This window comes from Cyprinus carpio, chromosome A20 (genome assembly GCF_018340385.1).
Source record: "Cyprinus carpio isolate SPL01 chromosome A20, ASM1834038v1, whole genome shotgun sequence".
NCBI lineage: Eukaryota > Metazoa > Chordata > Actinopteri > Cypriniformes > Cyprinidae > Cyprinus > Cyprinus carpio.
Window position 1 is genome coordinate 5,775,410 of NC_056591.1, and position 56,007 is coordinate 5,831,416.

General features: G+C 37.5%; 1 protein-coding gene and 1 long non-coding RNA gene across 4 annotated transcripts; one reads left to right on the plus strand and one right to left on the minus strand.

The window, feature by feature from the left end:
* Window positions 1–11,996: 11,996 nt before the first annotated feature.
* LOC109070100 (mRNA decay activator protein ZFP36L1-like) lies at window positions 11,997–16,791 on the plus strand. The gene is made up of 2 exons (XM_019086693.2): window positions 11,997–12,202; window positions 13,946–16,791. The coding sequence occupies exons 1-2, from the start codon at window positions 12,152–12,154 to the stop codon at window positions 14,939–14,941; spliced, it is 1,047 nt and encodes a 348-aa protein (XP_018942238.1). The 5' UTR covers window positions 11,997–12,151; the 3' UTR covers window positions 14,942–16,791.
* Window positions 16,792–18,863: 2,072 nt separating this feature from the next.
* LOC109070101 lies at window positions 18,864–49,102 on the minus strand. 3 transcript variants are annotated; one of them, XR_006162722.1, is made up of 5 exons: window positions 49,003–49,102; window positions 40,060–40,721; window positions 35,989–36,123; window positions 33,062–33,140; window positions 18,864–20,186 (listed from the first exon to the last, which is right to left on the minus strand). It is a non-coding gene; the product is annotated as an uncharacterized LOC109070101 (long non-coding RNA). The 3 variants fall into 3 exon arrangements; XR_006162720.1 differs by lacking the exon at window positions 49,003–49,102 and adding an exon at window positions 43,127–43,595; XR_006162721.1 differs by lacking the exons at window positions 35,989–36,123; window positions 49,003–49,102 and adding an exon at window positions 43,127–43,593.
* Window positions 49,103–56,007: the final 6,905 nt, after the last annotated feature.

Sequence of the window (56,007 nt, forward strand, 5' to 3'; positions counted from 1 at the left end):
TCTGACTTGCTCAAAGCTCAGTGTTTGTTTTATCTTGAATAGATGTAATAACCATAAAGTTTTGATTGCTTTAAAGCTCTTATCAGCTCATGAACCATGTCTGGCTATGTGTCATGTGTCTCTGCAAGAACAGAGCGTGAGACAACAAGCGCAAAACTGCAAACTGCACAGGAATGACCTACAACAATCAGGAAAAAGTCTATGAAGATAGCACGAAGACATGAATAGCTCTACCGTTTTCTGTGAGGCTTTGACTTGTGTCATCTCTCAGAAACTTCGAATAGACAAAGATGATATCATCGTGCCTCAGCTTATGTGTAAACCACAGGAACAACAATGACCTTGCGCCACTAATGTCCCAACTGCAGGCTTTTTGGATGCAGGCCAGAAAGATAAACAGTTTATTTTGTTATTTGCATCAGACAGTCCAGCGCTGTTAAAGTAAATTGTACCGATAACTAGTTAAGCAGTGCAGAGGTTCTTCATAGCTGACATACAGTGGTAAACAAATAACTTCCAAGCTTAAACGTAGACGCAAAGGGAAGTGTGGTTTATCAGACGGAGGTGTTACGAAAACCACACGCTGTTGAATTTGTCAGCCGTTCAATGGTGCAAGGTTCACTGTCTCACTCTGAAGCGGTGTGGTAGTGGGGATATAGGCAGCTAAAAAGTAAGACAGAGCATGCTGTGAAATTCCCTCATGATCCCCTGGGGAAGAACGTTTTTTTGTCAAAACACTCAGTGTTAATTGATTCGTTTCACACATTAGCTCCGTCCAAAACACAGTGCTGCCTACCCAGAAATAATTTAAAGGAATATTCTGGGCTCAGTACAAGTTAAAGGGATAGTTCACCCAGAAATTAAAATGCTGTCATCATTTAATCACACTCAAGTTAACGGTAGCCATTGACTTCCATAGTATTGAAAAACTACTATGGAAGTCAATGGCTACCTTTTTTTTTTTTTTTTTACCAACATTCTTCAAAACATCTTATTTTGTGCTTAACAGAAAAGAAGAAACTCATACAAGGAAAAATCTTGAGGGCGAATAAATCATGAGAATTAAAATTTTTGAGTGAACTATCAATTTAAGCTCAATCCACAACATTTGAATTTTAGCTAATGTTGATTACCAAAAAAACAGAGAAATTGATGTTTTAATAAAATAAGCTTTACATTTCAGGTTTTGAATCATTTCAGGTCTTTGGTAATCAACATTATGCCACAAACGCTACTGATTGAGCTTAACTTGTATAGGACCCAGAATATATCTTATATTTCTTTATTATTTGGAGCGAGCCTAGCAAACACTTTGCCTCTGCATAGCTGGGAGCCTCCCACAGACCTCCAGGTTATTGCTTTTTGACCATGGTAGGATGTCTTAATAATGAATGAATGGCTGCCCATATACAGCAGGACACATGACCATGCCATTACTTTTGGAGCGAACATATTACAGACTGCCTAAGGCTACAGTGGTAAATGATGTAAATATTATTTACAGTTTTCACTGAACGAATAAATGCTTTCAGGGTTGTTGTTATGTGGAGTTATTGTTTACCGAATGGTTTTCAGAAAGTATTTTATAAGCTGAATAACTGGCATGCTGTTGAACAGCAGTACACTGGACACAGTTGTTGTCTATGTAGATCGTTCCAGTTGAGGAGAATCCAGACAGCTAAGATTGACTATAGGTTTAACGTTAGTTAACACTTACACATTACTAAGTTATCTAACTTAGCTATTAAGTTAATTAACTATTAACATAGCTATTAACAAAGAACAACAGATCAAGTCTACTAATTTAAACATCCTAAAAAGAATCAAACAGGGGTAGATCAAAAACAAGAGAAAGGACAAATCTGCGTCATTCATTGTCTATCTTTATCTCATTGTTCTCGCCCTGTAAGGGAAGGATTTCAGGAATGGGGATAAAAAGGGATAATATCCCAGCCATAAAGAAAGGCTTTTCTTTCATGTGTGGTGAAATACTAGATCTCATGGAGTCCGGCTGCGGCCCGAGGCACTGCGAATCCCCACCTTTTCCTACTACAGAAGAGTATCATAGACGATCCGCCAGGTCACGTGTTGATTTCACCTCTAGTTTCACCCTCTGGACAGTGACGGGAGCTGCAGCTGAACAAAGGTGATTGTTATATCACAAATGCAAATACCACAAAACCATCTCCTGGAAAGAGCCAGTGACCTAAATGCATAGGTACTGTCAGCTGATACTGCAGTGGGAAAGGCCCTGAGGATACCACAAAAAATAACTTTTCAAATCAGGATGAAAGCACACTAGATACATTTAACATGTATTGATCACAGAGTCACTTGCATATTTAAAAATCAAATGTTGATTCAAAAGTATGTTTTAAACTACAGTCTCCTGGTGTGTTGAGTAGTTATTTTAGAGATCTGATATAGGGTGTTCTGGGTTGCTTAACTGGTTTATGTCAAAAGAGTACAAGTCTTAAAGTAAAGGATTAAAGGAAGTAAGGAATATAAAGGAGGAAGTAAAGGAAGTAACATGAAAATGATTAAAAGACTTCCAGAACTTGAGGAAGTGTAGTTTGTAATACCAAAAAAACAAAAAAAGTCACTTTTCAGTATACTCATAAACTAGTTTGCATATACACAACATCTATGGTGTTTCCTGAATCGTATTGAATTCATATTTGTTTCATTATATTTATTCAGTTAAAGGATTAGTCCTCTTTTGTAAGTCGCTTTGGATAAAAGCATCTGCTAAATAATTAAATGTAAATTTAAATGTCTCTTCAGAAGACTGTGATTAAACCACTTAGTTCATATGGATTACTTTTAAAATGGGTTTGGAACAAAATGAGGGTGAGTAATTGATGACCATTTTCATTTTTGGATAAACTAACCCTTTAACTTTCCTATTAGAATCCATAATAAAACATCCCAGAATGCTCAACTTTACCACAAAGTCTTCAAATGGAGCCAAAAAAATATACATGTATCTCCGTATAACAATGCAGTGGATATTTTGTGGTCAGTTTTGTTTGTATGACCTTTTTTGTGCATAAATCTTTCCTTAAATTTGTAGCATTCAGAGTATGAGAGCATGTTTTCAGCTCACTGTATGCTGATCACTTCATGATTCAAAGATAACAATGCTGCAAACTAGGAACATTTAAAAAAGTACTGCTTTCTTACTTCTATGTGTCATTGTTTATCTACCAGAACATAATGTTCAGACACAAGAAGTGTCATTACTAGCATTACTCATGACTGATTACTGCATTTGCATTTGTTCACCTGGCAGATATTTTCTCACTAAAACACTTAATAGCTAAATGCAAATAAGGTTTTAAAAACAGATCACACCTTAAATGCGATACATAACATGAGCTTGTAATTCTGCCTGTGGGTTTCCATGGATGTCTGAGGATTTTATGATGCTGTTCACGCAAGGGCTAAGCTAGAGGGCTTTCATTTGTACATGACTATCTTCATTACATAGAACAACATGGTATGTTAAATTAGACTCTGGATCAGTCTTCCAGTAGGAGTACATTAATGGGGTTAGTTTATCCAAAAATTATTATTATAGTCATTATTTACTCACATCGTTCCAAAACCTGACTTTCTTTCTACACAAAAGGTAGATTTTTGAAGGATATACTGCCCACTCAGTGTGTAAATAAGGTATCACAAAACAGGTCTATGACTCCTGTACTTACATTTTTTCTGAGGTCTTAAATCGTTTGTAATGAATAGACCGAAATTTAAGCCACTTTTCGCTCTTCTTCAAGACTGAATGGTTCATTTGATTCAAATCTTTTCAATAAAGCGGTTGATCCTTTTAACAATAGCTGTCTGAATGATTTGTTTATGAATCTGACTGATCTGGTGTGCATTTTCCAGAAGGCAATATTAGCCAACTATGATCGCAAGTTTTGTCATTACTAACATAGTTCAACAATTCTCTGTTTCCCAAAACCACTGTTCTAATAAACATTTGCAAAGTTAAATGGTTGAACTAAATCTCTGGCCTGTTTATTGTTAATGTGACATGTGGACTTTAATAAGTCAAACTCTGGGGCAAAACAAGCAATCTAACATGCAGTACAATCTATCTTTCATTCCATATTTATACACTGAACAAAATTATAAACGCAGCACTTTTGTTTTTGCCCCCATTTTTCATCTAAGACTTTTTCTATGTACAGAAAAGGCCTATTTCTCTCAAATATTGCTCACAAATCTGTCTAAATCTGTGTGTTAGTGAGCACTTCTCCTTTGCCGAGATAATCTATCCACAGGTGTGGCATATCAAGATGCTGATTAGACAGCATGATTATTGCACAGGTGTGCCTTAGGCTGGCTACAATAAAAGGCCACTCTAAAATGTGCACTTTTATCACACAGCACAATGCCACAGATGTCGCAAGTTTTGAGAAGGCGTGCAATTGGCATGCTGACTGCAGGAATGTCCACCAGAGCTGTTGCCCATGAATTGAATGTTCATTTCTCTACCATAAGAAGTCTCCAAAGGCGTTTCAGAGAATTTGGCAGTACATCCAACCGGCCTCACAACCGCAGACCACGTGTAACCACACCAGCCCAGTACCTCCAACCTCCATCACCTCCAAGATCGTCTGAGATCAACCACCCTGACAGCTGGTGCAACAATCGCTTTTCATAACCAAAGAATTTCTGCACAAACTGTCAGAAACTGTCTCAGGGAAACTCATCTGCATGCTCTTCGTCCTCATCGGGGTCTCGACCTGGCTGCAGTTCATCGTCGTAACCGACTTGAGTGGTCAAATGCTCACATTTGATGGTGTCTGGCACTTTAGAGAGGTGTTCTCTTCACGGATGAATCCCGGTTTTCACTGTACAGGGCAGCTGGCAGACAGCATGTATGGCGTCGTATGGGTAAGTGGTTTGCTGCTGTCAACGTTGTGGATCGAGTGGCCCATGGTGGTGGGGTTATGGTATGGGCAGGCATATGTTATGGACAACGAACACAGGTGCATTTTATTGATGGCATTTTGAATGCACAAAGATACCGTGACGAAATCCTGAGGCCCATTGTTGTGCCATTCATCCACGACCATCACCTCATGTTAAAGCAATGATAATGCACGGCCCCATGTTGCAAGGATCTTTACACAGTTCCTGGAAGGTGAAAACATTCCAGTTCTTGCATGGTCAGCATACTCACCGGACATGTCACCCATTGAGCATGTTTGGGATGCTCTGGATCGGCGTATACGACAGCGTGTTCCAGTTCCTGCCAATATCCAGCATCTTCGCACAGCCATTGAAGAGGAGTGGATCAACATTCCACAGGCCACAATCAACAACTAGATCAACTCTGTGCTAATGAGATGTGTTGGTGGAAATGGTGGTCACACCAGATGCTGACTGGTTTTCGGACCCCCCAATACAGTAAAACTGGACATTTTAGAGTGACCTTTTATTGTGGCCAGCCTAAGGCACACCTGTGCAATAATCATACTGTCTAATCAGCATCTTGATATGCCACACCTGTGAGGCAGATTTGTGAACAATATTTGAGAGAAATAGGCCTTTTGTGTACATAGAAAAAGACACAGATCTTTGAGTTCAGCTCATGAAAAATGGGGGCAAAAACAAGTGTTGCGTTTATAATTTTGTTCAGTGTATGTATTCAAATGTCCATACATATATACAAATATATAGTACTCTCAGATGTCATAATCATTATTTACAGCAATAATCAGACGTTTATTTAATCTCTCACCACCAACATGATATAATTTGAGCCAGTTTTACCATTGTGAACAACATGATTTCAGTTGTGACTAGCTAGTTAATTTCTCCAGCAATGCATCGTACTTTAATAGTTAAGTAGTAAATAATGTTATTGTATGGGGAATACGCCTCAGATCATTGAGTTTAACGTACTGACTTTATGATTCGGTCACAATGAAAGGGAAGATTATCAGTGATTCATTACTTGTATTTCATTCTGTTCATCAAAACAAACTATGGTATGGCTTCAGAAGACATTGAATACAGTGCACAAGCTATTATTCAGTGGACTTCCAGTCCAGTTTTACTTTCATCATATTGAAAACTAGCCAGGACATTCTTATAAAATACACGTTTTGCATTCCACATATAAAAGAAACTCATATGGGTTTGGAACCTCATGGGGGCTTTGAATTGATTCACAGATTCAGAGCATGGAAACTCTGTGTTACACTCCACAGAATGCACAGGATAATTTCAGGCCACATCATCCATGAGCGTTCTAGATGCATAGTATTACTTTGTTTACGGTCCTCTCTGAGAAAAAAAAAAAAAAAAACATATCAAACCAAAACGCCCACATCCTGGATCTCCATCACCAAGCTAACACTCAGGCCGGCCTCTTCAGATTTCATCTGTGAGAAATGGTTTAGTCACACCGGCGAGCGCCCCCATAACATTCCAGCAGCGTGACAATGCACACTCCTCCCTCTCCCTCTTTCTCTTTCTCCTCACTTCACTCTTACTTTCACTCCTCACAAATTAACTACTGTTATCCTTTCCTTTCTTCCATCTCTGAATAAGGTTCTCATCCATTTTCAGCTACATCACAGGGTGTCTGTAATTCTTCCCTTGTGCTTCATACTTGTTTAGGGAATAATCTAAAACAGATAAACTGCTTTGCAGAGAAACAGCCCTCGGCTTTGGCCTGGCTTTCAGTGAGTTCGTCTGAGACGCCACACTCTTGTTTAGTGAAATAAAACTTTTGCAATGTTTAATGAAGGTTTAAGTTGTATTCCAAGATCAACCAGAGGCTGAAATATTGCTTTTGCAGCTCAGGAGACTTGGGAGAAGGTGCATTTGCGATCTGTTGTTTCATTGATATACTGAATTTGTTTAAGAACAAAGTTATTTTGAGTAAAGAGTGTTTGTTTGTTTGTTCGTACAATGAAAGTCAATGGAGTCAGATGTGGTTTTGGATAAATACGTAGATTCTTCAAATTATCTTCTTTTTATGATCCATAGTAGAAAGAAAGGTCAAGCAGGTTTGGAAAGAGGGTGAGTAAATGATCACAGAATTTACGTCTCTGACTTTTGATGAAAGTTTTGGTAATTTTGGTAAAATGACCAAAATTTGTTGTTGAGCACAGTCCAGGTAACCTTGAGCTGTACAGTGTCTTTTTTTATCACACATGCCTGATTTCTTCTAGCTTTAACAAACATTTCTGGCCTACACAAATCACACCAGATGTGTCTATGTATCTGTTCCAGTTCCTTAAACCTCCCAGATGTTGTGCGGTCTCTAGACACAACAGTTTTGGCACTGCAGTTGGTACAAGAATGTTGTGTACGACAACGGGCTGGATTTTCTCGTGAAATTATGTATTTTATCTCATGTTGCTGTTACATAAAATGAAGGCAGAGAAAACATGAGCGAAGAAGTCGTAAGCTCTGCATTAGAACCACAGAGCAGAAATCCACGATCAATCATATTTTAAGACGCAAAGCCCTTATCTAGCCAAAAGCCTCTTGTGAAATAACATACCGGAGTGTGTGAACCAAAATAAATCACCTCACTCCCTTTTCTCCTTGATTTTTTCACTTTCGCTGTTTCTCTCGTTCCCCCTTTATCATACATGGGAATGTCTACAATGACATAACAGCAATGAGAGGCAACATGTTGCAATATTCTGGCATAAAAAACACTACTGAGAATTAAACCAACTCACTTTCAGTAACAAAACACATCATCAGTCTGGGGCAAACTACAGTTCCTGCCAAAGTCTCTGGGCTCTCATTCAGGGTACAACAGGGCAAAAAAGTCCCCCTTAATTTAGAGAGGTTTTTTTTTTTTTTTTTTTTTTTTTGGTTATATAACTAAATATTGACAAATAACCAAAATGTGTGCAAAACTAAGGGTAAAAAGAGTTTTAATTCATATCATGTTAATAAAAAAGCAGTAAATGAACCTGTGCCACAGGTGCAATAGTCATATTTACCAAACCAAGTGTTTTTTGTTTGTTTTTTTTCATTTAATAAATGTGTTTTCTTTTTAATAACTTTTTTCAACAGTGTTTCTGATGTTTTTGTTTGTTTGTTTTTTTTTTTTTCCATAGTCCATATTAAATATAATTACCTTTACCCCCATCACCTACAGCTGGCTTCCTATTAACAAACATTAGATCATGGCGCAAACAACTCCAAGGTCACGGGTTCGATCCCCAGGATCGACTGCATGTGCATCAGTAAAATTGTATATCTTGAATGCCACTTAATAAAAACTTCTTCCAAACATAAATAATTTGTTTGTGAGTCTCCCTGAACAAAGTTAAAAAAATAATACTCCTTGGTCTTCATGTGATTATGATTGTCACTAGTCACATAAATAATAATAAAAATAAGTAAATAAATAAATTCAAAGTTCTATCATAAAACTCTAGATGGCACAGGCCAGTAGCTAACTCAATCTGAAATAATTACATCATTATTCACATGGTGCTGCTGATTGGTTTCTTTTCAAATCAGCAGCCAATGAGCTGCTCAACATTCAGATACTTGGCTAGTGCTTGCTGTAGCAGTTGCAGTGCGCTTCAGCAACCCTCCACCTTCCCCAGCTCCACCTGTATAGATCTGCAATGGGATGATTTCATGTACTGTATGTTATATATGTAAGTTATTTTATATATGATATATGTGCAGCAGCAGTATTTCTTACATGCTCACAGCAGCATGTTGTGGATGTACTGACAGTAGCAAGTCTTGGTCTATCTATCTATTCCGCCTAGACTAAAGTTTTAGGGGTGGACCTTCATGTAAAAATCAAATTTGCCACCAATTTGCCAAAACATAAAATAATTACGTTGAACAAGCGTTATAGAAAGCAGTTGGGAAACAGGGGAAAGGGAAACCCAATGTACAGTATCATATATATGAATCATCCATATGCCATCACTTAGAGGGCAAACACTTGGACGACAACAACACTTTTAGACTACTTTTAGATCTATTTGAACCAAATAAAAATGTTCCAAAATGTTTTTAGAATTAACTATAATAAATCCACTGCTAACATGAACTCAGTGACACCAGGATTTGAGCAAAGAAATCTGTTAAGAATAAGCATCAGATGATAAATCCCTGCAGCACAATAGTTCACCAACATACAAAAAAAACAAAAAAAAGAAATATGTGCATCTTTAGGATAGAGCTGCTGTGACCTGATGATGAATTCAATGTACTGCCTCCATCAAAAGCTGAGGGAATGGTTCTGATTATTTTGAATTTAAAAAACATCATCAACTGTGTTTTTGAGTCACTCACTTTGAGTAAAGACAGGCATGGCTTTGGTGCTTCTACACATTTTTAGGCATGAGTCACATGTGAACGTGGCCTGCTGGGACCTGTCCGAGGATGCATGAATCGGTATCATCTAGGTGTTATTTCAGCCCATTTCCAAGGCCATGGCCCGAGATGCCCACGCCGAGGTAAATAAGGACATGGCAGATGATAATAAGCATAGGCTATAAGCGACAGCTGCCTGAGGACACGTTCTCCTGTTTCATATCAATGCATAAACATAAGTGAAAGTCCATTCTCACCGAATTTGAATCTAAAAGCTGTTTCACATTAACAACACTGCTTTGAAAAAAGGCCCTAACCTAAAACAGCCATTTTCACGTCATGAAGTTACACAGCGAAACCGCAACATCTCTAAACGACACTCAGGCGCCGCAAACCTAGCTGTTGTTCTGTTTCTTTCCATTTCCTCTGACCCCTTTTACACTTGGGAAACAGGAGTGTGCAAAACGTGTATATCTTTAAATTAGAGAACGTCTGTACAAAGGACTATCCATCTCTTTTCTTGTCTTGATCCCATATGTTGCACATTACAGGCTAATCACATCCAGATTTGGAGCCAGGGAATGTCACCACCTTGCTTTTGGTATTATTTTCCATTTGAAGTCCTGCTCTCTCTCAGGAACAATTATATTTGACTCACATTCCGCTGACTTCACTGAATAATTTCAGCAATTAATCTCAGAGTTAATGTCATAAATGGAATAGGAAGCAAAACATGACCTATGGTTACGAGTGGGGCTATAACAGGACTAGTCCCTGCGGTCACCCACCCAAAAGACAAACAAAAATTAATTTGACTTGGCCGTTTGAGGTCTGGGTTTGTTGGCTGTTTTGCTCAAGTATGACCTTTTGTTCTGTAAATTCAGTCACATCCAAAACACATAATTTTATCGACGTGAAAATGCATCAAAAAACAACACATGGGATATTGGGTAACTGGAAGGACTCAATCGAGCACAGCTTATGGTTCTCAAGGCCTTCAGCTGAGGGAAAACTTTTCCATGAATAAACATTTTAGAAGTCCAAAATAAACCCATCACTCTTGAATCTCTAGTAAAACTGAGAATACCTAAAGATGGGCCTTCTAGGAGAGAGAAAACATGTCTGCCAAGTTCAAGTCTATGTATTCTAACACAACCCTCAAGTGTATACATTATGAGAGATAGCTATTATTGAAGGAATTGTTCACTCACAATGAAAAAATCAACAATTTTATGATATTTTAATGGTGCTTTTACATCCTTTGGGTTGACCCAAATTCCCTTTCACTTTTGTTATTTTGTGAACAGTCGCCATGATTTTTTTGCGTTCCAATAAAAGTCATGTAGGTTTAAAACAACATAAGCGTGATTTTTAAAAAATGACACAATTTAAACTTGACATAAGAAGTTGTTTGAGTCACTTCATAATACCGCTGGTCATGTAACACACTATAAAACAGCTGTTAAATATTAAATATTTAGCCAAATATTGTCATCCAAACAACAAAGAGTGCAGCATCAACAATATCAAATATTAGTGGCCAGATTTGATTATTGGGGGAACTTGTCCCTTTCAAAATCTACTGGTGGTTATGGCGCTGTGATATACAAAACAAGCTGAAACAGACATCGAAAAGCACTTCTGTGAATTCTTTGGATGGAGCTGAAACTGATAAAAATCGAAAGCGAAGGTCAGGGTCTTTGGCTAGGGATGTTGCAGTTGACAAAGTGTTGAGGACAGGAGTTTTACACAGTCCATGGGTCAGCCGAATCTGCAGAAACTATCTTTTTGGGGTAATGTTTGGAGAAAACAGCACAAAGGAAACCATAAACTGGCACTGCAAATATGCCAGTGCTTGGCTTTATAGGATCAAGACCCTGGAAACAGTGAAGGAGAATATGCTTGGCAACATGTAGCAGTCATTTCCAGTTCATTCTCCTCTTTCTTCCACTCACTGTATGTCCTTTTTACCTAATAATGTCTTCGATTTTAGTGGTCTCATAAAATAAAATAAATGAATAAATAATAAAACTCAGACGTGAGTATATAGAAAGCCAAACAATGTCTCATGCATCATTAAAGTCCCTCTGATTCTTTAAAATCAGACAGAAAACATGACCTTATTTCTATTTAAAATGCAGCCATAAATGTTTTTAAAAGTCATTTTATGATCGTAATTTTAATGTTTCTATTTTGTGCCTTTAAATAAATTATTAATACAAAAGCATTGAAGATGCAAACTGATTAAGTGATTATCTGTATACAAATATTAAAATTAAATAATAGACTAATAAAAATGGATTGAGTTTGTTATATACAGTGCAGCTCTTTTGTTTACACTAAGGCCCACTGTGCATTACAATAGACAGCTAATTTATAAAGAATTTTTAATATGATCCTTTTAGACTTCACTTTAAAATAGTCAAGCTCGTATTTGTGTTGTTTAAAGACTCGTATATATAATAGGTTCATTTGAATTGGTTAATTGAAATGCTCAGGAGGAATTCCAGGTGATTATTAAAGAGAAATGAAGTTCGTAATCGAGAGTCGAAGTATAGCAGTGCCACACATCACGTGAGAGCGCCAGAGAGACTAGCGGATAAGAGGCGTGGTCAGAGAAATATAACCCCGCCCACTCCGCCAGGAAGCCTGCGCGAGTTTTTATAAAGGATATGCGCGCAAGTTTGGCAGGACAGAGGGGGCTCTCTGCGGGGCAGAACTATATCAAAGACCCTTTAAACACAGGAATACTCCCACCGTAACTTAACAAACCATCTGTTTGTCAACTTTGAAGTATTCTCGACAGCCCCCCGATTCGACAATGACTGCGACTGTTGTGTCCTCCTTCTTCGACTACGAAGTGACGAATAAGGTAATTTATATTTTTGGGAAGTAGTTTTAAGCATTTTACCAGTCTAAATGAATGAGTAACAGAGCAATACCTCATAAACTTAATACACAAAACGTAGCAGTTGTGTGAGCTGCTGTTTTCTGCACCGAAGTTAAACTTTTCTGTCTTATGACGCGGCGCGCGTGTTAGAGAAGGACGAGGATCTTGCTTGTGCACTTTTATCAAGTCTTGTGCCTCTATGCAGTTATCGATTAGGAAAGAATAAGGAAAGCTTATACATTAGAATAATTTAATGCGTCTGCGTTTATGCGCCACATTAAGTTGTGCAATGTCTATTCGACTGCACACAGCAGGGAGGAAGGCCACAAGTCTAGGTTTCATTTGATTAATGAGTTCTCTATTATGCGAAACATGTTTGGGTTAGACTTCAGCTTTTAATAATTAACCTTTCTTAACCACAGCAGGTTTAACCTAAAATGAACAGCACTTTTGTTTGATTTGTCGCATGGCAGTGTAGATAAACCTATCTTTTAAAATAATCCATAGGTCAGTTGTGAGCATATGCAATGCCACATTGTACTGTGTGAACACGCAGCTTGACTGTGACTCTTTGAGGGGCGTTCACGCAGGATGCGTTCTTGCATTCAAACACAGCTGGCCTGGACGGAATGAAACTGAACACATTTAAAACTTACACCGGTGTCAAACGGATTGTTTGCCCCAAACTTACACACAGTTTACTCACCCAAGCCATTCCAATGCAGTGCTATTTTCTTTCACCCAGGAAACACAAAAGTGAAATTGCATTTTGATTTTAATGAAAGTGGATGGTGGTATTTAAACGTCTAGTCTCAAAAAAAGTATCATAAATGTAGTTTATATAACTGGCGAGCAGTATTCTGAAGCCATATGATAGCTTTGTGAGGAACAGACTACAACTTGGAGTCATTATTGCTATTGATCTCACCCTCTGCTGTTGCTCTTTAGACATTGCTGTCACGTGACATACCAGAACCAATAGTGTTTGGCATCAGTGATATCAACCCTATAATGCCCTGTCATATTTTAACAGAATCAACTGCTAATTATATTTGAGAGCTATTACTGATGGGAATATTATCAGTCAGTAACGACTTTAATTTCTCACGCAGTTCTGTCATTTGACTTAAATAGAATTGGAAAATTGCTCACTATTCAGCATGGAATTTCATGGACAAATAAATGACAAAATAGTTTTGAAAAGCCACCTGATACTTGTTAAACTTAAAGATTTGATAAAAAAAAAAAAAAGAAAATTTGTCAATCAAACATGTTGTCTAACATAAAAAATGATGTTCTTATCCCCAATATATAGGCTATATTTTATTACTATACTGTATTTTCCCTTTACTTGTAACTTTAATAAAGTAATATAGGGGTAAAAAGTGTTCCGTAGTTACTGGTTATGCAATGAATCATCACAGTATTGCATTCCATTTCTGCAGTTACTGGAGATGATACATGAGTCTAGTGATTTTTCATCTTTTATGACTTAATAAACCTTTCACTTTTTAAGAGATTGCAGGGTAGGTTAAAAGTGCAGGATCATTAGTGTTATCTCTTAAAAATATGCCTTAAAGCAAACCTGAATCCAGGCCCTAGACCTGACCTGAAGACAGAAAATACCATCATCATGTAATGAACTCCCACTGGTGGTATCTGGAGCAAAGTGAGTCATAGTCATGGCAAATTTTTGAGACATTGTTTTGTTTACTTCATTTTCAGAACAATAAAGTGATGAGCTACAACAATGCCCTCTCCAGTCCCCATTTACAGTCTGTCCCCACCAACGGTGCCAATACCCCCTTTACCCCCACCGGGTCCCTGCTGGACAGGAAGGTGGTGGGTACCCCTTCAGTGGGACTCTACCAGCGTCGCCACTCCGTGTCCATTACCAGTTCCAAATCAGCGCAGAACCAATTTATCAACAGTCTCAAGATGGACGGCTCGGCTTCAATGAACGGGAGCAGCAACAACAAGGAGAACCGCTTCCGTGACCGGTCCTACTCTGAAACCGGGGAGCGTCTAAGGCCGAACAACATCATGTGCATTAGTGCCAACGGAAACAGCCAAGTCAACTCAAGCCGCTATAAGACCGAACTCTGCAGACCCTTTGAGGAGAACGGCACTTGTAAATACGGTGACAAGTGCCAGTTTGCCCATGGGATGCACGAGCTTCGTAGTCTAAATCGCCACCCCAAGTACAAGACCGAGCTCTGTCGCACCTTCCACAGCATTGGTTACTGCCCGTACGGGCCGCGCTGCCACTTCATCCACAACGCAGAGGAGCGTCGCGGTCCCCCTCCTCTCTCCGCCTTCAACAAGATGGAGCGCCCCCGCCTTCATCACAGCTACAGTTTTGCCGGTTTCACAAGCTCAGGTGGCTCCCAGGACAGCCCAACCTCTGTCACACCTCCGCCCATATTTTCCACCGAAGACATCAACGAGTGGCCCAGCAACGCTTTCACTTACTCCAGTCAAGAGCTTGCCAACCTGTTTGGGCCCAGTTTAGGTGGCACCACTGTTCCTGATCTGCCCGGTCCCCACTCTCCCACCGCACCCTCCTTCTTCAGGCAAATGTCCGAGTCGCCCCCAAGCCCTCCGGATTCCCTCTCCGACCAGGAGGGTTACCAGAGCAGCCTGAGCGGATCCGAGTCACCTGTGCTGGACGCGACACGTCGCCTCCCCATCTTCAGCAGACTCTCCATCTCTGATGATTAAGACGTGCCCTCAGAGATTTCAGGCCTGAGAGAGAGAAAGCGCCGAGAGCTGGCGAGAAAGAGAGTCATTTTCCTTCTAGCAATCCCTTCCTGTCCTTGCGTTGTTTACAGCAGAGAAGTGGACTAAAGTACAGTGTTCTCGTAGCCACTGAGTCAAATCAGAAAACCTACTACCCTGTAGCATCAACCTAGAGCGTATTCCCAAGCCTCCCTAGACGTCTTTTACATACCTGACGACAAACCGTTCCCCTCAAGGCCCATTCAAATGTTGAGGTCTCATAGTCCTTACTGGAACAGGTTAAACAAATCCATATTTAGTTCATAGTGTTCAAACTGAAAGAGAGTTTTCTAAATTGTTCAAGGACCTTCTTGTTCAAAGAATCTACTGATTATAGCAACAATGTGCTTTATAGACCTGGAAGTGCCACTTTTCTTGCAGAAGTCCCAGTAGATCGTCTGGACTTAAAGTGCCTATCAAACAGTTAGTTTCTGACTTTTTCAGTCACGTTGATTTTTGGAGATCTGGGTTAGAAAAGGTTTAAAAGAAAAGAATCAAACCCATCTTAGATTTGTATGGATCATTCTGAAAAATATTTGTACATCCAGTGGTGCTAAATGTGCTGTCACCATGGTAATTATCCCTAGAACATGTGATCCCGTACGCTAAAATAGTGTGTTCTGGTTGTTGGAGAGAATATTTGTGTGAGATATTGCCCTTCCTGTTTATGTTACCACTAAAGATGTGACTTGAGTGGCCACTAATTGTTTAGTTGCAAACAGATCGTTGAAATGTTCTATCGTTAATTCAATATTGTATTTCCCCTATTAGTGTTATAATATAGTTATTATTGCATCATTACAATTATTGTTGGTATTTTCTGTTTGGAAATGAGAACTTTCAACCTGAAAGTTTTGCTTGTCAGTGCTTATTTAACTTATCAAAATGTATTTATTGCTGATTGTAAGCATTTTTTATTTTGTTTGTATTTATCTGGATAATGAAACAATAGAATATATTTTCCTTTATGTTAAATTATGATCTTCCGTATTAATCGTAAGATTGTGAAGACCTTTTTTTTTTTTTGGTAAGTTTCAACAGTTAATATATTATACTGCAATGACATTTTGTAACTACATTTTGATTTATTTTTTCAAGTGAAACTTAATTTAAAATGAGAATGCAAAGAGGATTGTTTTGCATTTTATTTATTATTTTTCTCCCTAATGTTGGACTGCAATTTCAGGATGTTTATGCCTCTATAATCCTTTATTTGGCTCTGACCATCTAGAATGTAAACCGAGTTGTCCTGACATATCAGTTCTGTGCCTGTGATTTTATAAATCCAATGTTTAGACTGGGATCCTCTCATTAAGACTCCTTTTGGTATGAACAAATTGCAGATAGTAAATGCATTACAGTACCAATCACATGACCCTCACGGTGGTCCAAACCTCTGATCGCAGCATTTTGATCTAAATGGACAGTTAATAAGGGAATTGTGAAATATGCATTTGTGTATTTATTTTGCCCGGTTTAAAACCATATTATGTACACCAGCAAGCATGTTTTTTGATTTGTAATGACTCAAAATTCTTATTTGTTTACAGATTTTGGACCACTTCTACTTGCTAAGTGCCTAACAGTACATTCCAAGAGGCTTGAACCTTTTAGGATTGTAATCCAGAGTCGTTATATAGATTTTAATTGAAATTCGAGGTTAACAGGATTGACATTAAGAGAGCTACAGTTGAATGTGTCCTATGTTTGCAGCTACTGCTGTTCACATCAATATGTTTCTTTTGTAACGACAGATTGCAGTTTAAATCAATAAAATACCTATTTATAAGCAACCTGATCTAATCGTTTATTTCAACACATGACAAGCTCAATAAATGTGACCAAAGAACAGAGAATGACTCAAAAAATGGCTTTCAAAGGGAATTTTTTTTTTTTTTTTATAAGTTCGACATTGGCTCTGATAACTCAACTCTAATGCAAACAGCTGTGCTTATTATTCCATGCCAAATTTTGACATTTTCCCTGGATAAATTCTTATTCTTCCACAAACTTGCATTCAACACTGATTCCAATACAGCTGAACACTACGAGACAGGTGGCTGCTGATGAACCAGCTCAAACTGTTTTTCTGGAAAAGTGCTCAAACACAGGAAATCAAAATTCTGTCCCGGGCCCAATAGTAAGGATGTGAAAAACCCCTTAACTCTGTCTTTTCCTGGCACGGATTTCTATGGCTTTTTGAATCTCATTCAGATTTACTGGCAATGACAGGACTACTAGATAGAAGGCACAGGCCCCTTGAGAACAGACAGATTGTTACTGTAGTAACAGTCAGGAAGGGTCTTGTGCTGGGCCTAGCAGTCTACAGTACATGTTTGCTCCCGACGTCACTGAACAAGCATCAATGCTCTGCGAACAGCACAGTCGGTCTTTGCTTGGTTTTTGTTTAATTTCCCTTAGAGAGAGATTTCCTGAGGAAAGCTGTGATCATGAATACAGTCATAGCAGATAGGAGCCAGATGGCCATCTGAGTAGTACAAAATTCAGCATTGCACTGCTTTAGCCTTTGCTCTTAAAAGAAGTTGTAATTTGCTAACCAATTTTTACTCTTTTCCATTGATAAAAATTAGATGCTCTACTGTTCATAAGTTTGGGGTCTGTAAGATTTTTATAAAAAAACTGATACTTTTAATTTAGTAATGGATCAAAAGTAACAGTAAAGATTTTTTAGATTTATATATATATTTATATATCAAATAAATGCTGTTCTTGTATCACAGTTTCCACACACAATTAAGTAGCATCTGTTTTCAACATTGATCATAAGACATATTTCATGAGCACCAAATCTGCATATTAAAATGATTTCTGAAGGATCATGTGACTGAAGACTGGAGTAATGATGCTGAAAATTCAGCTTTGCATCACATGAATTACATTTTAAAATATATTAAAATATAAAACATGTATTTTAGAATTTGATAATGTTTTACAAAATTGCAGTTTCCACTGTAAGAAAAAAAATATTTTTAAATAAAAAATAAAATAAAATTTGACATTATTACTGTTCATTCTGCTTACTAAAGACTAGTCATATGAAATTATATAATTATATTTTACTCAATGTTTTTTTTTTTTTTAATAAATATTTTTACTGTTTAAATTGGCCTTTATACACAGAAATATAAACAGTAGCTGCCTTATTATTTTAGTAAGGGGATGATAATATTTTGGGGGTCTGTGGATTCATAAAGTTTAAAAAAAAGCCCTGCTTGTATTATAGGACTTTCATAGGATCTCTTTTTCACGAGGAAGATAATTAATTTTTAACTTTAAAAAGTTTTGTAGCAAAGCATAACAGCTATCCAGTATTTGGGTTTGTAATTTTAGGGAAAAGTGCTGTATTAGTTAGTTATTCTGTCAAGAACACACAGTTAGTGTCCATTCGCACCAGGGCTGTGGGTCACTGGGCCTTTAAGAACGTCACAGTTGAGCAATACTGTCTGCAGAGACTTTGTAATTCCTCTATCAGCTCTTTTTGTTCCTCTGAGTGTTTTATAGGGCGATGAATAAACAAAAAAAGAGCTCAGCTCTGAAGTGCACAGTATCAGAAAGTTTATAACAAATTGCACTTGAAGGGGAATTTTTCGGGGAGTTTTAAATTTAGGGAACGTGTGGTTCTTGGTACAACCTCAAGCCTGTGCAATACCTAAACAAGCCTCACAAAGCAGACGAAAAAAAAAGCTTCTGAACAGAAGTGACTTGAGGTCACAAGTATCCAATTTTATCAATTCCAAAACAAACACTACTAAAAAAAAAAAAAAAAGAAGAAAAAGAATTAAGGCTAATTTAAATGTACATACAAACTACTTAAACCAAACAAATTTATAAAAAAAAACCTTAAGTGTGGTTGGTTTGTATTGTGGCACTCAGAGAAAGCCTGATGTGAAGAAGGAGCACATATCACCATGGACTTTGCAACCACGTCAGGATCTCATGACTCTCTGCTCTTTTTATGCCTCCCTCCAGAGCCTTCTGTTTTGCAGGAGAGGAAGGAGTTTCTTTGGAAGGAAGGAGAGTATTCCTCCCTTCAGTACAGGCACAGGCACAGGTCGACCATTAAAAGATCTGTCAAAACATATCAGCTCTCAGCCTATCACAGCCGGCCTATGGGGGGGGGGGGTGAAAGACAAAGATACACACCTACTCAGCACTGCATGTTGGGTTGTCACAACTGACTCTATCTGCTGGCCGAGAGAGCTTTGCACAGTCAGCAGAATCTACTTACGAGATGATGATAAAATCGAGTTTGGAAGATGTTGAGTTTGAGTTTGAAAATCAGTCTCATTTATTAGTGTTCGAGGTCTATAAAAGCCGTATTAGGAAGGAACAGATCATAAATATAAATACAAAAAAAAAAAAAAAATTATGAAAAAAAAGAAATGTGTATATGTGTATATGAGCACATTTACAACCAAAAGCAAAACAAGACGAAAAAGTAGGAACCACCCAAAATAACACCATTGTTCATCTAATCAGACAAACTTCCCTTTAAGGCAGAGGAACCATGGGAACAGGAGTCATGGGAATAGAAGCCATGGCAACGGGCAGTCAGGGTCAAGAAGCGTTTGTTCAAGACTGCTGTCTTATCACTCCACCAGCGACAGGAAAAATACGTCTGTCAATCAATAGCTGACTGATGCTGCAGTTTTCTAACTGGATGAGAACTGAGGTCATGTTCTGCGAAGGGGAGTGTGCTGTGGGCCCGATCTGTTTGCTTTGCGTCTGTCGCTCTTTGCTGATCCACCACATGTTCCTGCAATGTTTAACCATGGCTTGTACCTGAAAGAAACTCTATAGCGATCAGTATTTAATTCTTAGGAATATCTTTGGTGGATGATAAATATTAAATTCTGTTTGCCTCATGCTAGTATCTATAATTATCAAAAATGACCATCGAAATAACCTTGATGTTCAAATGAAGATAATGCTGTTATCTTCAGATAATGCACGGCATTGAGAGTTCAACTGACATAGAAAACATAAGCCACTTCACATTTGTTAAAAACAGAGGAATAACAGCCATTACGTTCTGCAGCCAAAGGAAGTTGTTAACAAGTAGAAGGTGTGGCCTGGGAAAGGTTGTAGATGAACCCCGTCCTCACTCTGATTGGTTGAAGCCCTGGATCTGTTCCTTGGTTTAAAACACTTTCTGGGTTTTCACTCCCTAGAAAACACAAAAGCATAAAAATTAATTTTGATATTTTTAGTGGGGCTTAAATCATTAAAACATGAATGCAAATGATTAGTTTCTAAAAACTCGGCATCTGCATGTTGAACGGCAAGATTTCTCTTTATCACTTTATTTGACCTATGAGCTTCTAGTGAGCAGCTGAGGGAAATGAGCACCAAATTTAATGTGGCCTGGTTTGTGGGGGAAGACAATGTAGAACATGGCTAAGTACATATCCAGCTATGTTTTGCTACAATCATTCCTGTGGCTGTGATGAAACCTCTTGATGCCCAAGCTCTGGTTTTTCATGAGAAAAACGTCTCCCTTGAGGCTGGGTGCTAGTCTTGTTTCATTTTGAGTCCAAACCTCATGATGGAGCCCTAGAATAGAAGGCAAATACATGAGCATCAAACTTCCAGTGAAGCCCCACTCCTACTGGCAGCGATTAAAATCTGTATCGGGTGGAAGATCACTGTAGGCACTCCCATTGGTAGTCCCTGCATTGCTTATTTGTATAAAGCTGTCGCATCAGCAACAATCTCTGTTACTTGTGTCTTTGAAACCGCCGGCTCTTACTGAAAATGACTGCTGTCCATTGCTTTGACATTGCACTTTGCTATGAGTGTGAACGCCCTTAAGATCCATGTACACTGCACTGTGCTAAAGCTAGCACAACCTTTGAGTGATATTAGCATCCCACACACTCTCAGCTTCCATGTTTGGAGTAATAATAGGCATGACTGATTTCTCCAGTTCCCCGTAACAATAACACCCAGTAAAAACACATGACACATCAAAACAAGAGGGCTTGTATTGGATGAATCCTTCATGGCTGGTGTTCCAAAGTTCTAAGCTTCTTGCAAACCTAATTATTTACTTCATCTGGTTGCGTTTCCATTGCGTCATTCTACACTGCCAAGTCTGATCCCCTCCCAGTACTGCGGCATCTATTCAATCTGGAGATAAGCAAACCCATAAACATACTTGAACAGAGTGTGGACGGATGTTGACTGGATCTCCAAACAAGCCTCTATATCAGACGCAACACATCAGTTTCGAGAGGCAGCGCCCAGCTAATACCATGAAACAGAGTGGTCGGGAAATGCTCTCCAGCAAGTAGGCCACTCATACTCATGTGCTCTGCATTTTCCATTTGACTGCCTCTGTACAGTACGGCCTCTGTAATCACACCAGCAGCTTGAGACAAACTGTAAATGTTTACATATGCCTTCAAGGGGGCCGCTCCATATCCAGTCTTTCTCTCACCCTTTGTCACACTCAGACAAGCGCATACTGTGCTGTTAACAAGAATAGATGAGCGCTATTACTCTTTTTTTATTACTCAATAAAGCGAAACACATGAGGCAAGTCCTAGCAAGAGTGACGAGGAAACAGTGAATGGAAACCTGCACCTCAGGAGGGGTGTACATGGCCTGACGCTCACCTTTCTTCATGCTGCCCCTTTTGGAAATGGCATTTAAGAGATTTGAGAACTTAGTAGTAGCACAAGTGGACATGATGTAGTACAGATATAAAATAAGTGAGATCAGGTTCGCAAGGCCCAACTCGCTGAACCAGGACAAGCACAGAGTGAACAAGAGACGACTCCTTAAGGGCTCTCGCATTGACCCCAGCGACTCTGCCTCTTTGATTTATGGAGCTCAGATGGAGTCTGGAGGGCTGGGAGGAGGAGATAAAAGGTTTCTTGAAATGAACACCTTTAGTGAAACCTGCTGCTGTATAAAGTAACACAGAAAGGGCCCCTTCACCTGGAGCACTGCAGTCCAGAAACTTCTCATTAGGGGAACACATCAGTCGGGGCACTGAGAAACCAGAGCTGTGGAGAACCTGTCAGCCCCATCAGAATGTGTTTTTGCACTTAGGAAACAGGAAAAAGATTACTAAACCCCTTTGGCTCATTGGCCCAAGCTATTCTGGGTTCAGTCGAAACAAAACCCCCACAATAATCAAACCGAATTGCTAAATTACAGAGATGAGCAGCTTGAAAATTGTCTCACAGTCATGGGAGCCTTTACCCCACAGAACCACAGCAGCAAAAGGCATCCAGATCCAATTCTGATTGCTAATAATGAGTCAGTGCGGTACTGGCCAAGACACATGGTACAGCTCTGTAAAATCCTTCTACTCCTCACCCTGCTGGAAACATTGAGTCAGCCAAGGCCTTTTGTTTCAAGTTTATCTGTGTGAAAATAATGTGAGGCTCCAACTTAGACATGCTGGGTAAAAAAAAAAAAAAAAAAAAAAAAAAAAGTTATTTTCATGTTGCCCAGGCTTCAAATTAGTTGCTTCGCTTGTCTTGAAAATAGGCCATAGGTCTAGGATCCTCTGCCATGCTTTCCTGACAGGGTGAAAAGTTTTGTTGTTGTTCCTGCAGATCCTATTGAACTTGTGAATCCTCCATGTGGCCTGGCAATGGCCTGGCAAAGGGGCAGCTTAATAAGGGCCTTGTTTTGTTCTTTGTGAGCCAAAATGTTCTGATTTAGAAATGCTCCATTTCCTCTGTGGAGATTTGAGGACACTGCGGCTTTTCAACAGAGACAAAATATGAAGAACAGAAAGTTGTGTAATTGCCCTTACATAATTTCAATATAAATTAAATGTAATGAACTGGATGATAACCACCATTGACAGTAAACACCATTGTTTGCAGGCTTGTTTTTCATTGGAGATAGGATCAGGATAGTTCATGTAGCTCAACCTCGTTCTTTGTAGGCCTCAGGGATCAGGAAGACCAATACAACTGACAGGGCTCTATCAGGGTTTGACTCACAGTCTAAGAGTATACTGCACAGACCCATTTTACTTTCAGGGGTTTGGGTTTTGGTACCCATGTATGCAATGCCCTTTGCTGAAAGCAGAACACTGAGTCCTGAGAGTACGGACATTTGCAGCTGTGACAGTGTGAGTCATTCTGTTAAGCGCTTAAATAGAAAGGGGGTTTCTGTTCAACAATGACACTTGCACATAAATACAGACAGAAATCCGCACATGTGCTTAAGTTCACACACACATACACTATGTCTCAATGAGCACTGGTAAACCAGCACCTGTGAAACGAATGAATCTTAAGGCAAACATAGCTAATGCAGAGGCTTTCGTTTGTTATTTCCATATTCACATGGATGCACGTGTGGCTGGAATACAGAGCAGCAGCTGCAGTCCGAGATGTGAGCAGATGATGGTTCCTAGAAGAAAACCAGCCAGTTCTTGCACGTCTTTTCACCAACTGACCAGGCAAGAAGGAACGAATTTCCAGAAATTACCCAACACCTGGGCAAATCAGTAATCAAAAATCAACCCCCTCTTGGCAGGACAATTCTCTCAATGTCTCTCTATAATTTGAGCTTGGGAAAGTGTCTCACAACATAGCTAAAGCTTGAAGTTCAAAGCAGCAAACAAGTTATATTTTGGAGACAATTTGGTCAGCTTCCAATTAAGCTTTTGCAAGCAGGTCGGTTCTAGGTTGGTCATCAATGACAATGCAAAACACAGTTGTGCATTAATGCACAAATAACACATTGTAGATGGTTCTCAAGAGTCTCAACATTATAGGGCTATGTGTGAGGTTTTAGTGTTTGGTGGGGCAATGTAAAAAAAAGAAATAAAAAAAAAGAAAAAGGATTATTTTTTTGTCCTGCTGCTTTCAGCAACTTATTTTCTGTATAAACCATAAAGATTTTCTTCTGGAGAAAACAAGCAATTACATAACATGAACAAAATGAAACATGGCAGTCCAGAAATATGATTTTCCAAACAAAATGAAAGTAGGGGAAGGTATGGGAAAAACCCAGAATCCACAAAAAAAAGAGAGAAAGTAAAAGTGGAGAAGAGAAACATTGATTGAGAGAGGGAAAGTAAAACTGGGATAGAGGAAAGCAAATGAGAGTAAGAAGGAGGCAAAGAAATGGAAAGTCGAGAGAGAGAAAGAGAAAGAGAAAGGGGAGAGGGGAGAGGGGGAGAGAACAAAGCCATCTTTGTGAGCTGCTGAGAGAGTGGAACAGAGCCAGGGCTTAGGGGGTGTTTCACAAGAGTACACTGACTGCATTCCTGCAATGTGATTATGGCCACATTCAATTTATTCTCCAGCAGGAAACACACTTAACCCTTCACTGTCCATCGACTCTCATCAACTGGTCTTGAACCTGAAATCTTTTCCATTATAATTATCCAATAAGTGAATATCATGCAAGTAAATCTGGTTCGTTATGACCTATCGCAGCTTGCCAAAAGAACCAATTACAGACTCTGTAGTTCCTGGTGATAGTTTTTCAGTCATTCACTGACTTTGCTTTGTGTTTTGCGGCGTCAGACAGCTCTAAATCCAGGCTAATTCGCCCTGGAGCAATTACGCTGGGGATTCCCAGCACTGGATATTCTTTACCTACACAAAGGCAGATCTGAGGTGAAATTAGTTGGTTTAGCCAACCACAATCAGTACAGGAAAGCCATGTTTCGGTGAAATGGTTTTAGTGATGTGGCGACTCAGAATATTTTGTTTTTTTAAAGATTTAAAATATATATATATATATATATATATAGCTTTTTTTCCTTTATTACGATACAGTAGGATAGAGAGTAGACAGGAAACAAGTGAGAGAGAAAGAGGGGGCAGGAAGGTCCAAGAGCCGGTACTCGAACTCGGGACGGCCGAAGCGCAGTGGCGCTATATGTCGGCACACTGCCTACGAGGCTATCAGCACTCACAACTCGTAACATTTTGACATTTGGTCAGGACCCTTTTGCAGGGTACTCTATTGTGCCAATAAGAAACCTTTGGTATCAATATGCAGACGTTGTTAAGAAGTGAGTAGGTTTAGCGTAGGGGTGGGGTTAGGTGCTCCTAAATGTGTATAAACGTATTTCTATTTTTACAAATGCATGCAAATAATTAAATGTGTCATGATGTGACACATAAGGCAAACAACCGAAAGCCAACAGAATACCCTGCGTGTCGAAAAATGACACTAAAGGGGTACCCTGTGCAGTAAAAAGTGTCAAGTGACCAAGTGTCAACATGTGACAAGTTTGATGATGATGCCTGATGAGCCTGATGATGGAAATGACCAGAATCAATACAACTGTTCTGAATTTTCTCATTTAAGGCAACAAAATAGATAATTCCACATTAAGTCATTTTAAAAGATCTGTATAGAAAGCATAAGTAATTTCTGCAGACTTGTGTCTTGGGCAAAGCTGTGCATTAGCTTGATTTGTTGAGCCGAGCTTGATGGTCATGGCTGCTGACCTCTTTGGTTAGGTCTGTTTCCCAAGTCCTGGAAGACCACACACAGATCTGTCAGCTAGAGAAGACAACCCCTATTTTGACGGGCCCAACCCCAGCTGCCTCTGTGATTCTGTGTGTTTACACCTAACACAAAGAGAGGGAAAATGGGATAATGAAGAGAGAGCAGCACATCATTGGGGTTGACCACTCCCTGAGGCCACAAATATGGTAGCCAACTCATTCTCAAACCACCTCTCCATACAGTCTTGTGTACTCCTCTCTTCATCTCTACCCAGTTGCTGGGAATGAAAAAGAGAGCAGTTGAGAGGAAGAGGTAGGGTGGGGGGCAAAACCATTGCTGGACTAAATAAAATACCCTCTCCAAAGGATCAAAGCTGAACTTGGCAATTTAATTCCAAGAGGCTAATGCCATTCCCAAAGGCTTCCCTTTGCCTTCAGCCATTTAGGCCTGTTATCCCTCTCATTAAAGGCAGAGTTTTAGGCTGTAGTGTAGCAACAGGAGCAGCATTATTCCAGACCTGCTTTTCCCAGTCCATTACGGAAAGAAAGTTCTGTCTGTCTAACCACAATCCAATGAGGTTGGACCAACACTACTGTCATTTAGAGGTTTTACATAATAGTTTTCCAAATGAATCTAATAGAGGATAGGTGGGGCTAAGGATAATTATAAAGTCCCATTGTTTTAGCTGTGCCAGTACAGCTGAAGTTCAGCTTCTTGGGAAACAAAACTTTTTTCAGTCTTAGTGCAGATGCTGCGAACAATGTATGGGCAACTAGCTTTGGCAATCAACTATAAAATGTAGTGATATCAACTATCATCCAATATTAGAGATTATTTTAAATTCATTAGTATTGATATTGGAGATACACAAACACTTATTTCAACACTGATAGTAATAAGACGTGTTTAGCACCAATCCAGTACATTTGAATAAATTCTTAAAGATTATGTGACATTGAAAACTGGATGGATGGCTGCTGAAAATTCAGCTTTGCCATCACAAGAACTTTATTATAAATGTACACTTTATTATAAATAAATACAGATTTGGTAAGCATATGATTGAGCATATCACATACAGATTACCCTTAAGTAAACATTTAGAAAACTGTTATATGTAATGATTTGCTTCTTGGGGGATTTTTTTTTTTTTTCATACTGAACATAATGTTGTGATGCTTAAATGTGTAGCACATTAGTGCTTTTTTAGACACAATAGAATGAACACTCCTACTACTACTACTAATAAATAAAATAATCATCTTTATTATAATTTCAGATAATTAAATTCAGAGCTGTAAGTGATTATCATTACATCACTTTGTTCCCGTTGAACAAAGCTTAAAAAAAATTTTGCTCTGAGCAATAAGTCAAGAGAAACAATTCTACAATGAAAAGCCCTATTTAAATGTTTTGAATCAGCTATTTGTGAAGAGTTCAGCAAGAGTGCAATATTTAAATTCAACATCATACCAAGAGTAAAGGGCTGTGAATCTGGTACAGAATCTGGTATAATTCATGTTGACAGAATAAGGGCTGAGAGGTGCCCATAAAACTTTAAATGAACACTACTGTGTATAAGGAGGCAATCAGAAACTGAAAGACACTAAACATTGAGCAAAATCATGAGGGTGTGTTAAAGGGATAGTTCACCCAAAAATGAAAATTACCCCATGATTTACTCACCCTCAAGGCATCCTAGGTGTTTATGACTTTCTTTTTTCAGACAAATCCAATAATATTAAAAAATTCCTTGCTCTTCCAAGGTTTATAATAGCAGTGAATGGCTGTTATTTTTCAATAGTCCCAAAGAAGTCTAATAAAGCGCATCCATCCATCATAAAAAGTGTCACACATGGTTCCGGGGGGTGAATAAAGGCCTCCTGAAGCAAATCTTTTTTTTTTTTTAAGAAAAATATCCATATTTAAAACTTAATAAACAGTAATCTCTAGCTTCCACTAACTGTCGTACGTGTGTTCACAAGAGAGTGGCGTTCCAGCAGATGAGGACGCAGGACATAGACGTAGCGTAAGCTCCGGTGAGAATATGCTACTCTCACAAGAACCAAGATTTTGTTTACAGGAGCAAAGAAAGCAAAGTTTCCTTTGTTTAGCCCTGGAGCCATGTTTGTGGAGCCATGTTGGGCACTTTTTATGATGGATGGATGCACTTTATTGGGCTTCTTTTGGACAATTGAAAAATAACACCCATTCACTGCCATTATAAAGCTTGGAAGAGCCAGGACATTTTTTAATATAACTCTGATTCGATTCGTCTGAAAAAAGAAAATAATATACCCCTAGGATGCTTTGAGTGTGAGTAAATCATGGGGTAATTTTCATTTTGGGGTGAACTATTCCTTTAAGAGATAGTGGGAACAGAACGAGAGAGAGAGAGATGTATACAGCTAAAAGGGAGAAATAGACAGCTAATCCCTACAAGCAGCTGTTGTGTTCTGACCTACACCAGAAGCTGCCGTCTGTGACCTCAATAACACTGGTGTAAAGGTTAATCATTAAAGTGCATATACACTAACACTCATCTCTTAGGTACAGAGAGGTGTATGACTCACCGCATGACAGCCCCAGGTTATCTAACACTGCAAACCAACCCTGAATCACGCTTTGAGCATAAGGAGTTTCATATCCTGCATAGAATTCAGCTACTACTTCAAATATTAAACCTCAAGGACATGATCCTCAATATGTTTATTTCTTTATTTTTAATCAAGGTGGTTTGGATGAAGGCTACATCATTAAAACCTGTACAAAGTATTGCTGAGGCTCTAGGTGAGGACTTCCAGCCTCTAATGCCCCACTCGGGTTAAGCCCAAAGTATTCGCGAGGGTCCGCGTCGTACAGTGTGGGTGATGCAAATTTCATCACCAGAATAGTATGCATGTGCTGTACATGCACCACCTGATTTTTTAACCATGTGTACTTTGTAAGCCCAGGTTGCATATACATTTTGTTTTGCAATAATCACTTGTTCCACAAAGTGGCGACACTGGCCCAGTACTACAATAATGGAAAATGTGAGAATTTTGAATGAAGTTTTTTGTTCCCCACCACTCACAATTGTACTTAAGATGATATGGAGTAGATGATTCATCAGTTCTCAACAGCTAGATCACAGCAGCAGTCGCCACAACAGGTGACTCACTATCAGGAATCTGTTTTTGTCAAGGTACACTATACATATACCATAATTAGAAGGCTTTGCATTGATTTTCAGTGATTGGTTCAGTTTAAGGAGCACTTGGGTAACACTCCTTCATTCTTGCAATCTTCCCCACCTTTGGCACTTCAACCATTGTGTATGCACATGTGCAGACATGCAGTTTCTGTAGGCCTGGGGTGGCCAATCCTGGTTTGTGGGGTTTTGCTCCAACCTGCCCCAACACATCAGCTTGGAAGTTTCTAGTAACCTGGAATACCTTGATTATCTAATTCAGGGTTTAATTAGGATTGGAGTGGAAATCTGTAGGATAGTGCCCCACCAAGGGCAAGACTGGACACCCCTGCAACAGACTTAATTGCATGCCCGGGAAGGGGCTAGTCAATTTAAAAACTGTAGTGGAGGAAAGCCAATGATAAGGAAACCTGCTCCTGGTTGAAGGAGCTGATTTCAATCAATGCCTTTTGGCTGTTCATTCACAAATGAACAGGAAAATGATTGCCTGCAACACAAAGAGTAAGTGTTGGTGGTCCATGAAATAGTCTATTTCCAAATTTCCTGGTGGTGCTGCTCAATATGAATAAGCCATTTAAAGATGATCCACATGGATTTGGAAGTTGTGCCAGTTAGCTGCAATGAAAAGCTACATTAATATCCATCTCATGGATTGACCGGGTTATGCCACTGACCATGATCATACAGGAAACCTAGCAAGTCTCAATTAGATCTGCACTAACATATGAGTTTCTTCCAAATAGGCCACAGAAAGTTTGGCCATACAGCTTCCTTTGTAGCCTATGTAGCATGCTGTCTGTTTAGACATTCAGTCTCTAGTTGAAGCAAATTTACCTTTGCCAAGAACTCAGGTTTGACAAGTTCAATCATTTCTATTCGATAAGAATGAGAATAAGCTGGTCTTCAAGAAAAGATCAAATTCAGCAAGTTGCACAACATTCATCATGTTGTACAGAATGTTGTACTCATAAATTAAAATGAACAGTAAAGAAATATGTTTTTTTGTTTTGTTTTTTTCAAGTTTACCGGCAAGACATGAGTGGTTGACCACAATATGTCCTCTTTGCCAAATGGTGGTTCTTCCAGAGAACTATTACAGTACTAAACCAATACTGTCGAGTCATTCTGTAATGACTTGGCTGAAAACAAGCACAAACTTTGATTCTAATTTATTGATTTCCTTTGTAGAATTCTTCTTACGCATATGCTTAGTTCTTGCTTTGGAAACATTAATAAAAAGCAAAATATGATAAACCGCAAGTAACAAAGGAGGAAGCAAAAGGCATTAAAATCAAGAAGTCCCATTACCGAAATATGTTATACAATCCCTCAAACTGCAAACAAGTCAGAAATTCATACAGGGGAAATGGTAATAAAACACCTAATTTTGTTTGATAATGACTCATAGTTGACGGGAATCTGAGTCTTGACTCTGTAGGAACTGGTCCAACATTGCAGAAAAATCTTTAGCACTACTTCACACATGTATCTTACTCAGCCCACTTGCCACTGACCTCATTCCAACAAAGGTTTACATATGCTATACATATGTTAGACTTGCTGACAAGTTCCAAGTTGTCCTTAACTGTAGACCCTGGACTAGTTAGGCTTTGTGAGATCATTAGACCATAAAGCTCAAGAGTTTTGTTCTCAAGGTGGGAATTTGCAAAGCTAATCTGTTACCATTATGAACAGGCTTATTTGTGATTAGTTGATAAGACATACAGTAGGAGGCATAAGTTTGTTCTTATTTTTTGTTCTTTTAAGAATATGATATGCATACCATACACTGTATTACTATCAGTATTATGAACTACATTATTCATAGTGATACATTTGCACAAACCTTTAATAATAAATTGATATAGGTGTTCTAAAAGAGTTTTTAGAGCTCATTATCAAAATAAATGAATGCTCCTGATATTTATTTAGGCATGAAGCGTTAAGCTCAGTTAAATGAATCAGCATGTGCTGAATAAGACTGAGAGGACAGAGAGACATATTCATGATTAATGTCACCAAGCTTCTATCATCTGGCACTACAGCGTTTACTGTAACGTATGAAAGCAAGTTTGAGTCACTTCTCGCTCATGGTGAGATAAAAAGGGCGACCATATGGAGACGGACAGACAGAAAGACAGGCAGACACAAACACACACTGTGGCGTCCAGCTCTTCTATTCTGCAGTAACAGCATGCTCCATATGTGCTCCATGGTGAGTCTCAGCAGGCTGTTAAACAATCCGGCATCCGTAAGTGAAATCCCAGACATATGAGATCTTGGGAAATATCTATTTTGTTCCTTTCTCTCCTCTGCCCTCTGCCTTTTATTATAACTACTCAATTATGACACAATCATAATTATCGATTATTTATCCTAACAACATGTCCTAACCAGACATGACGTGACAGAATCACTCAAATATCACAGCCAGAATTCAGAAACGCATTGCATTTCCAATGAAATTAATTCGTTTATAATCAAACTCAAAAATACTGAGTGGCTGATACCATCTTTGTCATGAATTTTTTTTTTCCACAGTTTTAACTTAAGTTTGCTTTGATTTGTTGAGGTTAACTATCTGTTGTTGCTTTCAATATGGCTATAAATGTCACGCAATATGATTGTAAACATTCAAAGTTTAAGGGCCAAAATATTCATTCCCAGTGCATGTTTTTCCATCGTTTTTAAATGAGAGACATCTTGTGTTTCTCACAGCTGGAGGAAGAAGTGTTTGTTTCATTAATATAGGAGGACGTCAAGGTTTCTGTTATTTCGATTATTTGCATTAGCATTTTTGGCATCAACCATACCCCAGTAACCAACAATAATTATTTCTGGATTAAAGTAAAGTACAGAGACGTGTTGGGATCAAATATTGACAGGAAGCATTAGTGCATGCGTGTGCGATTGACTTGAGGACATTGTGTAAAGAGCTCAGAGAGAAGTGTGTGAACAGTGTTTCAAAGGCCTTTCTCATACAGGGGCTTTATTTGAAGCTGGCAGGCCTTGCGCGCCACACATCAAAGATGCACTTGTTAAGAGAGAGAGACTGATTAACAAACTGATGCAGAGAGCCAGACCACAGCAAAACTATTCAATAGCTGGATTCAAATGGACACACATAAGACCCTCTCACTCTCTGACACAACACACTCAATCACTTTATAGAGAAGCCCTGTCAGCAAAATACACAAATAGGGAATTGCTTAGATGTAGTGATGCAACAAAGTCAAAATTCTGGACACACTGGGCTGAAAATTGAAGCAAAAAAATAATTATATGAAGTTAGACTTTTGTTTGAATAACTTAGCAAATTCTAGGATCAACATTTACAATTTTTTATTATATTTGTTAAATATTGCTCAAGTAAATTATTTATGTTTGGCTTATATAAGCATTTGTACCCTAAAAAGTGCATAACAAATATTTTTATTAACTTTTTATTTAAAAAGATTGATTGATTGTACAGATTGATTGATTTACTGATTTTATTTATTTATTTAAAACAGTAAAACAAATAAAAATTGTAAAATAAAAATGTAGGCTAACTAAAACAGTAAAAACATTTAAATTGTTACAAAACATTCTATTTGAATTTAATGCTTTCTTTTAAACTTTCTAGTCATCAAAGAATCCTAAAAAAAAATACTGTACTGTTTCCGCAAAATTTTGCAGTACAGCTGATAAACAAACGTACAACATATTAGAATGATTTATGAAATATAATGTGACACTGAGGAAAACCATTACAGAAATTCCATTTTTAAATATATCAATACATATATACAATTTTTAGTTGTATTAATACTTCACAGTATTGTTGTTTTTACTGTATTTTTGATCAAGTAAATGCAACCTTGGTGAGCATAAGAGAGTTTCAAAAACATAAACAACTTAAAAACTAATGTTTTCAAACGTTTAATCACATCCAAAATAAAGTGTGTCTGTGTGGAAAGGTCTTTAGCAACAAAAGTTCCCTGACTTTTCAACTGCGACCTGATTTCATTTTGAATATCGATTAATCAACAAAATAATTAACAGATGAACAGATTATCAGAATGGTAGTTAGTTGCAGCTCTAAACTTGTTTTTTTTTTAATACAATAAATGTCCCATACAAAATCTACAACATCTCTCTAATCAAAAGCACCAAATGCACTAATTTAGTACTTGCTTCCTCTAATAAAACCCAACAAAAAGAAGAACAAGCTTCTGAATGTGAGCTCATATAAGCTGTGGCACGGGCATTAACAGGAAGTGTGAGCTGTTTGACTATTCTTTGATATTTTAATGATGCTCAACTGTTACCACTGATATCAATCATCAATCTCTCGGGTACATCAAGGTCAATTAAACATGTCTCATAACATGAGTTTTGTCAGTATGCTGTCCATCTAGTACACTCACCCTCGAGACGGATGCCCTCCCTCTGAACGGTGTAGCTCAGCACGGCAAAAGGGGCCACGGGTGATTTGGCTATGATGATCTAAAGACGAAACAAGAAGAGATTCAAAATGAGTAAGAGAAGGGCTCTGTGTCACTTCATAGCCACAACACCAATACAAGGCCAACATTTAATAGCTAATTATTAGGGTGCACAGTGGATTCAATATTACAATATCTTAATATAATAATATTTTTTATGAATATTGATATATATTGTATGGAAACTGTTTCCGCCACTAAATAAAAAATAAAACAAGGTAATTGCGACTTTTCTCACAATCTCACAATTCTGACTTTTTTTCTTCTCGGAATTGCGAGTTTTAATTCTGACTATATAACACACAATTTTAACTTTATAACATGCAATTTTGACTTTATAACTTGCAACTGTGAGTTTATATCATGCAATTCTGACTTTATAACACGCAATTTTGACTTTATAACTTGCAACTGCAATTTTATATCATGCAATTCTGACTTTATAACACGCAATTTTGACTTTATAACTTGCAACTGTGAGTTTATATCATGCAATTATAACTTTAAAAATATATCATGCAATTCTGACTTTATAACACACAATTCTGACTGTATAACTCGCAATTGCGTTATAAAGTCAGAATTTGCAATATTGCAACTGCAATTTTATATCATGCAATTCTGACTTTATAACACACAATTTTGACTTTATAACACAATTTTGACTTTATAACTTGCAACTGCGAGTTTATATCATGCAATTTTGACTTTATAACACACAATTTTGACTTTATAACTCGCAAGTGCGTTATAAAGTCAGAACTGCAAGATATAAACTCACAATTCAGAGAAAAAAGTCATAACATAGACATAAAAAGCCGCAATTACCTCAGAGCCCTTCATAATTCAGTTTCCTAAACGCTCTCACAAAATATTCCATTTTGTAAAAATTTGATACCATGAAAAAAAATTACAAAATCTATTTTAATATATTTTAAAATGTAATTTATTCTTGTTATGTGCAAAGCAAAAATTTGGCTAATATGATACTTTTGAAAGAAGAATAAGTCTCTCACCAGGACTGCATTTATGTTATCAAAAAATAGTAATTTTGTGAAATATTACGGCAATTTAGAATTGAGTTAATATATTTTAAAATGAAATTTGTTTCTGTGATGGTAAAGCTGAATTTTCAGCATCATTATAGTCTTCGGTGTCACATGATCGTTCATCATTGTAATATGCTGATTTGCTGCTCAAGATATATTTTCATTTCATTCATTTTTTGTGGAAACTGTTATTCTTTTTTAATTTTTTTATTTTTTTGAGGATGAATAAAATCTTTAAAAAGACATTTATTTTTAAAATATTTTTGTAAAAAATGATCAAATTAATGCAAACCTGAATAGAAGTAAAAAAAAAAAAAAAAAAAAAAAAAAACGGACCTAAACTTTTTTGAACAGTAGTGTACACAAACACACACCAAATTAGGGTAATTTTTTTGTATTTTTTTTTAAAAAGGGTTTTCAAAGATAATGTATTCTTTATTTAGATTTTTTTAATTTTTTTATTTTTGAATTAATTAATTAATTAATTACCACTACATTTATATAAAAGTCAGGAGACATCTGACTTCCCCCTACTTATATTTTATTTACTCATTTATAATAATAATAATAAACAGTAATAATAATTTAGTAGACTAAATTAACAACCCTAATACTCGGATTTCATTTTTTTACATGACTGAACTCTTTCCCCCTTGCAACAAATAAAGGCATTTATGTGGCTGCTACGTCAATGAGCATAAAAGCAAGCAAAGGATCCTGGAAAACCGCCTGCAGGAAAGCAGCAGCACTGAGTTACCAGACTCAACAGAGAATGCAGGCTACCTGTGTCACTGCCTATTAGAGATTCCTGAGAATCTACATAACTCTTTTAGTCATCTAATATCGAAACCCTGCACTGGGGTGTGGCATGTTCAAAATGAGACACCTTAGTAAAAAACTTACTCATCAAAACTCAAAAGAGGAAACAGGCACGAGGTGAAGGGCGCAACTTTCTGCTAACTGTTGCATAAACACTCATCAGAAATGATTCAGACTCCCAAAGAAAAATAAGTTGTGTGACTTCTGCTTAATATGACTGAAGTATTCCTTAAGACTTCATTAAACGCATTTCTGTCTCAAGTTAACCATCCACAGACAGCAAGCCTTGCTCTAGGCTTATTTGTAAATAAAATTGGCTGAGAAGCAGGGAGTTTCTGAGGTTTTATTTTGCCAGATCCACTGAACCGCACAAAAGAGCCAGGCCCCATTGCTTTCCTTGTGTACAAGCAGTTTTGGACCACTGCCTCCCTATCAGCGTGCCTTTCTTTAGGTGGGAGCTCAGTCAGAAAAGAGAAAAACAAAGTCCTCAGGGCTCTGAAGGTGTAGGGGCAATGAGGTATGCCATCATTTGACAGGATGAAAACAAGTAGGGCAGGCCTAAACAATGAGAGGACTGCTGGAGTAAGACATTTTCCTTCTTTTTAAGCTTGTCTACAAGATGAATCCTCCAGGCGAGTGCAGTTTTATTCCCTGTGTTTTCATACTTCCTGTTGGAACAGGACGTTTAGGTGGGACATACTGAAGATACTGTTCTTTAAAAAAAAAAAAAAAGAATAATAAAATAACAGCAGAATCATGATTTGTGAGTTGCTAGTCAGTTTCAGGTAGTAAGAGGAGGGACATTATCATTCTAGAGAGAATCTGATTGGACAAAAAATGCTGCAAGATGATGTCATCAATACTGTTGGTCCCTTTTCCCGCGAGAGAAAAACTGTATATTTGTATTGTGCATATCTACTAACGTTTTTTTTTGTCACCTGGTTAGGTGGGTTTTTTTTGGTAGTTTTTCGCGTTGTTTACCTGTCTCTGTTCTGTGTCCTCGTACTGGACAATGAGCGCATTAACACAATGACTCCATGTGTTTCCCAGCGCGGCTGTCACAAACAGAGTCCTCCTCCGTAGACACTGAAGGTCCAAACAAAAATTCTAAAATACCTATAGGATACATAACATTTTTATTCACAGTGACCAAGTAATTATTAAAAAAAAGAAAGAAAGCTAAAATCTTACTGACCCAAACTTTTGAATGGTGCAGTAGTGTATATTAAATTCGAAAATATGTTTTCATAATCAGAAATAAATATTCATGACTGGAACTTTTTCTCATTTCACCCGCCACTGGGAGGTTAACTGTGGTCCACATCAAAACCTACATACATCAACACATTTTTGAGCTTTAAGGACTGAGTGTAGAGCAGAGCAGATGATAAGCCTGAGAAACAATGGAAACGCTTCTTTAGGTCAAACATCTGAGGATGTTACCAATGTATAGACAACACTCATCAGGGTCTTCTTCCAGCTGCTATATAAACACACCTGTGTGTTTTTATTCGCCTGCTGTGCCAGTCAGGGCCTCTGAGGTCACGGTCTGAGAGTCTCACGACTCTCATGACTCTTTGTTGTGTAACATTTAAGCACCATGCTGTAATCTGACAATACCATTCAAAACTGTCACATCAGCAGCAACTCTCACTTCCTCAAAAAATATTTCCTGTGGAAAGTGGAGTGCGGGAAAAACCTGAACAGGCTGGCACGGCATGTCAGTGAACTGGATGCCTGGAAGGCCCCTCCTCTGAAAAAACAACATCCTTAAAAAAAACCTAAAAAAATCTGGAAACAATAGGCAACCACTTTACAGCTCCAGATTGGTTTTGAGCTCTGTTTCACATTAACAGATAAAAAGGACTACTTTACCAAACAGTGCCACTTTTCACACAGAATTTCACCACAAAAATCACACTTTATATACTAAACACACGCAATCCTGCAATGTTTGCGTATATTCTCTATTCATCAAATAAGTCATAAAATGAAAATATGGTTATAACCTTTTAACTTTTTATAACTCTCTGGTAAACTTCATTCTTATTGGTGAATCATTTCATACTTAATTCTGTGTAACTCAAACTGGCACATCTTTAAAGAGATAGTTTAGCCAAAAATGAAAATTCTGTCATCATTTACTCACCCTCGTGTTGTTCCAAATCTGTAAGACTTAACCCTTTACCCAGAGTTAAGTGATACAGGTATGTGCTGCATTTTTTTTTTTTTTTTTTTTTTTGGCAAGTAGCTGCATAAGATGCAAATGCTAATGTACAGTCAACCAGTCATTATTGCAAAATAAACACATGCATGAATCCAGATGTGTGTGTAAATGAGTGCATTATAGTGACTCAGGCCTGAAAACCGTGTGCAAATAAACAGCACTATCAGCAGGCACAACTCATTCTGATGTCTGAAAGAAACGCAGACTAATGAGCATGCGTCTTAAAGCAAGTTCATGGTAATAAGGTTGGAGAGGACCAGACTAAACAAATGTGACGCCCTGTTAAGACCCAGCTTCTTAAATCAATGCTCTGGGTTCCAGAACAATCCGCCTACACTCTCCGATCCCAACAGAAGCGATGGGTGCTTTCCCACACTGCGTGACAACAGGACTATTCACAGACTTCTATCAGCTGTCTTTTTAATAACCCACAAATCAGTTATTATAGGATCCGATTCTTGTTTGCACCAAATTCAGCATGTCCAAAGATTTTTATTGATGGATTGTCAAACAGGGGAATGGGAAAGTTGTTGACTTGGACTGGATGTAGACAAGGTGTCTCTCATGTTGTGATGTAGTTTCAAAGATAATGCGGTTACACAATTTGGAGAGTTTCTTTGGTTTGAAAGCCTGTAGTGTTTGGCAACTGAATCGTGCCAATAATCATGCAGACGTGCAGTTTTTCCAACATCTTCTCTCTTATACTCTCCATCAACTGGGAAAATATTTGTGAATGTCTCATTGATGTTGTAAAGCTCACTTGCTGACTTGTTTAATACATACTTAACTTCTCCTTAGTCACGAGTAGAATGTGCAAAACTCAGTGGATTGTCTGAAGGACTAATCGGTTTTAAGGAGGCCTATGTAATCACACTGATTTAAGGTCAGATCCAGCACACATTGATCAGATTGTGTTTTTCCGGGGGCAATCACAGAGGATACTTTTTTGTGTTTAAAAGCTGCTTTAAACTTTGCACAATCGTCAATTTGCATTGGATAAGAGGTAGAAAGAATCATTACTTAGTATTTGTGTATTGCACTCATGTCAAAACCCTTGCCTAGTTCATAATCTAGTTCTGTTCCTGATTGCAAAAGGGATACTTGTATATGCCAGGATAGGACACACTGTATAAAAATGGCAATTTACAAAAAAACTAAACATGCTGATGTAAAACATGTTTACACAAGTTACTTTATCTTATATGGTACATGAAGAAAACAAAAATAACGACTTTATTTAACAATCCGTCTAGTCTGTCTCTCCGCATCACCATAGTGCCATTTTGGAGAATATCCGCTGAACGCAAGCAGTGTACGCTCTTCTGTGTCAGCCGTGCCACATGGCTGCACTGTTTTTGTTCAAATCAAAACAATAAATACATACATGTAGAAAATGTATCCTTGTGCCGAAGGGACACAGAGGAGACGAATTGTTGAGTAAAGTCGTTATTTTTGTTTTCTTCACATACAAAAAGTATTGTCGTCGCTTCATTATGTTACGGTTGAACCACTGATGGCAGATGAACTATTCTGATGATGCTTTTCATACTTTTCTGGACCTTGACAGTGTAAGTTACTTGGCAGTCTATGGGACAGTCACAAGCCTCCCGGTTGTCATCCAAAATATCTTAAATTGTGTTCCAAACACGAACGAAGCTTTTAGGGGTTTGGAATGACATGGGGGTAAGTGATTAATGACAACATTTTCATTTTGGGGTGGAGTATCCCTTTAATTAACTACTCAATATAGAAAAACACATTTTTCAATAACTGGCTGTCTGAGAACCAATAAAACTGTCTTAATCAGTTCCTCTTGGCTACACAGTACAACAACAGCTTGAAAAGCAGAAATCCTTATTTGAGGTGCTAACAGACATGTAAGTTGCAATCAGTATTTCTAAACTAATTTTAAATTATTATGCAAATGATAATAATTTTTCTTTCATCATTTCTTCACACTTAAGTAGCTACAAAAGTAATTATGGCTTTCTTTTGTGAAGCACAAAAAACAGAGACTCTGAACTAGGGGTGTTGCAACAACATCTGTGATATTTTTCAGTTCAAAATTTCTATAGATTTTGTAATTCTAAAGTAAACATGAATCATGGCATTGAATTTGGTTATCACGACATTTTTCTTTTCAATATTTCTAGTTATTGCAATAATATTGTTAAAGTGAATCATAGCATTGGATTTTGTAATCATAGGGTTTTTTTTTTTAATCTTTAGATATCATTATAATATTATTACTGTCATGCAGAGCATAAGTCTCATTCAGAGACTTAGTTATCCTACCTTTTTCTTCTCAAAATACTTATAGATACTGTTATGATACTGTTAATGTGAATCATAGCATTGAAATTTGAAATCATGCCATTTTCTTTTAATATTTCTATAGATATCCTAATAATATTATTGTTAATGTGAATTATAGTGTGGGTTTAGTTATCATGAATTTTCCTTTTCTTGTTTTTTTTTTTTTCGTGAATTAACTTGACTTTGTTATGGCATTTTTCTTTTTTTATTTATAAATAATATAAACTTATTTTCCAAAAAAATAATAAAAAATATGTTAAAAAAACAGCATCATAAATGTAGTCCATATTGACTTTTTAAGCTTCATTTCAAGTCTTTTGAATCATGGCATCTTTGTGCGATATCATAATTGAATAGACACAAAATTTGAGTAGCTTTTTGTGAAAAATTCACAAAAAGCTTTTACTTGATTTCATTTCATTCTCACTTGTGCACATTCAAACAATGCATGGGTAAGAGAAAGATACAGAGAGTAAGTGAGTGGGAGAAAGAGTTACCGGTAACCCCACCTTGCCGAGTGGAACAGTGGGACGTAAAGAAAGAGGTGTCCGGGGGTACAGTTACAGGACAGGAACATGTGCCTGTTAGACAACACAAGAACAGAGCTTGTATCTCTTTCCTCAAAGCTTTGCCCCCAAACAAGACTTTTTTTTCACTGTACACCTGGACGTTTGCTGGAGGATCCATGCACTGGTCCATATATAGAGTGACAGAAGACACAGGTCACTGCACAGCCATGGAATCAGAGAAGTCGTGGGATTCACAGAAGGCCCAGACAGGTTTTTTGAGTGAGAGGATTGCGGTTTCAGCCCCCTGGTTATCGTCATACTATCTTCATCAAGATCAAGCATGTATAATTCCAAAGAACCTACAACAGCTGCTTGTTTGGAAGGTCATGTCTGACGCTCATTTGTCCCACATACCATCTAGGAATGGCTCGGAACGATGGCTTCCATCAACCAGATCAGAGAACAGCTCATCAGGGAGGGATGAAACAGAAGAGCCTCTTGACGGGAATTTCTGGTCTAATTTATCACCATTGAATCCCTTTTACACAAAAACTTCAGACTCCAGCAGACGATGGAAGCCTCTTCCTACCATCTGCCTGATTCCTCTGAGGACAGTGAACCTTCTCGCCCACATGTGTGGTGATCTGGTTCGTTAAAACCACCTGAGGGAGACAGAAGGGAAACATCTGTACTTGAGTTCAGTCCAGTTTGAAGGGATCACACAAAGATCAGACACTGAATTTATCATCACAATGCTTAACAACAGTTGACATCACTCATTACATAATGGGGTCATGTGAGTAAAGAACAGGAAAACAAACACTAAAAAAAATCCTATTCAGCATAATTAACTGCACAACAAATTGCAACACACAGTACAACAAAAGAAAAACCTAAATTAAAAAATATAAGAAATACATATGGAAATAGATTTTTAATAACTGATAAACCTTTAAAAACAGACCTGTTGTGAGCTCTGAGGCTGTTAATCAATTGTCGTGCCCATCTTTTCGCATTAATTCCACATAAATTTAACGTAATCATGTCTAATAGCAGAATTCAGGATGAAAAACTAGATTACCCATGATGCTGTACAGAAAATTCAATCAATCAGAGAGTCGCAGCAAGCAGAGTGCGCTAAAAGAGATATTTAGCTCCGCCCACTCACATGAAACACCACAATATATATATATATATATATATATAAAAAAAAAAAAAATTTTATATATATATTTTTTTTTTTTTTATTTTTATTTTTTGTGAAATGTGTGATTTATAGAAGCTTTTCTGATAGAGCTCTTCCAGAAATATGCACAAGGGCCAGGCAAGGGACTGTTGCTTACAACATGATCTATTTTAACTATATTAATTATGGTGTTAATTAAAATATAGCAGTATGTCATTCACAGTACTTAGGCTTGCACTGAAAAAGACAAGACGATAGAGTGAAGATAGTTGTATCTAGGTCGATGTTCTGATCTGATAAAACACTTGCACTGGGTATCGAACACAGCTCTTACTCAAAAACACACAAATAAAAACAATCAGCTAAAACAGTTCAACATTCCTTTATATGCGTATGCTTGGGAGAACAAACTTAATAACCTCATTACGGTTTGGCTCCAGGTGCTAAAGTGTAGGTTTTATTTTGGAAACCTAATGGGTTGACCTATTTTATGGTTATGAGCTTTTATGTGTCTGAGGGGGGCTATAACATAGTTATCTACCTCTAGGAGTTATCTAGCATGAGGTTTCATGTCGAGGCCCATTTCTACTGCTGTGGAAAGCTGTATTAAAACTCACTTGTGGCCACTGGCAGTGTCAAGCAGACATTTACTGCACTGATTTAAAACAGAAAAGCTATCTTTAAAATGAGCCTGGCTGGAGAGGGACCACAGGCAAACTGCACATCAGATTAGTTTGGGGTTACAGCCTGGGATGTCCTCTGAGAACACACAAGTACTTATTTTGAAATAAGGGAATGCCCAGTATTTTGTTGTAGCACACTTATATTTAAACTTGATCCCAATGTCAACAAAGAACAAAAATAGTCAATAAAACAATCATCCTAATTTGCCATAAGAAGCTATAAGCATGATCTGTAACGGCATTTGTAATGCAACCCATATTAAATTATTGTTTGTCGATACAACAGAGTCCACACTAAAGTCTGGAAATCAGGAATTCAAAATCAAATTTGAGAAATACTGTAAATAAGTTATACTGCTGTCATTAAAGCAAAAGGGAGGCATGCAAAATAACTGTTAACTGCTTCTATTTTTGCCTTTTCAGCAGCTTATACCATAATAATCATGATTTATTCATTCATTTTTTTTAAAAGTACTGATTATGAATTTGTTTTAAATAAAAAAAAACTGGAAAATATAAGCAGTTAGCAAATTTACATACATTTTTCAGTATTTTATGTTTGTCTACAATAATATTTATATATATTCATTTATATATATATATATATATATATATATATATATATATATATATATATATATATATATATATATATTATTTGCTGGGAATATGAAACAGAATAGAAAAAAAGTCAATAATTAATCTCTATAATAACAATACTTTAAAAATATAATTTGCTGAAAATGTTTATTAAATAAAAACTAAAATAAATAAAATTACAAAAGCAAACAAACAAATTAACATGAATTTCTTAGTATTTTATTTTTCTCTGTAACAACAACAGTAGTAATAACAATAATAAGCATTTAAATATTTAATTATTTGTTGGAAAAGGTGTATTAAACAGAAAGAAAAAAATAAATAAATATAAAAACAATTAACCTGAATTGCTTTATTATTTTATATGCTCTTATATTTAATAATCATTAAAATTTTAATGATTAAAATATAATTTGCTCAAAATACGAATTCAATTTAAAAATAAAAAAAAAAATAAATAAATGGACCCCACTGTATGTTTTCATTTGTGCTAGTGGATAAAAAGAGTACAGATCAAACCCTGATCCAGGATCAGCCCTCAAGCTGTCACACTCTTCACAAGCAGGAAGCGGAAAACCATATTCCAGTGCAATCCTACCTTTCCTCTTCAAGATAAACGTGCTGGTGATGCGGGAGGTGAGTAAAGACGTCACGTGTGTATCTAGTGCGGAAATTCCCGAGATCAGATATCATGGAAAAGGAGAAGGCTTGATCGGTCCGTGTACGTTTTGATAGTTTGTTTTTTCGTTTGAAACACAAAACAAAATAACGAGAAACCACCTGTTTTTCGTTTGTCGTTTCAAACCAAAAACAAAGAAACGGTAAAAACAGAGCCGTTCTCCCGGTTTTGGTTCTGAATCCAAAAACGAAAATGACAAAACCAAAATCAAATAACGGTCCGATTTTGGTTTTTTGAAATTCCTTTTTCCATTTTTTCGTTTGAAGATCTACATTGAAATACAGACAGGTTGGCCACGTGACCCGGAAGTAATAGTAAATATGGCCTATCGAAATAAAAGCCAGTGGTAGTCTGTGAGATTTAGAACAAGAATCTGGTGGATTTTGCTAAAAACAATTGATTTTATTATGTTTTGGTGTTTTTTTTTTTTTTTTTTTTTTTTTTTTTTTTTTTTTTTTTTTTAAGTCTGCCGACACCAAGCGCATAGCTACACCTTGAGCCTACGCAACTTCGTGTCCCAGCATGTACAATCGGCTGCCCCCGCGGCGTCTGCGGCTTATTCGCATCGGCGTGTGTGTTAACCGGGCCGATTGTGGCCCGCAGCTCGCTCTAGCACATGCATTTTTGTTACGGCTGTAAAGCACTGGGCCCTCACCATAAAACCCGGCTCCGATCTGGACCACTTCTGGAAATGACTCGGCTTAGGTTAAATCAAGGATGGTTTTTAATGAGCAATAATAACATTAAAAATATTTTTAAATTGACGTAAATTCCTGACCGTAATCTGATAATGAAGGACATCGACTATATTGTCAAAACAAAATATATGCGGTAAATAATAATTAAATAGTGTTGTTTTTGCACAGAGCATTCTTTAATATTTATACCATAGCAAAAAATATTTAGTCGTCATGAAAATCATTCTTTACATGTATGTATTTTAAACATGCATTCGCGCTTAAGATGACATAGACGCGCAATAGGCTATATTTTTAAGCGTAGATGGTGCGACCATGGGCGCGACCGCACTTCTCAGAAGCACAGATTGCGCAGAGATTGCGTGACAGCGGTAGGCTATTATACTGAGGCAGCTTTGAAAAGCTGTCTATGGAAAAGCTACAGAAAAGAGTTTGGGCCCATGGTGGGTCTATCATTGGATACCGCCTGATGAATTTTGTTTTTCTCTAGTACCTCATATTCATTCACGTATAATAGTCTTCTTTGAAATGTGTACCTTGAAATGTTTTGTATCCATTCCAGATTGATTTTAAAGGCTAGTTGTTGTCAGCAATTACTAGGCATATTGGCAATGATAAGCAGAATAGCCTATACTTAACAACTGCCATCATTATTTGATACAAGACCACACTATGAGAACACCTAAAGTTTTCATAATATTTATGGAATATAATTTATGGAATTCTACTTTTACATACATTTTTCAGATAAAGTTCATGTAAGCATAGTGATGCACAGTTCACTTCTCCATCATCTATTGTGATATCTGTCATTGCACAGTCCAAATGATATATTGAGCTGCAGTCAGAGGGACTGAAAGCAAACAAAAGTTGAATGCTTATGCTGATTAAGACACACAGACTAGGTGTACAGACACATTCTCATTTCTTAATTTTATGCCATTCTAAAACATTTTTATGTTAACATTGAAATATAAAGACAGTGCTGCAAGTCTGATCATAAGTAAGGACATTCAAAGTATGGACAGATGAGGTCACCACCAAGGAGAGCCTTGAGGATTATACATCATCAGTGTGACACGTTACATCAGCAAATGGTGGTGATCACCTGACTGGAAACATCACAAATTGCCATGGGATGTGCACGGCCCAGGACCGGAGGGCTCTGCAGCGGGAGATTAAAACTGCTCAGAAGATCACTGGTACCCAGAGCAAAAGGATATAAAAGGACAGTACCCACCCAGCCACAGCCTGTTCATCCTGCTGCCTTCTGGGAAGAGATATAGAAGTTTCTGCTGCCGCACCACCAACAGACTGCAGAGCAACTTTCCCCCCAAGCTATCAGACTCTTAAAACTATATAGTTCATCCTCAGCACTGCTCCACTGATCATAGTTATATTTCTGTTTACCATTTTTATAATTGCTTCTATATTAGCCTGATAACGTCTGCTATGTACCAGAAGGGAGTTACAAACCTCAATTTATACTATTATATATATTATATTGTGACAAAATATACCCACCTACCTTAAGAAGAATAAAGTGAATGTTTTGGGAAAGGCAGAGTCAAAAGTTATGACCTTAAAATGATTGAAATGTTGTGGAAGGATGAGGAAGCAAGCAGCAAGCAGCTCATGTGAGGAAACCCACCAACATCCAAGAGTTAAAGCTGTTCTGTACAGAGGAATGGGCAAAGAATTCGTTCCAAGTCAATAAGCAGGACGTATCAAAAGTTACTGGAAATGTTTTGTTGCAGTTATTGCTAATGTAATCAGTGTTGACAGCCTGTTTTTAGTAATGTAATTTGTTTTTGGGTTTTCTTTTGAGGACCTTGTAAAATGTTCTTACCTTAGGGCTTAACAAATGTTCTGCAGCCATTGATTGTACATGCAATGCCCTTGAAAAGCATGTATGTGCTATATAAGCATTCAAGACTTGTATGGATTCTCTTCACTTGCATGACACAATCGGAGTTTTGTATTTATATTAACTGGAATGTGTATAGAGAAGAAAGATTCACACAGTATATAGCACACTGGTAAATAATTCTTTTTGGCCAGATGGCCTACATTAGGATTAGGACATGTCTGATGTGAGTTTGTTGTCTGAGCTGCTATAAGAAGCTGATAGCAGTGTTATAATCAGGTTAAAACAGAAGCAGGTTTAACTCTGGGCTGGGTGAATGATGATGATGATAACTAGGCAAATAAAATCAAAAACAAAAAATAATGATGAACAACAATAAATACATCTGTATCAGTAATCTTGATTTAAAAACAGTTACCAAAGACACCATACAGTCAGTCATTTAAATACTGCCACCTGCTGGTAAAAAGGGGGAACAGTTTATCCATTACGGTGGAAACCACATTAAATATAAATTTAATTATATAATATAGCGCTAACAGTAACAACTCTGCACACACAATAAGTTCTTAGGTTTAACCTATATTACCAACTGTATTGAGCCAAACAAATGCGCTCATTAAACGTGACTGGTGATGTCTGGATAGGCACGATATTAAATAGCTGTAATAAACTACTGTTGCTAACATATTTATTCCGGTCCAGGTTTATATAAGGCTATTTATTAATTGATTTTTCTTCTTCTAACGTTATTCTGGTATAACATTAGCGCTGCATATTATGACCGTTCTAAAAGCTTGGCTTTTATTTTGATAGGCCATATTTACTATTACTTCCGGGTCACGTGGCCAACCTGTCTATTTCAATGTAGATCTTCAAACGAAAAAATGAAAAAGGAATTTCAAAAACCAAAATCGGACCGTTATTTGATTTTGGTTTTGTCATTTTTCGTTTTTTGGATTCAGAACCAAAAACGTGAGAACGGCTCTTTTTTTTTAAACCGTTTCTTTGTTTTTGATTTGAAACGACAAACGAAAAACTAGAGTTATTTTTCTAATTCATCCGGGCTCTCTCACGCCCTCTGGTGTTGTACTCATAGACTTGATGTGAATGGGCCTAGAGTGTTTTTCTAATTCATCCGGGCTCTCTCACGCCCTCTGGTGTTGTACTCATAGAGGTGACCTCAAATAGCACTGAAGCACATAACCGTAAATGTGTAGCGACACTTTGTGGTTGATTGTATGTACTACAAGTACAAATGCACACAATCATGTAAAGAGTCCTACTGGGATGCAGAACCCTTGCGAGAGGTACTTCAGTACAGCAGCTTCCTGGCCCTGTAAATTACTCCTGAACGTTAGATTTCCCGACAGCGACGTGTCAGACTCCTTCCTCACAACAGAGGCAACCGAATCCAAAATAAGGAGCCCTGCTCGACACGCAGTTATGTCCTCCTCCAGATGCTCCAGCCTGTGCAACAGCAATAAAACGCCCCACTAATGTGTGATTACAGCCTGGCATAACACCACACACTACCATCATCTCATTTATGTTCATTCATGCAATTATGCTATAGTCAAACCCACTTTAAATTCAAGATTTGTACAAATTTACATATTTGCATTTAGCAGATTAAAAAAAAAAAAATATCCAAAACGACTTTTTGGAATACATTTTAAAAAGTTTTTTTTTTTTAAGTATCCTTTTTTTTTTTTTTTTTTTTTTTTTTGAAGGAGGGCTCCATCCATATTATCTAAAAAATAATTGTTTTACTTTAATATAGTTTAAAATGTAATTTATTCCTGTGATGCAAAGCTGAATACTCCGTTCTTCAGTGTCACGTGATCCTTCAGAAAACATTCTAATATACTGATTTTGTGCTCAAGAAACATTTATTTTCATTATCAGTGTTGACATTGCTGTGTTCCTTTAATACTACTGTAAAAACATAAGTTGTTTTTTTTTAAAGAAAGAATATTTTTATTCAAGAAGGATCAATTAAATTGTTCAAAATTATTTTAACATATTTACATACTAGTTTCTAAAAATAAACAGCTTAATTTTTCTGTTTCATTTCATTTTTGTCATGATGGTGAAACATGGGAAAAAACGAAAACAAAATAAAAAGCTGTGGTTGTTGTCACTCCCAAAACTTTGCAGTGTGTACATGGCATATACGTAAAAACAAAACAAATAGTTACTATGTACTGTCAAGCCAAAAAAAAGCATCATAAAATTAGTCTGTAAAACTTATGCGCTATATTCTGGAAGTCTTTTGAAGCCAAAAGGGGGGTTGTACATTTATTTTTCTTGGTCACTCTTTATGAAAAAGTGGCAAATATTGATTTGATAATTGATCATGACACTGAAAGAAATGATATTTGGTAATTGATAGGGGATGCCTTGACTGTAATGATGATTGCATTAGTTGTGTTTGTAAAGGAGGTTATGGTTTAACTTAGCTGAAAATAAGTAATTAATCATATTTACCATAATTATTGTTTATTTTGGCTTAATTATATGCTTTGCTCTGAAACTCTTAATGTTTTGATAACCTTTGTGATCCTCCCAAGTTATTTTGTCATGCCTCGCTGTCAGCTCTGCCCTCCTGGCCTCAATATAATGGAAGTCTTTTTGTAATTTCCTCATTTAAATAATAAGAATAATCTTGGGAATTTTCTTGAAAAGAAACGTAATTTACACCTGCGTGGAGGAGACCGAAGGTGTGACAGGATTTGACAAATTTCTGGAAGAAAGAGAGATCATTGCATAAAAAGTCAAAAATAAAACTTCTAAAAGGAAAAAGTTTAGTTTTTAAAAGCATGTGGGAATAAAAAGTTCAAACACTCATATTTTTGAATAATAATAATAATAATAATAATAATAATAAAAACAAGCAATGAAGGTCACTAATTTAAATGAAAACCACATCTCACAATATTTTAGCATGATAAATCTGTGGGGGCCAAAGACTCAAAGTCCCTGTCCTCAAAAATACTCATTATGTCATTATGGCTTTTGAAAATAAAAATGCTTTTTTAGAGTGCGTAATGGGGAGACCAAATCAGATGACCAAGTCTCTGAGGACATATGATATTTAGAGATCGTTGTGATAAAATCAGCACCAGAAACATATTTATCATCTAAAATCAAATAAAACCCCAGATGACCCCTTTAAATGGAAAGACATATCAGCATACTGTTCCTTTGGTATAGAGAAACTCACTGACCTGTCTTCAGGCTCACAGACTGTAGGAGCCACCAGCATTTCACACTGCTCTCACGGCATCTGAAGTCTGACTGAGACAGACAGGAGGCCCATGTATGGACAAAGTATCGGGCCTGTCTTTCACTATCTCTGTACCTGATAGAGATAAGCACCCTGTCTGTTTATGACACTTGGTGACGGCCTGGTTAAAATAGACTGAGAGGAATGACTGCAGATAAATGCAGCCAATATATTTATATATATTTATATGTATATGTATGTATGTATGTATGTATTTCTATAAAGTATATATTTGGTGAAATATTTATTGCAACAGAACTACCAAAACATAATCATTTCAGTTATTAAATGTCCCTGTGGGAAAAAAAAGAAAAAAAAAAACTACAATGATTTCATCAGTTTAGAGTATACAGAAATATGACATGCAAGAGTTTTATAAAGCTTAAACATTCCCAACAAAAGATTTTGTGCTCAACATGATCCACCTGTTTTTGTCTAGAGTAAATAGCATTTGCTGTTCATTATCAGTGGTTCCTTCATTTGATGTACAACAGATAATGTTAGACAACGTGCTAAATCTTGCTAGGAACAAACTAAAGCTGCCTTCACATGCTATCGGAATTATCATAAATACGAGTTTCATAAGCGGAAACTGGACATGAACGGCCTTTCAAGTCGTTACTTCTGGGGAACTCTGAGATTATTTTGATACTCGAGATTCTGCGGGCCATAAACTTTAAAGGGGTCACACGATGCGATTTCAATTTTTCCTTTCTCTTTGAAGTGTTACAAGCTCTTGGTGCATAAAGAAGATCTGTAAAGTTGCAAAGACTTAAGTTTTAAATCCAAAGAGATATTCTTTATCAAAGTTAAGACTCTGGCACGCCTCCCTAAAACGGCTCATTCAAACATGCCCCCACATGTCTATGTCACGATGTGGAAATATTTGCATAATGCCGCCCAAATGTTAACGCAAAGAAAGAAGGCGTGGTTTCAGTAACCGCAGTTAGTGTTGAAGCAGCCATGTCAGGGAGATGCTGTGTGTGTATCTAGGCGAAAGCAAAAGCACTTTATTTGGCTTTCCGAAAGTAGATGCATTTAGGAATCTTTAAGATTACTTACAACAGAACAGCAACGCATTTTATGGACGATCGTTTCTTGAACCTATAGAGGAGGTTATTCAGACTCTGCTACGACAATCTGGCGCTTCTGAATCAGCTACTGTAAGCATGTTTTGTTATTAAAGTATTTGCTACTGACTGTTCAAATGCGGAGTTTTGCATGTTGTGTGTGTGTGTGTGTGTGTGTGTTCTGTGTGTGTGTGTGTGTTTGTGAGAGAGAGAGTGTGTGTGTGTGTGTCTGTCTGTCTGTGTGTGTGTGTGAGAGAGAGAGAGAGAGAGACAGGGTCACACAGTGGAGTCAGCTGTGTTAACTGTCCGTGGCTTGTGTACTGCTAACACATAGGAGCTTCATCACTGTGTCTGTCACACGACTCTGTTCCCCTTTCTGGCTTGAACTGATGGTAAAACTAAACACATTATTAACTGTCTTTACATTTATTTTGAAAGATGAAGCTCGCAATAATGGAAAGGGGCGTTGTCTTGTTGTTAAAGTAGTGCCTATTTCTATATACAGTATGAACAATCATATGAAGCATATTGTATGTTTTATAAACAGTGAAATAAGCATGTATTTGACCGAAGTTCCAGAATTGTCAGCAAGTTGTCTATCTTGCGAGGTGAATGTTTATGATTATCAACCAATGGAATATTACATTTTATTATTTCCAACAACAAAGCACTTGAATACTACACTTGAATTCGTAATCACGACTTCATTAATAAGAAAAAGGACATTTCTGATAGCACGTGAAGGCAGCATAACATGATAACAATGAGATAATCCTACAACATAATGCTAAAAAATGGTAACAACATGCTAATTATCCTAAAACATGCTAGCAAAATGCTAATCATGCTAGAAAAATGCTAGCAACATAATAATTCTACAAACATGTTAATAAAATGCTAACAACATGTTTGCAACATGCTAATCATGCTTAAACATGTTAACAACATGTTAATCATGTTAAAAAAAAACATGCTAGCAACATGTTAATTGTACTAAAAACATGCTAGCAACATGCTAACAACATCTTTTTAAACTTTTAAACTTCAAGCTTTTACAACTGCTTCAAACTTTCAGTCAAGGCTTTTTCAAGCCAACTTCTGAGTTTGTCCGCAAACTTTGCTCATCTAGTTTGTTCAGTTGTTATTCTAGTTCTGTAAACAGCACTGTAATGACATACAAGGGTCAACATGGATAAATGCAAACAGTTGCAAAGTGTCAGTGGCATTGGTATCTCACACATACAACATCCCCTTATCCTCTCTCTCTCTCTTTCTTTGGCTTCTATAAGAGGGTCAAAAACAATGGGTAGGCCTATGTCTGAGTTTTTTATTCATTCTTCAAATTAGGCCTTTTTTGCATATGTCCTGCTGTATAAAATATGCTATAGCCTTTGTGTGTGACCAATTATGTGGATTAAAAAAAATAAACTAAATAATTAATTCATTAAAATTAATTTAAACAACAAATTAATTTAAAATTGAAATAATAGCATTCTCATACTGTAATTCATGCTGGAATTAAATACAATTAAATACAAAAATCTGATTTAAAACATTGATTTATGACAAATAAATAGGGTAAAAAAGTATATGTAATTATTCAACAAAAAATGTATTTAAGTAATTGTGTAGGTCTGAGGCATATTTGTATGAAATTTGAAATTCAACATCGAATGCATCTTTTTACTGAAAATGTGTACAGACAGTCTGCCTCTGCTTGCATCCCTCCTATTGCACATTATAACTAATTTCATATAGTCCTATTATACATAAAGTTGGGGAAGTCGTGGTCTAATGGTTAGAGAGTTGGACTCATAATCCAAAGGTTACGGGTTCGAGTCTTGGGCCGGCAGGAGTTGTAGGTGGGGGGAGTGAATGTACAGCGCTCTCAATACCACGACTGAGGCACTGAACCCCCAACTGCTCCCCGGGCGCTGCAGCATAAATGGCCTCCAACATAAACAGCTGCCCACTCACCAATTTGTGTTCACACAATCTGTGTGTGTGCACTTTGGATGGGTTAAATGCAGAGCACGAATTCTGAGTATGGGTCACCATACCTGGCTGTATGTCATGTCACTTTCACTATTACATTATTGACATAAGATGTATTTCATCGATAGATAAGTAGTCTGTAATATTTATGATGTAAGTCTGTGAGTGAAAAGGCATTTGACAGACTGGTGCTAGTCCAACTAAAGGACAGCACTGGACCCTTACTGGACCCCCTGCAGTTTGCTTACTGAGCAAACAGGTATGTGGATGATGCAGTCAACATGGGACTGTATTATATCCTACAAAATCTGGACAAACTTGGGACTTTGTTTGTGGACTTCAGCTAGGCCTTCAACACTATCATTTCAAATCTCCTTGAGTCCAAATTAACTCAGCTCTCTGTGCCTACCTCCATCTGTTAGTGGATCACCAGCTTCATGACAGACAGGCAGCAGCTAGTGAGGCTGGCAATATCAGCACTGGTGTCCCCCAGGGAGGTGTGCTCTCCCCACTGCTCTTCTCCCTGTAAACACAAATGACTGCAGCTCTAAAGACCCCTCTGTCATGCTCCTGAAGTTCACAGACAACACCACACTTAACGGCCTCATCACAGCAAAATATCCAGTGTTGTTTTTATGGTGTTAATTTATCAGAGTTAAAAAGTGTTGATTCTGGTGTTGATTTGAATGGCATTAACACTTGCAGTGTAAGTCAGTGGTCAGAGTCAGTGTAATTACAGCGAGTTGACATAATGACACTGGTGATGAGTTGATCCAATTTCCGGTCCTTGAACATGATTTCCTTTTTGATTAATATATAACAGGTATAATATTTTATAACCATTTAAACGGACCAATTTTCATGTTTAGTTTACGTTTCTGTGATATGTGTAACTGTTTAATGAGTTCAATTAACGCAGCATCCATATTCTCATATCCATAGTCTCATAGGAACTATGCTTGAGGTATAGGGATTGTGTATGTTAACACTTTACAATAAGGTCTCATTTGTTAACATTAATGTGCAAACTAATAATTACTAACTTTAGTATTAGTTAAAAGCATAACTGTTTGTTCATTTTAGTACATAGTGCATTCATGTTAACAGATAAGACTTTTGATTTTTTATAATGTATAAGGAAATGTTGAGATAAACATTAACTAAGATTATTAAATGCTGTAGAAGTATTGTGCATTCTTAATCCATGTTAACTGATGAAACCTTATTGTAAAGCACCAGACATCAGCTTGTTAATATTGTCAGTCACATGACCGAAATTCAGGGGTAAGACTTAAGTTCACAGATGCAAGAAATACACACAGCTGTGTCATTTGGTGTAGAAAACAATATTAAGTTTAGCATTAACCATTTTTTTTTTCTTTTTACATTTAAGGAGGATCCCCACCCGCCATTATTTCTCCCTGTCCTAGCCTGAGAGACCCGTTTTCATCAAAGGGCTATGTAAGAATCTTTTGTATTGCTGTATTTGTAACACAATCTAGTTGGACATGAAGTTTTGTGCTCCTTTTTTGTGGCATAAATATTATGTTCGACTCATTTGCACATTCATGATGTCTTAGTCCTAAAACAACACTACTATCCATTTTGGTGGTAAAGGATGAAAAAGTAACCTTAGAAATCTTGGACTTTGCTCTGCTGTCCAGTGCTGAAACATCCAACAAGCTTCTTGAGATGTGGGAGACTGTGTTCAAGCAAAAGATCTTCAATGAAGCCCAGTCTCTTACTTCAACAGCAGAAATTTGGTGTCTTCTCAATGCAGCAGGTGGACAAGGATCTGAAAATGGTTGGCATGATTTGTGAGGATGTCAAAATTTCATATTTGCTCTGGTTACGTTATTGTGAGCACTAAATGTTTGTTTTTGTTTTCCTAAATCGCCCACCACCCCCTAAACATCTACTCATTCAGATTGGGACAGTGACATCATCTGTCCAGCTGCCGTTGCATCTCCTGCTCCAGGGAGGAAGAAGACTAAGATCAGTCCAACAGAGGCTGTTGACAGACTTGTGCATTTCCATAAGGTAAAACTAACAATACTGTTGCAAAGTCATTGTGAATGTTTAAATGCAGTGGTTTTCAATCATATGGTCCTTGGGATTCACCCCTCTGCACATTTATACATTACATTCACCCCAGCTCCTTGAGTGCCTTTTGAAGTTTTTCAAGTTCACTGTCTTCAATCTGTCCTACGACGAAGCCCTGGTGTCAAAAGCCAACAGCTTGAAGTTCTGCACTCCTTTTGATCTGCAGTGTTTATATGTTTCAGATCATGGTGAATATATTGTACCTTCTTTTGTGTTGGTTTAATTGCTACATCTGTGTTAAAAATAAAATTTCAAACTGATACAGCGTTGACTTTTTTTCTTTTTTAAACAATGCACACAGTTATTTTTAGTCAAATACAGATTACACTTAATTGCCTTAATCAGGCTTTGTATGAACACTATATTAGTCTGGATATAACAAGTCCCTTGGTGTTAAGATTATTGACACAACTAGTGTAGTTTCAACATCAACTTGGTGTAAATGAGGGGGAGGGAAAACACTAATGGTGTTAACGGTGAACTCTTACAGTGTTGTTTTTACTCTATGCAAGTGTAAAAAAAAGTACCACTCTTTCAAGTGTTAGTTTAACTCTATTTAGTGTGGACCTATATAAACCCCCGAAAAAGTGTTAATTTTCTCACTGTGAGTGTTACAGTACTTTAACACTTTCAAATTTGCTGTGTACAGGATGGTGACAAGTCTGCTTACAGACAGGAGGTTAAAGAGCTGGCTGTTTGGTTCAGTCTTAACAACCTGGAGCTGAACACGCTCAAAACAGTGGAGATGATCGTGGACTTCAGGAGAAACCCCCCTGCACTCCCCTCACTCACCATCATGAACAGCACTGTGGCAGCAGTGGAGTCATTCAGATTCCTGGGCACCACCATCTCTCAGGACCTGAAGTGGGAGTTCCACATAGACTCCATTGTCAAGAAGGCCCAGCAGATGCTTCCTTCGCAAGCTGAGGAAGTTCAACCTGCCACAGGAGCTGCTGATACAGTTCTTCTCTGCAGTCATTGAATCCATTCTCTGCACTTCTATATAACTGTCTGTTTCAGCTCAGCTACCAAAACTGAACTTAGAAGACTACAGAGGATAGTCCAGACTGCTGACCGAATCACTGGTACAACCCTTCCCACTCTTCAAGAACTGTACTTATACAGAGTGAGCATAGAGCTGGCAAAATCATTCTGGACCCCTCACAGCCAGCGCACATCCTCTTTGAACTGTTGCCGTCTGGTCAGCGCTCAGGTGCACTGTGCACCAGAACAGCCAGACAGACATAAGAACAAGTTCTACTCAGCCGTCATTGAGTCTGTCCTGTGCACTTCAATAACTGTCTGGTTTGGTTCAGCTACAAAATCAGACATCAGAAGACTACAGAGAACGGTTCGGACTGCTGAAAGAATTATTGGTGCTCCCCTCCCCACCCTTCAAGAACTGTATACATCCAGAGTGAGGAAAAGGGCTCAGAAAATCACTCTGGATCCCTCTCATCCAAATTACTCCCTTTTTTGAAACTCTTGCCATCTGGCCCGGCGCTTCAGAGCCGCAAATACCAGGACAGTCAGGCACAAGAACAGTTTCTTCCCCCAGGCAATCTACCTCATGAACAGTTAAATGTTCACAACTTATGCAAAAATGTGCAATATTCTTATATTTATTTGTTACCCCTCCATCCAAGTACATCTCTGCATCTTACTCTATTCTAATCCATTGTCATCTACAGCACAACTGTTCATACAATTTATTTATTTGCAATTTGTGTTTTGTTTTTTGTTGTTGTTGTCTCTGTGTACTGGAAGCTTATGTCACT

Coding starts and splice junctions, on each gene's coding strand:
- LOC109070100 (XM_019086693.2), top strand. CDS start 12,152: ATGACTGCGACTGTTGTGTCCTCCTTCTTCGACTACGAAGTGACGAAT. Junction 12,203..13,945: donor ACTACGAAGTGACGAATAAG/GTAATTTATATT, acceptor CTTCATTTTCAG/AACAATAAAGTGATGAGCTA.